This window comes from Callithrix jacchus, chromosome Y, assembly GCF_049354715.1.
Source record: "Callithrix jacchus isolate 240 chromosome Y, calJac240_pri, whole genome shotgun sequence".
NCBI classification, from domain to species: domain Eukaryota; kingdom Metazoa; phylum Chordata; class Mammalia; order Primates; family Cebidae; genus Callithrix; species Callithrix jacchus.
Genome location: NC_133525.1, coordinates 9,594,446 through 9,666,534, shown reverse-complemented (window position 1 = coordinate 9,666,534; position 72,089 = coordinate 9,594,446). Strand labels below are relative to the sequence as shown.

The 72,089-nt window shown below is 42.5% G+C and overlaps 1 protein-coding gene across 1 annotated transcript; it reads left to right on the top strand.

The window, feature by feature from the left end:
- Positions 1 to 34,682: 34,682 nt before the first annotated feature.
- Positions 34,683 to 48,658, top strand: LOC128930746 (RNA-binding motif protein, Y chromosome, family 1 member B-like). The gene is made up of 12 exons (XM_078364523.1): positions 34,683 to 34,726; positions 36,800 to 36,912; positions 38,079 to 38,182; positions 40,528 to 40,705; positions 42,313 to 42,465; positions 44,434 to 44,548; positions 45,414 to 45,524; positions 45,624 to 45,712; positions 46,393 to 46,510; positions 47,370 to 47,480; positions 47,565 to 47,653; positions 48,044 to 48,658. The coding sequence occupies exons 2-12, from the start codon at positions 36,807 to 36,809 to the stop codon at positions 48,331 to 48,333; spliced, it is 1,464 nt and encodes a 487-aa protein (XP_078220649.1). The 5' UTR covers positions 34,683 to 34,726; positions 36,800 to 36,806; the 3' UTR covers positions 48,334 to 48,658.
- Positions 48,659 to 72,089: the final 23,431 nt, after the last annotated feature.

The window sequence follows — 72,089 nt, the reverse complement described above, 5'->3', positions numbered from 1 at the left end:
TGTAATCTTGGCTCACTGCCCCTTCTGCTTCCAGAGTTCAAGACCTTCTACTGTCTTGGCCCCCTGAATAGTTGGGATTATGTGTGCACACCAGCACACCTGGCTCATTTTTGTATTTCAGTAAAGACTGGGTTTCACCGTGCTACATATACTTCACCATCCTACTGCTTCCGCCTCCCAAAGTGCTGGCATTACACATATGAGCCACCATGCCCAGCCAATGTATAGCGTTCTTTATCCACCAAATATTGCTTAGTAATTAAACACGATTAGATGATCTGCATTATTTGACATATTTTCTTACAGAAGTTAAGGAAATATTTATAATTATTTTAAATAACCCACAAATCAATATAAAAAAAAAACCGTAGCACATTTCACTCAGTTATCTGTTGACATACTGACATTATTATATCTCTACTCTGAAACACTCACCTTGTACATTTACGGAAAGTATCTCAAGACAAATTGTCTGGCTTTTCTTTAATGGCAATCTGAAGCAAAGAGCTACAATTCAGTAAATATTTCCCAAGCCTCTCAAATGAAGTGTGCTTTATGTTCGACACATATATGACGAGAACCAGCCCTTGCTGTCAGGGAGTTCTCAAGGCAGGAAAGAACAATTCATTTACAGTAAGGGCAGTTCCTACTAAGGAAAATAGAATAGCTAAAATCAATTGTATATGAATAAATTTGTATACCACACTATATAAGCTGTGAGATAACAGACAAGGCAGGTTAGGTAAAGTAATGGTTTTACCCTAGACCCAAATTTATTCTATCATTCCACTTAACAATTGTAGCACTTTATTTTCAACTTCAACATGACTCGCTGTACCTGTCTTTATGTCCTTGTGCAAAATAGCAAGAAAAGAGCAAAGAAAATGGGCATTCTTTTTGAGACAGTGTCTTACTCTGCAGCCCAGGCAGGAGTGCAGAGGTGTGATATCATCTCATTCTAACCTCCCTCCCCAAGTTCAAGTGATTCTCATGCCTCAGCCTCCTGAGGAGCTGAGATTACAGGTGCACACTATCACTCCTGGATAATTTCTGTATTTTTAGTGGAGGCGGGCTTTCACCATGCCGGCCAGGATAATCTCACATTCCTGCCATCAACTGATTCACCCGTGTCGGCCTCCCAAAATGCTGGGATTACAGGCGTGAGGGAGCCACCACGCTCAGCTGAAAAACCTTACACTCATAAACTGAGCAAAACTTACTAAAAGGACTCCTACAGGTTGGGCATGGTGGCTTATCCCTATAATCTCAGCACTTTATAAGAGAATGAGATAGGCAGATCATTTAGGTTCAGAAGTCTGAGACCAGCCTGGGCAGTATGGTGAAGCCCCATTGCTGCCTAAAAATGCAAAAATTAGGCAGGCATGGTGGTGAGTGCCTGTAATCCCAACTTCTCTGGGAAGCCGAGGCAGAGAATCGCTTGAACTCTGGAGGCAGAGGTTGTTTAGTGAGCTGGGATCCTGACACTGCACTCCAGCCTGGGCTGCAGAGGGAGGCTCTCTCAGAAAAGGAAAAAAAAAAAAGCCTCCCACAAAAGTATCAACACGTAGACTTTGCTTTAGTTATTCCACTGATTCCCCCTCTTCCTTTGTTCTTATTATGTGAAAGGCAGTACCGTTAATGATCCAAGCTTTATATAATTGTCAAAAATATTTAAGTAACACATTTGTTATCTAGCTTTTAGCTAGATATCTAGCTATCTCAATGTTGTGATAACAAATAATGGAAAATAATAAAAAAGTATTAAACTAATACTTGAATTTGCATCTGAATAATAAGTAAAAATAAAGTGAACATAATGGGACAAGTAAAATAATGTTCAAGACTCTTTGGATAACATGTTTGGGGACCTGTGTCAGGAAGTAAAACGTGTAGTATTCAATTTATTTAGGTAAAGCCAGTGCAAATAACATAAGAAAGCAGGAAAAAGGAGAAGCAGTGTAAAGTTCGAGTGGAATGTATATACCCAGTGCAAGTGTGTGGACATGCAAAATGCTGTCTTCCTGCAGCAGTAGTCTTGGGTTTGTAAGTATTCTAAAAGGAATTTGAATAAAATCTAAAGGACTGAAGTGACATCAGCTTGGTGGCAGGCTAGGAGCTCCAGGCTCCTATGTAACACCAAAAAACCAACAGATTGGCTACACCGTACCTTTGCTTGGAGGTAGGAGATCCATAAGCCAGTCAAAGAGTAACTAAACCCCATCTAACAAAGGATAACAACAAAAAAATCCATGCTCACAGCACTAAGTAATCCATGGCACTTTTTGCTCACTCTTGTTCTGCCTTTCTGATTTGACCCATGTAGTGGTGAAGACTTTGGGGAGAAAACCACTCATTTTCTACTCCTTCCTCAGGATGAAAGGAAAAGAATTCAACTTGTTTGTAACATACTGTCTAACTGAAGGCTACCAAAGAGACTAGTTTCTGTCTTGCCTAACTTAAGTGTCAGGAGATAATTGATGTTTAATAGTTTGGGGGAGGCCAGTGAAATAAATGGCAAGCACTTTGCGACATGTAAAAACTGTTTGACAATGGGAGCAAAACAATGGGAACATGTAGACACAGGGAGGAGAACGACACAAACTGGGGGCCTGTGTGGGTTGAGTAGGACAAGAGGGAGCATGAAGATAAATAGCTAATTCCGGAGGGACTTAATACCTGGGAGTAGGGTAGATAGCATGATAATATTGAGACTGTTAGGGAAATAACCTCTCTAAAACCAGCCGTGAGTACAGAGGAGTAGGGGGAAAAAAATGTGCACATACTTAGTGAAGACAGATACACTTGGAAATGGCCTGAGAAGTCCCAGACTTAGCACCGTAGTGATTCTCACAGCAAGTATACAATTACAAGAGGCAGCTGTTTCTTCTCCTGAAATACCCAACGAAAGAATAATGCATGCAAAGGCAGAGGTAAATATGGCAAACTCAAAACAAAATATAAGACTTCAGAAACCATTGCTAATGAAACAGAGGACTGAGAGTTACCTGACCAAAACATTATTTTTAAACTTGTATTTATGTTATGTATGTGTATAGAACTGTATGTATTTAAAATGTAGAATATGAGGCTTGTATTTATAAATTGTGAAACGTTGACTAGAGTCAAGCAAATGAACATATCCATCGTCTCGCATGTGGTAACCCCAATTTTATGGCAAAATCTAAGTACATAAATCCACTGTTTTCAAATGTATCATATACAGTATGATACTGTTGTCCTCATACTGCATCTCAGATCTCCAAGCTTACTTATTCTAAATATATGCAACTTTGTTCCCTGTAACCTGTAAGTTCTCATTTTATCCCCATGTTCACGACCCATATAGTCAACATTTTATATATGTGTATTCAGTTCTTTTTGTTTGTTTTGTTTTCCACATACATGTGAAATGACAAGTTATTTTGCTTTCTGTTGCTTTATTTCAGTTAGCATGATTTTCACCAGGTTCATCCATGTTGTCACTAATGACTGACACTCAACTTTAAAGGCTATATAATACCCTGCTGTGGATATGTGTGTTTCTCTTTTGTGAATATACCTAGCAAAAGGATTGCAGGATCATGTGTTAGTTCTATTTTCAGATTTCTCTAAGGAGCCTGCATACGATTTTCCCAAGTTGCTGTGCTAATTTGCCTTCTTTCCAACAGTAATCAATGGTTCACTGTTCTCTACATCCCCATCATCTATTCCCTTTTGATAATACCCATGCTACCAGGTACGAAATGAGATAGCACTGAGGGTTTACATTATATTTCCCGGATTGTTAGTAATGTTGAATACCACTCATATACATGTTGGTCACTTATATATCTTCTTTGAAAGAGGTCTATTCAAGTCAATTCTTTTTTAAATGTGTATTTTATTCTTTGCTATCAAGTTTTCTGAGTTTCCCATGCATTTTGGATATTAACCTCTTATGACATGTATGTTGGTAATCATTAGCTCCCTGTCTGTAGGCATTCTTTCCATCCCGTTGACTGTTTCCTTTTGCTGAATGTATCCTCCCACAAAACTTGTGTTTCAAATTAAATTCCAGTATAATAATACTAAGAGATGGGGTCTTCTGCAGGTAATTAAGTCAAGAGAGCGGCCTCATGAATGATATTGTAGTAGTATAAAGTGGTTAGATGGAACTATCTAGGCTGGTTTTGCACTTCTGTTCTTTCCACCATATGAAGACAGGGTAAATGTCTTTGGAACATCCTCTTTGGAAGATACAGCAACAAGCAAGTGGCCATCTTGTAAACAACAGCCCTCATCAGATGACAACCTATGTTACTGATTAGTAGGTAAATTAATACAACCACTATGGAAAACATATGGAAGTTTATTAGATAGCTGAAAACAGACCTATTATTTCACTCAAAAGCTCACTACTGGATATCTGCCCAAAGAAAAATAACTCATAGTCTCCAAAAGACATCTGAACGTGTATGTTTATTGCAGCACTAGTCAGAGTAAAAAGTCATGGAACTAACCTAAGTGTCCATCAACAGAGGAGTGGGTAAAGACAATATGGAGTACATACTCATCATGAAATACTATGCATTCATAAAGAAGAATGAAATCACATTCTTTGCAGCACATGGATAGAATGGGAGGCTATATTGTCTTAAGTGACACAACTCAGAATCACATTCAAAATGTGTGTTCTCACTAATAAGTGGGTGAGCTTTTATTGCAGACCAGTGCTGCAATAAACATACAAGTTCAGATGTCTTTTGGAGACTATGAGTTATTTTTCTTTGGGCAGATATCCAGTAGTGAGCTTTTGAGTGAAATAATAGGTCTGTTTTCAGCTATCTAATAAACTTCCATATGTTTTCCATAGTGGTTGTATTAGTTCTCACTAATAAGTGGGTTCTAAATAATGTGTACACATGAACATATAAAGTGGCCTAACAGACACTGAAGACTCAGAGGATAGGAGAAGGATAAATGATGAGAAACCACTGAATTGATATAATGTATACTAAACTTGTGCTGGTTACAGGAAAACCTCAGACATCATCACTATACACTATACATATCAAAACTGTAACTGTACTTTGTATTTCCTAAATATATACAATGATTATGAAAGCATGATTAATATACTTTCAATTAATCAATTAACACGGTCACATACCATAACAAAGAGGAATATATAGTGTGATGTGGGGATGGGGCAACATATGCAAACCAGCCCATATCCTATAACATAATAAGATAATTTACAATGTAATTGTCTGACCATTGTAACAGGTGGAGAAAAATTATTTACTAAAATTTGGCCCTGTTTTATCATACAGACTCTCAATATGGGTATAGAATAAAGTTACCTTGACATAATAAAAGCCATATGTCATAAGCTCAGAGCTTCATCATACTCAGTGATGAAAAGTTGAAATATGTTTCTCTAAGATAACGAAAAGACAAGAATGTCGATGATCACTACTTCCATTCAACACAGGAATGGAAGTCTTAAAGTGAGCTATAAGGTAAGAAAAATAAATCAGAGACTGATCACAGTGAATCATGCCTACAATCCCATCTCTTTAGGAGGCCGAAGCAGAAGGATTGCTTGAAGCCAGAAGTTTGAGACCAGCCTAGGCAGTAAAATGAGACACTATCTCTGTAAGAAATCAATAAATATGCTGTGTACCGTGATGTTGCACTTGCAGTCCTAGCTACTCAAGGGGCTGAGATGGGGGAAGCTCTTGAGCCTGGAAGTTAAAGGGTGTAGTGAACTGTGATTTTGTCACTTCACTGAAGTTTGGACAACAGAGTGAAAGCTTCCCTCAATGAAACAATAAAATGAAATACATTCAAATAAGAAAAGAAGAAAAACATCTATTTGGTGACTGATTTATGCATATAAAATCTTGGAGACTCCATTTAACGTTTTTAAGATTACTCAGCAGGGCCAGCTGCATTGGTTCACACTTGTAATCCCAGGAATTTGAGAGGTTAGGGTGGGAGGGTTCCTTAAGGTTAGAAGATTGAGACCAGGCTGGGCAACATAATGAGACCCCATTTCTGTTTTAAAAGGACTAATACATTTAGTTTGTTACGAGACACCAGTTCAGTATAAGTAAACAGTTACATTTCTGTGCACTAAAAACAAATCATCCAAAAAATTCCAATTTACACAGAAGTTGACAAGTAGGATTTAATTAAACTAAAGGATTTTTGGACATAAAAAAAAAAAAACAAAATCCGTCAATGGAGAAACATACAGTGTATGAAATGGGAGAAAAGTTTTGCAAATAATACATCCAACTAAGGTGTTACCTGCTAATCTATAAGAAACATAAATTAACAAACAAAATATAAACGATCCTAATAAAAAGTGAGCAAAGGTCATTAACAGAGAGACTTTTAAAAGAAGACATAGGTAGCCAACAACATATGAAAAATAGTCAAATTCACTATTGGTTAGATAAATGAAAATAAAAACCATGATGAGATACCACCTTATACAAGTCAGGCAATTGTTTAAAAGTCAACAAATAACAGAAGCTAGCAAATTTGCAAATAAAAGGGAACATTTATGCATTGCTAGTGGGAATATAAATTAGTTTACTTATTGTGGAAAGCAGGCTGATGATTTCTCAAATAAAACAGAATTATGAAGCGACCCAGTAAAGCCATTTTTTGTGTATATACAAAAATAAATACAAATGATTTTACCATAATAAAGACATGCATGTAGATATTCACTGCAGCACCATTCACAATTGCAAAGACATAGAATCAGTCTAAACCCCCATCAGTGATAGAATGGATAAAGAAAATGTACATAGACACCACAGTCTACTATGCAGCCATAAAAATGAAATCATGACCTTTACAGTCTTGTGGATGGAGCAAAGGCTTCTATCCTAAGCTAGCTAACATGGGAACATCAAAGCAAACATTACATGTTCTCTCTTATCAGTAGGAGCTAAATATTGAGTATGCATGGGTACAAACAAGGGAAGACCCATGGGGTTTACTTGGGGATGGAAGGTGGGAGAAGGGAGAAGATAAAAAATAAATGCCTATTAGATATTATGCTTAATTTCTGGGTGATAAAATGATCTGTACACCAAACCACGATGATTTGAAATTTACTTATGGAACATGTTTAACAAACCTACACATGTACCCGTGTACCTAAAATGGAAGTTCAAAAGGGTAGAAACAAATAAATGCATATTAATAATTTTAAAAATAAAATTCCATTTATAATATTGTTGAGTAACATAAAACATTTAGGAATAAATTTAACAGTTAAAGATATGTATGGCGAAAATATAAAGAAAAATAAAATCAAACACAAATATATGGAAAGATACATTCATGGACAGGAGTAAGTAATGTTGTTAAAATTTCTATTATCTACAAATCCAGTGGACTCCCAGGATCACTAAGCTTAGGGTCAACTGAGCCAGGGAAGCTGAGGCTGCAGTGAGCCTTGATTGTGCCACTGCCCTCCGGCATGGTCCACAGGGTGAAACGCTGTCCCAAAGACAAAACAAACATGCAAACAAACAAAAAACTCATTTTCATGATCAGTAATTTTGTGAAGGCAGAATACACATCTCACACAAATGAATCCAGCTGTGACCATATGGCTATCTGGCAGTCTCTAAATTATACTGCAGCGGATAAAAAAAAAAAAAAATACAGGTTGTTCTCAATTGTCCCTTTTATATTCTGGGACAATAAACTGGAAGTTTTTAACTATAAGATAAATGAAAAGCAGCTAAGATCTTTACTTCTTGTAGTGTGACTGGAATAGCTTTATTGTCCAGTAACTTGGTATGTTTATCAGCCACCAAATTTATGTTTGCTTAACAGTTTCGGCATAAGTATGACTTCAGTTTTTAAGTATGTCTTTTTCTTTGGTATTAACGAAGCATCTGAAAGGCCAGGCACCTGTTATATATTTATTTATTTGTAACACGGGGTCTTACTCTATATCACTGAAGCTAGAGTGCAGTGACATGATGTCTGCTCACTGCAGCATTGACCTTCCAGGCTCAAGCTATTCTTTAACCTCAACCTCTAGAGAAGCCAGAAGTACAGGTATATAACACCTTACTCGGCTACTTTATTGTTGTCGAGATGATGTCTCACCCTATTGCCCAGTCTTGTCTCAAACTTTTGGGTTCAAGTGATATGCTCACCTCAGACTCCCAAAGTGCACGAGTCACAGTAAACAGCCAGGTTTTTTTTTTAATTGGTGCCCCACATCATCATGCATCCTTCTGTCCACAGCATACTGAAATCATGTACTATGCTGAAAGCATATCACTGCTGCATAGATGCTAATCCTTTTGGTGGTTCTGAGAGCCAAAAATCAAATACAGAAGGTGACTTTCCACCTGGTACAGTCTAATCTTATACAATGCTTTGAAAATCTGAAATGGTCCATAGTGCCTAGGAACTTCCCTCTGAGGTTCTGAGACATAAAACATCAACAAAGGATAAAATCTAGATGTGCAAGGAGGATTTCTCAAGGGTCATTGTGGTAATCGTGAAGCTTGAAAGGTCTCGGTTCAGGCTTTTTGTGTTTTCGCCAGATAAATAATTGAAATTTTGAAAGAAGGTAGGTTGTCAGGAGTAAGCACGTTAACTTCATAAAAAGCTAAAAGATGTTGACTGTTTTCAATTAGGAAAGACGTCCTAATTCCATGCTACGTGAAGTGCATTTTTAGTGAGGTAAGATGACTAATGCAGTTCTCATGATTCATGTCAATAGAAAGTGGTAAACTATGTGTGTGTAGAAAAGGGAGTTATTCAGGGAATGCTGTGTGCTTTAACCATCTGAAGTGATGCGCGTGTTAATTCGTTAGAGTTAACCACTGCAGAATGTATATATTGCCTCATCTTTTCAGAAGCCATGAGGAGTTAATTCCAGGATACCCACGGATACCAAAATTTAAAGATACTCTTGTCTCTTAAATAAAATGGCATAGTATTTGCACACAACCTACACGTATCTGCCTCAATACTTTAAGTTACACCTAGATTGCTAATAATACCTTACAAAATGTCAATGTTATATAATAGTTATAACATTAATATTTTATTTATATCATGTATGTTGTCATATTGTTATTTTTTCCCAAATATTTTTTTTTATTTAAAATGGGTTGATCCTTTGGAAGCAGAAATTCAATTTCTCAGATACAAACATCATGTCTGAAACCTTTGGGCACCAGTGTCCAGTTTCCTGCAAGATATTTTTTCCATAGATAGGGGGTTAGGGATATGGCTTCAGGATGGCACTGTTCCACCTCAGATTATCCTCAGGCATTACATTGTCATAAGGAGACAGCTACATAGATCCCTCGAATACTAAGTTCACAGTAGGGCTCCAGCAACTGTAGAATCCAGTGCCTCCACTGATTTACAACAGGTGAGGTTCAGGAGGTAATCGGGGTGGTTCAACCCCTGCTCTGTAGCTGAGCTCCTGACAGGCCACAAACTCTACCTGTTTGACGCCAGGGTTTGAGAATCCCTTCTGGCAGAGCATGGTGGGACACATCTGTAATCCCAGCACTTAGGAAGGCCAAGGAGGGTAGATTGATTAAGCCCAAGAATTCAAGAGCAGCCTGGGCAAGATGGTGCAACCCTCTCTTTACCAAAAACAGTTAGCCAGGAGTGGTGGCGTGCACCTGTGGTCTCAGCTACAGATGGCTGAGATGGTAGAATCTCTACAACCTGGGAAGTGGAGGCTGTAATGGGTCTTGATCAGACTGCTGCACTTCAGCCTGGGTGACAAAGCAAGAACCTGCCTCAAAAACAAATAAACAAGCAAACAAATAAATAAAATTTTATTTTAAAAATATTATTTGACAATTTAAAAAATAAATTTAAGAAAGAATGCTTGGACCTCAGATTCTGGAAGTATATTAAAATTAGAGAGCAATTGTATTTGTTTTCCATTGCACAAATTTCCTTTTTTATTATATGTAGAGATAAGGATGGCCATCAGGGATTTAGTGGAAGACAGGCAAGTGCATGGGTGACTAGGAGGAAAAATAGGGCTGCTTTAAGTTTTTCTCTCTGGAGTCAGCCAATTCTTTTGAGAATTGGGACGGTTTTCTGAAACGTTGTGTTACTGAATTGTTCAAATATTTGGTGCCATATAAACTTTAGACAACAACCCTCATTCATCTCTTTACTTTTCTCTCAACTTACTAATACTTAAGGAACCAGGTTGTTGGACCTATATTGGCTTCTGTGGTTTGAATTTTGCTTCTTACAGCTATCCCTGTAGTATTATTCATTATGTTCTTCTCTCCATTATTTTTCCTCACAAGAGTCAAATTTATTGATTATTCTTCGATTCGCAAGTTATTCTAAAGTGCTGGTTGTTCTCTTACTATCAACCACATAGTGTCCGTTCATCACTCTTTGTGTGCACCAAATAACTCCAGTAACCATGGTTCTATAATTCTATTTAATATCCAGTAGGCAAGACATTCCTCAGGATATCAGGGAATATTCCGAATGTTGATTTTTTTAAAATAATCTATTTGTGTAGGTATATGCCTGCGATTGTATATGCATTTACATATTTAAATACACAGATATGTAAAATACATATATACCATATAAACAGTTATAAATAAATATGTATACACATATAAGTTATGCTTATAATTTTAGTCACATTGATATTAGTTTTATATTTTGTTACTTACAGACATGGTAAAGTGACATTATAGCATTATCTCCAATTACACAAGTTATTTTTCTAAGTCTTAAGACATTTACAATTTCCTTCTTCAAATAAGTCTTCAAACACACAGAAAAAGTTTTAATCAGTATAATGAGGATAAGAAAACTTCATAGTTTTGGCAATAAATGATGCAACAAGAACAACAAACAAAAGTATCTTATACCACAGTCATAACATGGTAAGCATTTATTAGGTTTTTATTATACCACTTGGTCTGCAGTATATATTCCAATTAAAGAAGGGGCTTTGTTTCTAATTTATTATGACTGATATTGCCCTTAATATGCATAAGCTTCTTGCATGATGTTTTTATAAGTTATATTTCTAAAAAGAATTGGCACATTTAGCTTTTTCCATCTGAGTTTTATGAAAGTTGAAATAACGTATAAATAATTTTACCAGCTATGGTGGCTCACACCTGCCATCCCAGTACTTTTGGAGGCTGTAGCCATAGGATTTTGGATGTTGACACTGTCGTGAAGTGTTTGACACCAATGTAGAAATATAGCAAGACTCCATCTCTACAAAAACAATTTATTTATTTATCTATCTATCTATCTATTTATTTTTGAGGAAAGTGTCTCACTCTGTCACCCACGCCGATGTGCAGTGGTGCAATCTTGGCTCATTACAACCTCTGCTTCCTGGGTTCAAGTGATTATCCTGCCTCAGCCTCCCAAATAGCTAGGATTACAGGCTCCCACCTCCACTCCTGGTTACTTTTTTTGCATTTTTATTAGGGACAGAGTTTTGCCGCGTTGGCCAGTTTAGTCTCGAACCCCTGACCTCAGGTGATCTACACACTTTGGCTGCCCGAAGTGTTAGGATTGCAGGTGTGAGCCACCACACCCAGCCAAGCAACAATTTTTAAAATATAATTAACCATGAATAGTGATGCATTCCTTCAGTGTTAACTATGGGAAAGTAAAGGAAGACAATATAATGGCACCACTGCACTACAGCCTAGAGCTGTGAAAAGAAATGAGAAAAGAAAGACGGAAGAAAGCAAGGGATGGGGGAGAAAGGAAGGGAGGGAGAGAAGGAGGGAAAAAAAGAAAGGGAGGAAGGGAGGGAAGGAAAGAAAGACAAAAGGAAAGAAGGAAGGAAGGAAGGAAAGAAAGAAGGGAGGGAGGAAGGAGAGGAGGGAGGGAGGAAAGGAGGGAAAAAGGAAGAAGTTATTCATCAGCAATATAGTGGCCCTTAAGGAGATATTTCAAATTTGTTCTCCAGAATTCATTGCATATGGATTCGGTTTGATTGTTTTGTTTTGTTTTTGAGCCAGGGTCATGTTGTATCACCCATTCCAGAGCGCAATGGCATGAACTTGGCTTACTGCAAACTCCACCTCCCATGTTGAAGGGATTCTCCCAACTCACAACCTGTGGCTGGGACCACAGACCTACACCACCACTCCCAGCTGTTGTGTGTGTGTGTGTGTGTGTGTGTTTGTGGTGTGTGGTGGTGTGTGTGTGTGTGGTGTGGCGGTGTGTGTGTGTGTTTGTGTGTATTTCTGTAAGACACAGGGTGTCAGCATTTTCCCCAGGCTGGTCTCGAACCCCTGGCCTCAAGTTATCTCCCCACCTTGGCCTTCAAAGTGCTGGGATTACAGGCATGAGCCACCAAGCAGGGCCTACATATGGTCTTTATTACTTTCCAAATAATCCTTGATAAATAATGCTTTATGGAAATTATTTGTCATCTTCCACATCACTATGATAATAGTGCAAATAATTTCTTATAATTCTTTTATGTTTTTTCTCTTGATAAATTATATTCTTGTTTTTTATTATTCCTGTGTGTATGTGTATGTGAGTATGTGTGTGTAATGATGCGCATGTGTTTCTTCATTTCTTTCTTTTCCTTGATTAGAATTATATAAGTGTAAATATACACTTATATAATTACACTATTGGATGTTCTTCTTGATGCAAAACATCCAAAGCAACACAATTTTTAAAGTACATTTTCTAAGGTGATTTTTTTAACCGTGTTAAAAAAAAGATGGTGCATTTATTGCTACATAAGTGTTATGTGTATGTTGTGTTTTCAGTTACAGTGACAGAAAAAAAATTGAAATTCTTGCTTCTGGTTGAAAATTTTATCAATACCTTGAATTTGACACAGGATACAAATCTTCTGTTAATGAACAGTAGAAAGTAGAGTAAAAATGAGAAGCAATCCGTCTCCTACAAGTAGATCTTACAATACTCCATAGGTACTACACGGTATGCTAGAATCCTACTGTAGGTTTAAAATGCTATTGTAAATTTCTGATATTAATGAGCAGGTCATGGCAAATGACCCTGAATTTTTACAACCTAATAGAATAAAAGGAAGTAAGAAACTTTTTACTATTTTTTTTTGTTTCAAGTATCTAGAAATGGTAGTGTTTAGAATTCCAGAAATTCGCTTACAAGATTATAATATAAAAGACTAGTTATAGTCAAAAATAAGCCAAACTTTTTTTTTTCTTTCTCTTTTATGACGAAAATCTTCTGTGAATACTGCAAAGTCTAATATAGCGAAAAAGACAACAAACTTCAAAGCAAAGAGCCAGGCAGTAGGATTTAAAAATCACAGTTAGGATGGTCACAGACAGCCTTCGCTTACCACAGTAAGATAAATATACAAAGCAAACAGGGCTACTTGGAGGAGGCTGAACTGTGACCTTAAACTACTCAGAGTCAGATCAAATAAAACACCCACAAAGAGAAAACAAAAATAAACTAAATATGAGAGCAAGAGAAATACTATACGAAGTACTATTTTTTTATTTCACGAAAAACACTATTCACATGGCAAAAGGATAGGAGCAGGCAACAGAGGACTCCCCCTCCCCCCACCCGTTTTTTAACCACACCTGTAATCCCAGCACTTTGGGAGGACGTTTTCCTATTTATGACACTAATAAGTATGCCAGGATATGTTCATTCACACATCATAAGCAACAACTTCTCTTTAGTTAAGATTAACACTGAAATGAAGAACAAGTCCACAGATAGAGTCTGATGTAATTGGAGAATATATGCAAATTAAAGTAATCAAAAATTTCACTAAGTTCACCAATATCTGATTTGTTAGGAATCATCCTGATTAGAATATCAGAAGTTACGTCCTTTTTGTTTTTTGCAATTGCAGTGTGATTTTCTTTTTTTTTTTTTTCTTAAGTATGCTTTAAGTTCTGAGGTACATGTGCGGATTGTGCAGGTTTGTTACTTAGGTATACACATGCCACGATGGCCTGCTTCATCCATCCCCTAGTCATCTACACTAGGTATTTCTCCTAATGTTATTCCTCCCCAATCCCCCTACCCCCTGTTATCCCTCCCCTAGCCCTCCCCTCAACAGACCCTGGTGTGTGATGTTCCTTTCCCTGTGTCCTTGTGTTCTCATTGTTCAACCCTCACTGATGAGTGAGAACATGCAGTGTTTGGTTTTCTGTTCGTGTGTCAGGCTGCTGAGAATGATGGTTTCCAGCTTCATCCATGTCCCTGCAAATGACATGAACTCACCCAGTCTTTCATGGTGTATATGTGCCACATTTTCATTATCCAGTCTATCACTAATTCACTGATAGACATTTGGGTTGGTACCAAGTCTTTGCTATTGTAAACAGTGCTGCATAAACATATCTGTGCATGTGTCTTTATAATTGAATGATTTATAATCCTTTGAGTATATACCCAGTAATGGGATTGCTGGGTCAAATAGCATTTCTAGTTCTAGATCCTTGAGGAATCGTCACACTGTCTTCCACAATGTTTGAACTAATTTACACTCCCACCAACAATTTAAAAGCGTTCTTCTTTCTCCACATCCTCTCCAGCATCTGTTGTCTCCTGATTTTTTAATGCTAACCAATCTAACTGGCATGAGATGGTATCTCAGTGTGCTTTGATTTCCATTTCTCTAATGACCAGTGATGGTGAGCTTTCTTTAATACGTTTGCTGGGTCAATACATGTCTTTTATTGAAAAGTGTCTGTCATATCCATCACCCACTTTTTAATGTGTTTTTTTGTTCTTGTAAATTTGTTTAAGTTCTTTGTAGATTCAGATGAGTAGACTGCAAAATATTTTCCTGGTTGGTTGCTTGCTGGTTCACTTTAATGACAGTTTCTTTTACTGTGCAGAGGCTCTTAAGTGTAATTAGATCTCATTTGTGTATTTTGGATTTGTGTATTTTGGTTTTGGTGTTTTTGTCATGAATTCCTTACCTACGCCAATGTCCTGAATGGTAACGCCTAGGTTTTCTTCCAGGATTTTTTGGTGTTAGGTCTTATGTTTAAATCTTTAAGCCATCTGCAGTTAATTTTTCTAGAGGATCAAGGAAGGGATCTGGTTTAAGCTTTCTGCATATGCCTAGCCAGTGTTCCCAACACCATTTATTAAATAGGAAATCCTTTTCCCATTCTTTGTTTTTGTCGTGTTTCTGAAAGACCACATGGTTGTAGAGGTGTGGCATTACTTCTGAGGCCTCTGTTCAGTTCCATTGGTCTATATCTCTGTTTTGTTACCAGTACCATGCTGTTTTGATTACTGTAGACTTGTAGTATGGTTTGAAGTCAGGTAGCATGATGCCTCCTGCTTTGTCTTTCTTTTGGTTAAGATCGTCTTGGCTTTGTGGAGTGTTTTTTCTTTTTTTTTTCTTTTCTTGCTGTTGTTGTTGTTCCATATGAAGTTTAAGATTTTTTTTTTTTCCAATTCTGTGAAGAAAGTCAATGGTAGCTTAATCGGGGTGGGGGTGAGTGGGTGGATAGCACTGAATCTATAAATTACTTTGGGAAGTATAGCTATTTTCATGAGATTTATTCTTCCTAACCATGAGCATGGAAGGTTTTTCCACCTGTTTGTGTCCTCTCTTATTTCCTTGGGCAGTGGTTTGTAGTTTTCTTTGAAGAGGTCCTTCACATCCTTTGTCAGTTTGATTCCTTGGCATTTTATTTTCTTTGTGGCAATTGAGAATGGGAGTTCCCTCATGATTTGGCTCTCTGATTTCTGTTATTGGTGTGTAGGAATGCTTGTGATTTTTTTGCATGTTGATTTTGTATCCTGAGACTTTGCTGAAATTGCTTATTAGCTTAAGCAGATTTTGGCCTGAGGCAATGGAATCATTTAAATATACAATCATAGTGCAAGACAGAAAATTAATAAGGAAACCCTGAACTTGGACTCAGATCTCAACCAAGTGGGTCTAATTGACATCTTCAGGACTCTCCACCCCAAATCTACAGAATACACGTTTCTCTCAGCAAAAGTATGCAAGGAAATCCTTTTCTCTGCATCCTCAGCAGATAGGGGTTCCTTTTGTCTTTTGGGTAATGTCCATTCTGACTCAAGTGAGATGAAATATCATCGTGGTTTTGATTTGCATGAGGACTTTTTAGTGTGCCGGCTGGGCAACCGTATGTCTCTGTTTCACACTTGACAATGCATATCATTAGCCCATTTGTTTTCATGCTATTGAGTTCTTTGAGTTCCTTATGTATAAAAATATTTACTTGTTATCAGATGTATGGTGATCCAATAATTTCTCCCATACTGGAGGATGTCTCCTCTGTCTGCTTAGTCTCCTGTGGTGTGCCGAAGCACCTTACTTGGATACAGCTCCACTCTCTATTTTTGAAGTTCTTAACTGTGCTTTTGCAGTCTCTTTGAGACCATGATTGCCTCCACTGATGTCATGGAGCTTCTTGAATTACTTGAGCTTTTAATTACAGATAAATGAAGTGATTATAGTGAGGCAAACATTCCTTGTAATGCGGTGTTTTCTAGAGAATAACTTAATTTTTCTTCAGGTTCCTTGCAGAATTGTTTGACATTTGGATTATTAATGTAATGAATTCCTTCATTTCCTAGGCCCCTTTGTATTGGACCCCTGGTGTCCCAATATAAAAATGGTGTGTTCATTTTCTTTTTTGGGTTGCACTCTTGCTCTCACCAGGCCAGAGGGCGCTGGTGAGATGATGGCTCACGACAGCGTAAAATTGCTGGGCTCAAGCAATTATCCTGTTTCAGCTGCCTGTGGTAGTGCATGTAAATTCGCTTTTGTTTTTGTTTTTTTCTATATTTTTTAGAGAGAGGATCTCACCACATTGCCATAGCTGATATTAATGCCTTGAGCTCAAGCAGTCCATCTGCCTCAGCCTTCCACACTGGATCACAGTTTGAGCCATTGTTCCTGGCCATCCAAATTCTGAGACCTCGGCAATGCCTATATGTGAGGCATTCTGACAGGTTATGGGAGGACATTAAGAACTACAGGAGTATGTCCAATTGATCAAAGGTTGCAGTATTGGTATGTGTGAGATGGATTGAATATGATGAGTAAATTTATTTTCTTTAGCTGAGAAAGAGAAAACACAAGTAAACTTTACAATCAGTGAAGAGTTTGATGATTTTACATATTTTCCCTGTGTCATTAATAGTCATTGGTAATTCATGTGAAAAGGAACATAATAACTAAGGAGTCATTACCCATTAAAAATGAACTTTTACCTAAGTATTAGTGTATGCTTAAGCTTTGTAAGAAGAACTGTCCTTGCGGGATCCAAGAGACTAATCTTATTTCTTTGAATAGGCCATATGAGTATTCAAGGTGTAATGAATTTCTAGTGAGTTAAGAAAGAAGAATGGAGTCATCAAAGAAATATCTTCTAACAATTATTTTAGAGAACAAATAATAGTGTTTCGGGTTCTCTGTTCTTTATATAGTGTTTAATCATGTTAAAGTTAAAGGTCCCATATCACATGAGAGAGAGAATTATGGAGGTCCTTCACATCGAGAGACAATCGCTTTTCAAAGAAATAACCCTATATCATGAAGAAATGATGGTTATACATCTAAGAGTAGGTAAATGAAAAATAAAATAGTAGTTGATTTTTGTTTTGGTGATGAAATTCAAGTAAGAAAATAAATAATTTAAGGTAAACAATTAATTGGTGTTTAATACATTCTGTGTTATGCAACAATCACTTCCGTCTAGTTCCGAAACCTTTGCATCACTCGAAACTACAATTTCCCTACCAGTTAAGCTGTCTTTTTCATTTTTTTTCTTTTCTCTCAGTCACTAGCAAACACCAGTCTGTGTTCTGTTTATGAACTTACCTGTTCTAGGCATTTGATATTAATGGGCTCAAACACTACTTGACTTTTATATCTGTTTCCTTTCCTTCTGCCTGATGTCCTAAAGGTTCATTTACATCATAGTGCTTCACTCCTTACACAAGCGGTTAAGTCATTATTTTCTTGGGGTTTTTCCCCCCCACACTATATGTACCCATATTTGTTTGAGTACACTTACTCAAATCGAGGTATATATGAGTGGAATTTCTCGGTCATATGAAAATTAAGCTTATTTTCTTGAGGCCTCACCACGTTTCTTAATAGTAACTGCATTATTTTCCATTCCAACCAGCATTATATCAGCGTTCAAATTTATCTGCATGCTCTCAAAGACTTTATATTTTTGGTATTTAAAAATATATAGCCATTTGAGTATACTTGAAGTACGGTATCGCATTTTGGTTTTGAAATGCATTTTCTGAATAACTAATTATGAGTATTAGTTCCATGTGTCTTTGGGGCATTTGCATACTGTGTTTGAAGAAGTATCTATCTATTTAGCTATCTGGCCATTTATCTTCCTTAAACTGTAAATAATTTGTTTTTGATACTAGAAGTTGAGAATTTAAAATTTGTTGCTTTACCTTATGCAAAGAGAACTCACACAAGTTCCTGAGACAACAGGGATTAAACTCCACCACCTAAAGATTATGCGTACCATATGCATGTTCCTTCTAATCGTGATGAGCATTTCCTTAGAGGTTATAGGTATTATAGTGTTTTCCATTTTTGTCCAATAGATTTCTTAAATTGTTCATTCTGACACTAAGAAAACTTTCTTTTTTTGTTTTTAATTTCGCGATCGTGATGGCTATGGAGGGTGCCATGGTAGAGATAATTCTGAAATTCCTAGTGGAAGTTCTTAGAGATGCATATCAGCATTCTGGTAAGAGTCCAAGTTTGATTTGTAAATCACACAATTATATTTAATGGACCAGATTGTTGTTTTAATTGAATTTTAAGAAAAATTAGAAAAGAAATGTATAACATGTTTAAATGCTGAGAGTTGTTAGGAGTATAAAGCCTAGGGAATGATATGAAGTTGAGAATCTCAGTTCATTTTCAAACGTGATTAATTTATAAGAAAATTTCTTAAGCTTCAAAATGCTACTCTTACACTTCTTTTAAATAAAGCCTTTTGAGCAATGCAGAAGTGAGTAATAGTCTGTCGATAAAGGCAGAGGAATGCAAATATTTCCAAATAGCACTTTACCTGATTAATGCTTTAATGACACCAGTAAAAATTTTTTAATGTGTTTCAACATAAGTTTTATCATTTTATCATCCCTACAGGGACCTCTCACAGTGCAACACCTGCACGAGGGCCTTGGAACAATTATGGTGTAAGCAGTCACCATGATTATAATAATACATGAGATAGATATGGCAGAAGTTAGGAGAGTTACCCAAGGAGTTGTGGTGATTTCCATTTCAGTGGACGTGAGCCTAATGACAGAAAAAAAAAATGTGTCCACCTTCTGTGGATAGGGAGCGTCATGCTACTCCTGAAGCATATCATAGCTCATGTTACTGGGCATCTACACGAGATGTTGGGGGAAGCCAATCTGAAAAAGGGAGACTGAAGCAGATACTTAAAATAGTTTTTGTTGCATACCAAATCTTGCTTTTGAATTGAAAATCAATGTGTTATTTCCGCATTACTACATGAGTACCAGTATAAGAAGCGGGTTAGTTTTGAGGGGAGAGAGAGAGATACTCACTTCCTCCATAAATTTTTTGAAGTACTAAGATGAAAGGGAAGTTTTCGAAAGTAATCTCACAATTGTTAATGAATGCTATTTGAAAACTACCTCTTTAGATGTAATGTTGTTTAAAAATTTTCAGAATAAAATTTTACATGTAATGCAAATGCCTGATTTTATTGCTATGCATGCTTAAACGCAAATTAAATAGAAGACTAAATTGTATTGTTTGTTTGCATGGTAAGTTGATATAAAAATAGGAGTATGCTGCATCTCTGTTGGAAGCTGCACACTTTTCTTACCCTGGCTGTGTTTCTTTGGGTCATGCCTATATTTCCAGCACTGTGGGATGGTAAAGTATGTGGATTACAGGATCAAGATATGGAGAACATCCTCGCTAACACAGTAAAACCCCATCTCTACTAAAAATACAGAAAATTAGCCTGGCACGGTGACATGCGTCTGTAGTCTCAGCTACTCTGGAGGCTGAGGCAGCAGAATTGCTTGAACCAAGGAGACAGGGGCAGCAGTGAGCCAGTATCGTGCTACTGTACTCCAGCCTGGGTGACAGAGTGAAACTCTGTCTCAAAAAAAAAAAAAAAAAAAAAAAAAAAGGAAGCAGATTTAGCTGGGTGAGGTCTGTCACGATTGTAATCCCAGGACTTTGGACAGATTAAAAGTTTAATTTTCAAAAGTCTTCAGAAAGATTACAAAAGTAACTCTCGGTCTCAAACAAAAATGAAAAGGTTTATCGTGAAGAGAAATAGTAAAGGACAAAGGAAATAAGTACATGTATTTGATACTCAAGTTTAAGACATCGAGAACATTCCTCTGGAAGCATTCTGTGACTGAAGGAAGACAATGGTCATGAAAAAAGATTTTCCACCTTAATCAAAATTGAACCAGCTAAGTTTTCTGAGTACATAGCTTAATGAAATTAATTGTTCCTAAATAGTGGGTAAAAGTGTTTCTTCTCAGAACTTACATTAGTTATTTCTTGAAATATGGGACAATGGTTGTTGTAAGTGGGGGTTTAGTAATACATTCTTACAAATCGGTATGATCTGAAAGGTTGATTTTATCAGGTTGTTATTATTATATTTATTTATTTATTTATATTTATTTATTTGAGATGGTGTCTATCTTTGTCATCTAAGCAAGAGTGGAGTGACTCAATCTGAATTCATTCCAACCTCCACCTTCTGGGTTCAAGCTATTTTTGTTCCACAGCATCCTTCAGTAACTGGGATTACAGGTGTCTGCCAGAACAACTGGCTAAGTGTTTTGTCGTTTTTTATTTTTATGTTTTTTGAGACAGCGTTTCGCTTTTGTTACCCAGGCTGGACTGCTATGGTGTGATCTCGGCTCACTGCAACCTCCGCCTACTGGGTTCAGGCAATTCTCCTGCCTCAGCCTCCTCAGTAGCTGGGATTACAGGCACATGCCACCGTGCCCAGCTAATTTTTTGTATTTTTGGTAGAGACGGGGTTTCACCATGTTGACCAGGATGGTCTCGATCTCTCGCCCTCGTGACCCACCCGCCTCGGCCTCCCAAAGTGCTGGGATTACAGGCGTGAGCCACCGTGCCCGGCCCAGTTTTGTAGTTTTTTTTTTTAATAAAACTGGCATTTCACCCTTTGTTCAGGCTGGTCTTAAAATCTGAAGGCACCCTCTTCTGCCTCCCAAAGTGCTAGGATTAAAGACATGATCCACCATGCTCAGCGTATCAGATTTAATTTAATATGAATAGGAATGCTTTAAAATGCTCATCCCTTTTAGATAGTTAAGTGTGATAAAGCATCAACTAATGTTTCAGATTGCAGACTGCTTAGAGGTATAAGGTATCATCTAATAGCAAAAATAAGAACGGTTGGACCCAAATAAGGAAACAAATTAATTTTCCTGATCATACAGTGTAAAAAATGTAATGCATAAAGATCCAGAAGATTTATATTCCATAATTCTTAGAATTAACAAACTAATCTGCAAAAGGAAGCATTTTAATGAGAAAGTTCTGACAAGATTTTTTTAGGGTAAAGGTAGAAATAATGTGAAAAAAGAGAAGTTACCCACTTTGATTTTCAAGTGAGTTGTTCATGTTACACAGTTATGTTTTCATTCACTTATAATGTTGGATTCTGAGATGAAAAGATACATCTCCCTAGTCTTGTCTGTCTTCACAGTTATAATTCAAAAAATAGTGTCTGTCCAGGTATAATAACTCAGGTGTTTAATGCCAGCACTTTCGGAGGCTGAGGGGGATATTGTGCTTCACCTGAGGATTTCACACAAGTCTAGGCAACATGGAAAAAATAGAGTCTCTAAAAAATGTGCCAAAAATGGCTGGATGCAATAGCGTATACATGTAGTCCCTGCTCCTTGAAAGGCTAAAGCAGGAGAATAGCTTAAGGATATCTGGAGCAGGCTGCAGTGAGCTTGCTTGATCTAGTGCACGTTAGCCTTAGCAACAAAGTGAGAAAGAGATAAAAAAAAAATTGTCTATGATACTCTGACCATGAAAATATTTACCTAAAATATCATCTCCTTGAGGAATTCTGTCATAATAATTTAATGGCATTGGGGAAAACAAAACCTGTGAGGTACAATTTATTAACCTTGGAATAGGGATTCTGTTTCAGCAAATTAGAGGAAATGCTGAAAAGCCTTTATATAACCAGGGCAAAGGCCTTTACATAACAAGAGCTATAGTTTATTGCTTTAGTTTCCTAAAAACATAATGTGTTTTAATGCATAATAGAATACTTTTTATCTTCTTAGGCCACTGGTGTTGCTATGAGAAAGTACTTGGACTTGGTGATTTATAACAAACATTTGTTGTAATGCTAGAGACCAAGAAGTGCAACATCAAGGCATCAGCAAATACAGTATTCTGCTGAGGGCCAACTTGCTGGATTTTAAACAGCTCTCTTCCTGAGGCTACACATGGCAGAAGGTTACACATTTCTTTCTTTTAGGGGATTGCTAACAATTTTTATGAGGCTAATATCTTCCTCACCCAATCACACTTCCAGTCAAAGGGCTGTTCACCTTTCAGAGTGCATCCAGTGACATTTCTGCATGTTGAGCTTAAAGTATTTTTTAGATGGTAGAGTGAGGATGACAGGGATCATTTAATGAATAACTTGGCATGCAGTTGTTAATGTATCCGGTGTTGCTATCAGGTATTACGGGCATGAAGATTATTTTTTAAATATTCATATCTAGTCATCCTGCTTCAGCTTACAATGTTTAGGGATAATTTGGCAGTTTTAGTTTTCAGCGATGCTAAATCATTAAAGGCGGACACAATGCTGAAATTTAAGTCTAGAGAGTTGTAACTGCATATTGGAGAAAAGAAGAATTGAAGACGTAGACTACTAAAATATGTAATAGTGCTCTCATGGATGTTTTTTTTTTTTTTTTCCATTGAAACGAAATTATCTGTGGATCTACTACTCTTGACTCCCGTTCACCAAATCAGTCTGGTATTAGCAGGTTGTCCTCATTGTTTACATATGTGTAGTAAGAATAATCAATGAGCAAAAAGGCATATATTCATTCATTTGTTCATTCTATACTTTGAAAGTTAGAGATGGTGTCTAGCTCACTGCAGCCTCAGTCTCCTGGGGTCCGGTGATCCTGCCACCTCAGCATCATGAGTAATCGGGACCATTCCTGCAAGCCACCATTATCTATTTTGATTATCTAATTAGCCAAGCCTGGCTAATTATCTATTTTGTTTGCTCATTTTGTTTGGTGTTTGGTTTTGTATATTGGGTTTCACCATATTGTGCAGGCTAAATGTGAACTCCTGGGCTCAAGTGCTCTTCCCACATCATGTGAGTCACCATGTTTGGCCATACAGGCTTTTCACTTTCCTTTGTGAGAGCTCTGGATAATTAGTCTCAGACAATAATTCTCAAACCCCTGAGGCCAGAAGCCAAGCCAGGAACTTGCCAGCAGGCTTCCCTTTCAGAACCTGTAGACTTGGTTGAGTTCCATCCAGTCCTCTCAAAGTCCCCAGATATTATGAGATTCCAGAGCTTGCACAGATGCGACCTATCTTTCACATCTCTTAGGTTAGGAAGTCTGCAGCAATTATCAGGCTGGTTTTTCCAAGAGGGTTTCGTAAGTATTGTCTCCATGGCCAACTTTAGTTCTTAAAGCAGACTTGTTATATCTGATTCTATGAAAATTATTCTTAAATGTACTTGATGTTTCAGACAAGGCTTGGTAATAAAGCCAGTCTCCAGTTAGGTTCTGCTGAAAGGAGAACACATTCTTACCGAGCTTCAGAAATGACTATATCACCATGAAAATTTTTATATAATCTTAAATGTCCCATAAGTACAACACAGCTTAATTACAAAATTAAGTACAACACAGCTTAATTAGCAAATTTTAAAAGCATACAAATGTATTCTCCATTTTCTTTTTTGTTGTTTCTTTTTCCACTATAGTCATGCACTAACACCAAGGCTGGAGTGTAGTGGGTGATCTCAGTTCGCTCGCTGCAACCTGTGCATCCTGGGATCAAGCAATTCTTCTGCTTCAGCCTCTCAAGCAGCTAAGATGACAGGTTTGCACTACAATTTCTGCCAGATATTGTATTTCTAGTAGAGATGGGGCTTTGTCATCTTGGCCAGACTGGTCTCAAAGTCAGATGATCCAGCTTACTCTGCGTTTCAAAGTGCTTGTGTTACTGGTGTAGGCCACCATGCCTGGCCCATGCATGTATTTGTTACAGTTAAAAACAATATGAACAACTCCTAAGATGTGGGTGTTTATATTCAATAATTTTAATCTCATCTTATTTGGTAGATATTCTCATAAGTGATGTAAGCTTAAATGTATATTTCTAGTTTTGCGACTATGAAATTCACAATAGTGTTCAATTATCACTAAGCCAATTTGAATAGCACCCTTTTATGTGATGTTAAAAATTAACTTGGTAATAGCATCCAGAGGCTGAAAAATATCACAAACACATAACATATATGCACAGAATTACAGAAAGAGGCATACAGATTTTACTGCTTCCTTAAAATTTAGTAATAAATAATGCAGTGAAGTAATATTAAACTCACTGTTTTACATCCATTTTATATTGTATCTAAATTGTGGTTCTGGCAAACCAGAAAAGGTTCTCTATTTAACAGGAGGTCAAATGCTTTTGTCTACATTGGCCAGACAAAGGAGAATTTTATGTTATTATTTAGCCCTAATATTTAATCTGTGGAGTCAGAGACTATGTTTCAGGCACAGGATAAATCTAGTGGGAGTCTGCACGTCTCCAAAAGCTGAGTAGTCAAAATGCTCAACCTCTTGTAATTAACCATTTTCCTTTTTAACTTCAGGCAGATACACTTTAGAGGATGGGAAAGATCCTTGAGTCCCACAACAGCCTCTGCTTTAGTGGGCCTAAATTTCTAGATACCATAGAGTTTTGAGACCTTGAAATAGAAAGCAATAGGCCTGTTTAGGGTATATGGAAGAATGGACAATGAGAAGTTTCAGGGGAGACATGCCAAAGGATTTGACGTAGCTAAAGAAAATATTGCATGTGGTTAGAGGAGAAACAAGGAACATGAGTAATAGGAAGGAAGATGTTAAAGAGGCACCAAGGAAGGGAGAGTTTAAGTTTCTCAAAGATCACTGAAGTTCCAAATTATCCCTAAAAAGGCATTCCACAACAAGAATGTATATGTAGCAAAGCCTAAAATCCACCAGGGTCCAAGAAGATGGGTCTTACTTGACTAACACACTCCCATGAGACAAGCAAGAATACGAATAATGAGCAAAAATGTGTCAAAGAGCTTCAGTAGAGATAAAGATAGAGATAGAGACAGAAATAGAGACAGAGACAGAGATACAGGTAGAGATAGACATAAAGATAACAAATTGACATGAAGATAGAGATAGAAATAGAGATAGAGAGAAACTTCCAGACAAACCAAGGAGATGAGCACAATTCCGTTAAGGAAAAATGATCACTAACATAGGGCATTGGGAAATAATATGCACGCGGGAAGAAGGCTAGAAAGAAGGAAACCCAGTATATGGTGTTACTCCAGTAATCTGATTGCTGAATCACACGGTAGGGAGTTCTGCTTGTAGATTGCTGAGGAGTCTCCGTACTTAAATCACAAAGCTTTGTGTAAGGCCTGCACTAATTTACATACTCACCAACAGTGTGCAAGGATATCCTCTTCTCTGCATCCTTACCAGAGACAGGATTCTTTTCTCTTTCAGATAATAGCCATTCCGTTTTTGGGTTTTTTTTTTTTTTTCTTTTAATTGCATTTTAGGTTTTGGGGTACATGTGCAGAACATGCAAGATCGTTGCATAGGTACACACGTGGCAGTGTGTTTTGCTGCCTTCCTCCCCTTCACCCACATTTGGCATTTCTCCCCATGCTATCCCTCCCCGGCTCCCCCCGCCCCCACTGTCCCTCCCCTATTCTCTGCAATAGATCCCAGTGTGAAGTGCTCCCTTGACTGAAGTCAGAGGGAATCTGATTGTGGTTTTGATTTGAATTTGCCAATGGATAAGGGAGGATGAACAAGTTTTAGTATGCCTGCTGGACAACTGCATATCTTACTTTCAAAAAGGAGTATGTACCTTATTGGCCCATTTATTTTCATTCTATTGAGTTGTTTGAATTCCTTTTATGCTGTAAATCTATACTTGTTACCTGAAGTGTGGTGATCCAATAATTTCTCCAGTACTGTAGGATATCCCTTCGCTCTGTGTTGTTTCCTGTGATGTGCTGGTGGAGCACCTTACTTTGATATAACCTCACTTTCTTTTTTTTTTTAATTTTTTTATTGGATTATAGGTTTTGGGGTACATGAGCAGAGCATGCAAGACAGATGCGTAGGTACACACATGGCAGTGTGCTTTGCTTTTCTTCTCCCCTTCACCCACATTTGGCATTTCTCCCCAGGATATCCCTCCCCACCTCCCCCTCCCACTGGCCCTCCCCTTTTCCCCCCAATAGACCCCACTGTTTAGTACTCCCCTTTCTGTGTCCATGTGTTCTCATTTCTCATCACCCGCCTATGAGTGAGAATATGCGGTGTTTCATTTTCTGTTCTTGTGTCAGTTTGCTGAGGATGATGTTTTCCAGATTCATCCATGTCCCTACAAACGACACAAACTCATCATTTCTGATTGCTGCATAATATTCCATGGTGTATATGTGCCACATTTTTCCAATCCAGTCTATTATCAATGGGCATTTGGGTTGATTCCAGGTCTTTGCTATTGTAAACAGTGTTGCAATGAACATTCGTGTACATGTGTCCTTATAGTAGAACGATTTATAGTCTTTTGGATATGTGACCAGTAATGGGATTGCTGGGTCAAATGGAATTTCTATTTCTAAGGCCTTGAGGAATCGCCACACTGTCTTCCACAATGGTTGAACTAATTTACACTCCCATATGAAAAAATGCTCATCGTCACTGGTCATCAGAGAGATGCAAATCAAAACCACATTGAGATACCATCTCACGCCAGTTAGAATGGCGATCATTAAAAAATCTGGAGACAACAGATGCTGGAGAGGATGTGGAGGAAAAGGATCACTTTCTATTTTTGAAATTATTTGCTATGCTTCTGCAGTCTCTTCTGGATCAGTGCTGCCCACACCAATGCCATGGTGTTGTACTTCTGATTTCTTCTGGTATGTTTGTGGTTATGTGTCTGACATTAGAGTCTGGTCAGAAATAATCAAACCATTTTTTTTTTTTTGAGATGGAGTTTTGCTCTTGTAACCCAGGCTGGAGTACCGTGGTGCAATTTCAGCTCACTGCAAACTTGACCTTTTGGGTTCGAGATAGTTTTCTTCCATGGGATCCTGAATCACAGGGATTACAGGTGATTGCTCCCACAGCTGGCTAATTTTTGCATTTTTATTATAGACAGGATTTCATCATGTTAACCAGGCTGGTCTTAAAATCCTTATCCATACCCTTCTGCCTCCCAATGTGCTAGAACTACAGGCATGAGCCACCATGAAGAGCCTATCAAATGTAATTGAAGATGTGAATAGAAATGCCCCAAACCTCATGTATTTTGGAAAGTTGGGTGTATAAAACAACGGCATAAAGTTGCAGGTAGGGAACTGCTTAAATGTTTAAGAAAATATCTAATCATAAAAATAAAATGATTTAGACCCACATAAGTATGTCAATTTGTTTTTAATCTTAAAACCTGAATAAATTGAATATATAAATTTCTAGAAGAATTATAGTCCATATTTCTTCCAATTAACAGACGAATCTGCAAGGAGGAAGTATTTTCATGAGATAACTTTTGACAAGCTCATCATTTTTATAGGGTAAGTGTACAAACAATTTTAAAGGAAGAAGTTACCAATTTTGATTTTCAAGTGAGTTTTTCCTGTTATGATGTTGTGTTTTTGTTCACCTGGTAGTATTGTGAGAATTAAATTAAAATATAACTCCCTAGTCTTGTCTGTCTTCACAGATTCAACACAAGAAATACTGTCTGTCCAGTTGTGCTGGCCCAAATCTTTAATCCCCACATTTTGGGAGGCTGAGGTAGGCATATCACTTCAGCTGAGGAGATTGAGACAAGCCTGGGCAACATGAAGAAATCTTGTCTCTAAAACTAGACAGAAAAAACTGCCGAATGTGGTAGTGCCTCAACACATTCCTTACACTTGGGCTGAGGTGGGAGGATCACTTGAGCTCATGAGGACCATGCTGCATTGGGCCTGTTAGCATCTCTGCATTTTAGCCTGGGTGCCTAAGTGAGACCCTGTGAAAAAACAAACAAACAGAAAAGGACACAGTGACTAAGTGTATATGATACTCTAACCCTGGGAGTTTTTAATCCAAATTATCTCCATGAGGCATTATGTCATAATTTTTTAAAGGAATGGAAACGAAAGAATAACTGTAAGATACATTTTATCAGCCTTGGAGTAGGGATTCTCTTTTAGCACGTTAGAGGAAATGCTGAAAACCTAAAGCTTATTGATTCAGTTTTCATATGGATGTAGTGGTTTTTAACGAATAAATAGAATACTTTTAAACATCTTTGGCTACTGGGCTTGCTATCAGGAAATACCTGGGCTTGGTGCTTTGTAGGAAACATTTCCTGCCAAATGTGGGTGAAGGGGAGAAGGAAAGAAAAGCACACTGCCATGTGTGTTCCTATGCAACTGTCTTACATGCTCTGCTCATGTACCCCAAAACCTAAAATCCAATAAAAAATTAAGAAAGAAAAAGAAACATTTCCTCCAATCCTAGAGGTCAGGTACCCCAAGATCAAGGCACCAAGAAATACAGTGTTTGGTTGAGTGCCCACTTCATGCATTTTAAACAGCCCTCTTGGTGAGCCTACACCCAGTAGAAGGGGCTTGGGAATTCATTGGTTTCTTTTAACACCCGGTAGAAGGGGCTTGGAAATTCATTGGTTTCGTTTAGGAGGGAGCTATTAACAGCCATAAGGGCGCTGTCTTCCTGATATGATCATTTCCCATTAAAGGTCCTTTGAGGAGATGTTCCCCTTCCATAGAACATCCAGTTGACATTTGTAAATGTTGAGCTCAAAGTATTTGTTAAGTCGTAGAGTGAAGATGGCAGTGATGGTTTAATGAATTCCTTGGTTTGCAGACTTAAGATTTTTGGTGTTGTCATTATGTATTACAGGCCTGCAGATGATTTTTTAAAAATGTTCCTATGTAGTGATTCAGCCTCAGCTTACATAGTTTCAGGGCTACTGGGCAGTGTCAGTTTTCAGTGATGCCAACTCACGAAAAAAGAACGCAATGTTGCAACTTTAAAGAGTTGCAGCTATAGACTGTATAAAACAAGCCTATGAAAATATATACTATCAAAAGATGTAAGACAATTCACCTGGACAGTATTTAGTTTTCCATAATACAAAATTCTCTCTGAAGTTACTAATCCTGTTCACAAAGTAAGTCAGGTGTTACTAGATTTGTCCTCATTATTTACCTAAGTGAAGTACAAATGGTCATTGTCCAAAAAAGCCTTTATTTATTTATTTATTCAATATATCCTTTTGAAATTAAACTGCAGCCTCAAGCACCTGGGCCCCAGTGATCCTCCCATCTCAGGTTCCTGAGTACTGGAGATTATAGGTGGTTATTATCACGCCTGGCTAATTTTAAATTTTATTTGTTTGCTTTTAAATAGGGGGTTTGGGAGCCTTTCAGAGATTTAGTTGAATACCTCTCCTCTCTGAAGAGCTTGGAAAGAAGTGATCATCTTTCTGATTTCTTAGGCAGTGAAATGTGCAAGCAATTACCAGGCTGGTTTTTGTTTGAGGGCTTTATAATACTGACTCCGTGATCAACTTTAGTATTTAAAGCTACCTGGTTCTGCTTCTGTGCAAATTATTCTTAAATGTGTTTGATATTTCAGACAAGGTTTCGTAATAAAACCAGATTCCAATTAGGCTCTGCTCAAAGGAGAGCACATTCTCAGTGAACATCAGCAATGACTGTATTGCCATAAAAATGTTTGTAAAATCTTAAATGTCTACTCATATAACATAGTACAATTACTATATTAGTAAATCCAAAATAAACAAAAATGTTATGCCTTACTTTCTATTTTTTTCCGACAATGTGGCAAGTGTCTGTCACCCAGGATAAAGTGCAGTGGTTTGACCGTGGCTCACTGCAAAATTTGCCCCCTGGGATCAAGTAATTCTCTGTCTCACTCTCCCTATACTAAATTCCATTCTCACCAAATGTGTGCAAGGATATCCTTTCGTCTTCATCCTCAACAGAAATGGTGTTCATTTGTCTTTTGGATAATGGCCATTCTGATGGAAGTGAGATGAAATTTCATTGTGGTTATGATTTGCATTTGCCCAGTGGATTAAGGATGACAAGCACTTTGTAATATTCGGGCTGGGCAGTCATATGTTTTAGTTTAACAGATGAATATTCACGGCATTAGCCCGTTTGTTTTCGGGCTAGTTAGTTGAGTTCCTCACAGTGTGTAAATATTCACTCATTATCAGATGTATGGTGATCCAATGATTTCTCCCACCTTGTGCAAAGTCTCTTCCCTCTGTTAAGTTTTCTGCGGTGAGCTGAGGCATCTTAGTTTGATATGACTCCATTCTCTATTTTTTCATATTTTGTACTGTGCTTTTGCTGTCATTCTGAGCCCTTCTTTGTGTACTTCAATGTCACGGAGCTTCTTCTTTGTGATTTCTTCTGGTATTGTTCCCATTACAGCTCTGATATTTCAGTCCAATGAGAAACAATCTATTATCTGTTGTATGAAGAATGGGCCATTGATATTTCTACAGGTGTGGCATAGAGTCTGTAGATCACTTAGGCAGTATTGATGCCAATGTGATTTAAACCATCTGTGTGTGCACCCATGCTCAGGGACAAGTGACACTGACTTTTCACAGCAATACTTAGGCTAACTTTTCCTTATGCCCAGCCAGATTCCCTCTCTGGACACGCACAGAAGGCCCCTGCCATTTTGCCACCTCTTCACATTTCCTCTCCTGTGAGCCCAATGTGGTCCTCCAGATCCCCTGTGCAGTGGTCTATTGTGTCTGGGGTGCCTAGGCAGTGTGAGTGAGGATGGCAGAGGAATGCGAGCATGTCAGGAAAGCTTGGGGTCATGTCACAGCATATGACTGGTCCAGAAGAACCGTTCTGGGAGGACATAGACCTAGTTGGACCTCAGGTAGACATCCGCATTGAGGGTGAGAGGGCCCTAGTTAGGCTCAAACCGAACCCCAGGTAACAACAGGACTCAGGGTGGGGAAAGGGCCAGGCTAGATATGATGAGGCAGCTATCCCTTGATACTTGCTTCTCAGCAACATGTCTTAGCCACTTATGCCTCCTAGGCAGCATTAACGTCTCCCATCCTGAACTGTGGGTGTTACAGTTCCTTAATGGACCTTTCTTCAGTCCGTGGATGGCCTGCATTTGCCCACTGCAGTAACTTCCCTCAGCTTTGGTTTCTCCACATGCATCACAGCTCCAGAACATACAGGCATCTTAGCCCTGAGCCCTGAGCTGCTCACCTGACCTAGTCTCTGTTTCTTCTCTGAGTGCCTAACTCCCTTGAGGCGGCACTGCAGGGGATTAAGGCCCAGGTCCTCGCTCATGATCTGGGGTCCTAGGGAAATGATTTGGGACAGGTCAGGCCCTCGTTCAAAGTGAATTCTCCAGAGGCCAAGAAATAACCAACAATGTCCTCTCCTACCATCCCCACAGTGGCCCCAGCACAGCAATCCTGCCAGAATCTGGGCAGTCACGGTGAGCCAAACAGCTGAAGATGCTCAGGGAGGTGGTGTACTGCCTGCAGCTTGGGACTTCACCTTTGTGATCCCAGAACTACCAACTGCTGTGGAATGAGAAACCCTGTATCCTGGAAGAAAAGAACTCAGGGAGGCTCATGCCAGGCTTGCCCTTCCGCATACCGTCTCCCATACCGTGCCAGGAGGGACTCCTTACAAGGATACTCCTTAATGATCACTTCACTGCAGGAGTAAAGGCTGAAATGAGGGGAAAAAAAATTACCCTGGATGGATTTGTTCGTCTACCTGCCTGTCTTCTTAGAAAGAAACAGGATAAACCCAAAGGGACCATTTCATCTAGATGGACTAAAGTAGCCTGCTAGCTGGAGTGAAGCATACCTTTTCCATTCCTAGCTCTCCCACTGAGACATCTTGCAGTCCCCCCTGACCTGGACACCCAATCCCTCCCAAGACTGACCTGCAAATCCATCACATAGTTACGCGGGACTTCATCATGCTTTCTGATCCAGGCCAATATCTTGGTATGACTGCGCTATCTGCCTGTGGTAAGGAGCTTCCATTAGATTGGCTGGGCATGACATAAAACACCGTGCAACTTTGCAACAGCACTAGAATTATGGGACAGGGCTATCCACAGACATCTGATGTGGCACCCCCCCATTCCTTGATGGTCCTCTCTCACTCTGCTGTGGGGCCACCGTCCTGGCTGTGATGGTCTTGGAGCCAGGTAGAGCATGATGGAGAAAGCCTGTGCTCATCAGAGGTCAGGTACAGAAAAGTGGGCAGTGGGTTTGGGAGGCAGGGTGTTGTGGTGTGAAGTGGCTGCTTCCCTAGGGTTCCAGAGTTCACGTGGCCCTTGTGTGATGGGTGCTGGGCAGGCTGTGCTGTTGTCCTGACATGTGGTGTCCTATTCTCCTGGTTTCTCTGATGGGTACAATGGAGGTTACACATGTTCAGTGCTTACACCCCTTTAGGTGCTGTGCCAGCAGAGAATAAAAGCATGTCTGAGGTGCTGGTGCCTGTCTTGAAGAAGACAGAATCCCCGTGCACTGTGAACCACTGTTGAGCACCTTGTGTTTCTGGAGAGAGCTCCCGGGAACAGGCTTTGGGAGCGGTGGTAGTTCAATAGTTGCCATGGACATGGAGACTCCCCTTTCTCCATTGACATTCCCGGAGAAACATGCCCTTCAACTTTCTGCTGTGTGCTAAGGGCTCCTGGCACTGCTACTCTCCCTTGTTAGCAATGAGCTTGGGTCCCAGTCCCTAACACATGTTCTTATAGCACCTGCAAGCAAGCTTTCCTCCTGTCTACAGGCGTCTGGCCTCGGTTTCCCTCCTGTCACCCACAGCCGCCTTCTGGCTGACCCCCTGCACCTCAGGCCTTGCTTCACCAAACTCCACCTCTGGAAGCCTGAGGCTCACCCGCTTCTGTCAGCTATTCTGAAGGGGCAGTTGCAAGGATACAGCTCTGGTCCTTAAGCCCCAAAGCTGCAAGTCAGAGACCTTCAGTGAGTCCAGCCAGGTATGCAGGGGCCAGGGCCAGGGCGACACCATGCCCACTGGTCCTTGTCTTGTGGCTCAACATCAGCCTCCTCCTCGGCCGACACCTCCACAACCATGATTATGTAGTCCACCACCAGCATCACCTCCAACCACAAGTCCACTTCCTAGCTCTGTACAGTAGTCCCCCTCTTCTGCCTCCAGGCTCAACATGGTGCCCTGCTTGGGGCTCCCACAGATACCGGCCTGCATCGCCCAGCCCACACCTCCACACCCCTACACTGTGGGGAACAACGTTCCTTCAGGTGTCGCTCTGCTGAGAAGAACCACATCTCACACCTATGTGGATCCAGGGTTCCAGGGGAGTTTTGCTGGGCCGCCGTCCAATTCACATGCCTTGGGGTCATAGGCCACAGCGTGGGTAGCTATGCTCAGGAGCCCAGGAGCCATAGGCCAGGCCTTGGTCCTCTAGACGATCGTCGCCGGCAGGCAGCCCACTGGCTGCTGCACTCTTGCTGGAGCCTCGGAGTCTGCAAGGCAGTACACAACGGCATGCACTCAGGCCATCTATGGGCAACCCTGCTGACTTGTCTCTCGGGTGCCCAGGACACATGACGGAAGACATGCTCCTGGGAGACCTGCATTCTCAGGGAGAGAGCATGACACTCGGAGCCTGTATTCACGTAGACCTGCGAGAGTTCATGTGGAATTTGGCCACTGGTGTTTTCCGAGGAGATAATCTCCAACAGGGCAAGGTACTAGGACACTCCTCTGACGTGCCTGCCCCGCCCCACTTCCGGCAAGCCACCCGGGCCGCCCTTGCCCCGGCAGCCCGCGCTGGTCCCTCCCCCTCTCCTCTGGAATTGCAACATTCAGTACCATCTGCCTGGCCTGCCTAATGAAGTGAGATGTTTCATGTGTTGGCTGTGGGTCAGTGGCCTGCCACACTCATGATGGCAGTTAGGCCGTGGGACTTCCATGCCCGCAATTCCAAAGGGCTCCCTGCCCGCCAGGCCTGCGCGTGAACCCAGCGCCACTGGGCGGAAACTCTGACAGCTCGTCACACGTGGCTTGCCCGAGGAGGGTGGAGCTGCAGGACACCCGGATGCGGCCCCGCCCCGCCCCACCGCGCCCCACCGCGTCCCACCCACCGTCGCACTGATTGGCTGCTGCGGAGAGGCGCAGTTTCCGCTTCTTCCGCTGGGCTGCCGGGGGCTCTTTCCCGCGCAGTCCGGTTCCAGGCGTCTCACACGGCAGCGGGGCTAGAGGCGTTCCAGAGCCAGGTGCCAGCACCCTGAGGGCCCGGTGACCCAGAGGCTGTTTGTCCTACTGAGAAGCACCTGTGGTTTTGTTTCTCCGCTCAGGTTGGTCTCTCGGCAAGAATACAAACGCAGCGAGGTGTTCGGACGTCTTCAGTGAAAGGGGCTGCTGTGGTTTTCAGTGTGTGGGTGTTGAAATATGGGAGGAGACGGTAGAGAGGGGGTCGTCCTTAGTGCTCGTGAGAAACTCATGTTGGTTAAACTCATTGATGTTTCTTGAGGATTCTTCCCTTTACGGTTGGACAAGTCCGATGTGGGGGCAAGGTGTGGGAGACGGACCTCGGGCGCCATTGTTGTCCCGTGCACTTTTTATGGAAACGGTTATTCTCTGTGAATGCGGTCATAAGTCAAATGCACAGGCAGTGTACTTAAGCACTGTGATCAGAAAAACAAACAAACAAACAACCTGTACTTTTACCTAGCACATTGCAAATTTCTGATTTTCTTCACAGGACTTAGCAAATTTTCACATAAATTGCATTACTCTCGGGTATGTACAAGTCTGGAACCATGAATAATCAGTTTAAATTTGCCTCTTTTAAACGTGTAATCGATGACAGTATTTGAAAGGCTTTTCATGTATCTCTGCTACCGTAAGTAATTTAAATGGAAGACGTGTTTGTAAGGGAGATAAATGGCGGTAGATAGCCGAAAACGGAAACAAAGAGATGTGCTTAAGGTTTTGTATTAACCTGGCAAACTGACCTACTCCTGTAATCCCAACATTTTCGGAAGTGAAGATGTAAGAATGACGAGGTCACGAGTTGGAGAGTAGCCTGAGTAACATAACGGGGGTCCTATAACCTGTTGCCATTCAGGCACCAGGGACCGGTTTGGAGGAAGGCAGCTTTTTCACAGACGAGGGGTTGGTAGGGGGAAGAAGGCGGCGAGTGGACATGCTGCCGAGCGGAGAGTCGGCCGCTTGCCAAGGGGCACGGGGTGCGGCGGGGCTTCTGCTCAGAACGGCGTGATGGGGCAGTTTTGGCGGCAGCGGGGTGGAATGGAGTGCAGTGTGTGACAGCATGGTGATAGGGTGGATGGTGTCATGCAGCTGTGGCACCTCACGTCATTCTCAGATGCTACCTTCTCATAAGGAGATGGCCACTGAGATTTCTCGCGTGCCTAGGCCAGAGTACTGCTCCTAGCCTCTGCCGACCTCACGGAGGCGGGGCTCAGAGACTTAGAGTGCTTCACCCCTTAATTTGCAGCCCGGTCCCTGAAAGGCCAAAGATATTTATGGCAGAAAGCCAGAGTTTGTAGATACCCGATCTCGTGTATATTTCCAATCACCAAAAGATTGTACAATATTTAAAATGTTCTCCCCGAAGAAAGCATGTAGGTTAAGCGTGTCATTAAATCATTTATCAAGATATCAGGTGGTTTCCTGTGGCAGTTCCCCCTTAAAGAAACCATCACCTTGGTAGCTTCTTGCTGGCACATCACTTGAGCCCAGAAGATTCAAAGGTGGTCAGCATGGGACAACCTGGGTCTATTTAAAGACACACACACGCGCGCGTGCACACACACACACACACACACACATCCCTGCACGCACCCCTGCACACATACACACACAAACACACCTACACAGCTCTGTTAGCTACATGGGGCCACCTGGATCTATGTTGAAAACACACACGCACACACGCACACCCCACCTCTGGTAGCAGGCCACTGTAGTCCCAGCTACTTGGGAAGCTGACATGTGACAGGATCACTTGAGGCTGGCCGGAGGAGGCTGCAGGGAGCAGTGCACATTGGCATCAGGAATCTTACCTCTTTACAACGATTGTACTTCATAAAAGCTACAATTTTCAACGAAAACTATTTAAATTGGGGAATCCTGTGTATTTCCACTTTGTAAAATTAGAATAGCTTCCCTTTTCTGGTTTTACTAAAGAGATTTTCTCAGGTATGCAGTGAAATGTACCATTAAGCCATGAAGCCATTCCCCCTTGTGCTCTTTATGTTACCGGTATAGGAAGTAAGATACATTAAAATAGGACAGCCCCGTTAAGGGAATTTCACATCAGTTTTCAACACAGGATGTAAAAATATTTAATATTTTCACCTTGTTATTGTTATCTAAATATAGATTTATTTTTTTACCATTTACAGCAAAATTATGGAAGCAGGTTGCCTTGGCCAGCTGTTCGTTGGTGGGCTCACTAGAGAAGCCACGGAAGAGACGCTAAAAGCAGTATTTGAGAGACATGGTCCCGTTTCTGAAGGTAACCCTTAAAGCCAACATACAGGTTTTGTCCCCAAAGTAAACATATACTTAATATCTGTAATAGTTTACTTAATTTTCTGTTTGTTTTTAAGCTCTTGTTTTGAAGTTTCTATTCGGTATTCAGGATATTCTCATGGCAGCAGGTGAAGGGTCTGTGGTAAAGTTCACCTGCATAGTACGGCCAGTGGGGCGCGGTGGCTCACGCCTGTAATCCCAGCACTTTGGGAGGCCGAGGCGGGTGGATCACGAGGTCAAGAGATCGAGACCATCCTAGTCAACACGGTGAAACCCCGTCTCTACTAAAAATACAAAAATTTGCTGGGCACGGTGGCACATGTCTGTAATCCCAGCTACTCAGGAGGCTGAGGCAGTGGAATTGCCTGAACCCAGGAGGCGGAGGTTGCGGTGAGCCCAGATGGGGCCATTGCACTTCGGCCTGGGTAAGGAGAGACACTCAGTCTCAAAAAGAAGAAGAAGAAGAAGAAGAAGGAGGAGGAGGGGGAGGGGGAGGGGGAGGATGAGGAGGGAGAAGGAGAAGGAGACTCTGAGTTCCAAATTAAGAGCCCATTATTTGTCTGAGAGACAGCTCACCCTGATAATCTCTCAGGCCAGATGAAGGGGCTTGATTTCCCTTTATGCCTTGCGTTAGGTAGGGGAGGTGGAGCCTAGCTGAAGCAGAATTTTACAGACGCAGAACAAGCAAGTTAGATAAGGAACCTGGTACCCAGGGGGCAGGAGGTTCCCAGGATGGTTGGTTGCTAAGGGTATTTGCATCCAAGCATGGAGGAGGTAGCAGGGGGAACTTTTCATAGGCTCAAACCCCGAGGAGGGTATTGAGAGTAGCAGGTAGACTTGCCAAACAGGATGTGGTTACAGTGGTTACAGGTACTGGGAGTAGCTTTGAATGCAGTGTGACCTAGGAATGCACCTCTAGGGGGCCGAGGCAGGGAGGGAGAAGCTAAATGGAGCATGTCAGGCTCACAGCTAAGATGGAGTCAGTTAGGAAAATGGAAGAAAATAGGCTGTTGATAGGGGTGACTCAGTGTGAAGAATCACAGGAAGGATGTGAATTGGAATTTTCTTGTTTCTTGATGTAACATTCAGATAGTTAGTACTATCGTAGTAGGTCCATTCTATAAATGAAAAGGTTTTCATATATTTTAGTTCTCTTGAAGAAAGATGGAAGCATGAAGTGCAGAGGCTTCGGGTTCATTACTTTTGAGAACCCTGCAGATGCTGAACTTGCTGCCAGCGAGTTGAATGGAAAGGTAAGTTTCCCTTATTAGTGCTATTCTAAGCCTGTTCTTCAATTAACAGCATATCTAGGTCTTTTCAGTACCAGTACACTTTGAAAATAATATAATGACGTATGAATGGAAATGGATTAGCTATCCTCTTTCTTGGACATATCAATGCAAGTGTAGTTGGAAGGATATTGGAAGGAACATTATATAAATTGCGTTATGGTAATCCAGTTTCTATGTTTTTATTTCAGTCTGAGTGTAAATAGGGTTTGAAAGCTTTTGAACAGCTTTAAAACTTAGAAGGAACTCTGACGAAAATAAGAAACATCAGTCAAGTTTATTAAATGGCTGCTAAAGAAATCACACGTCCAACTCGTAGGGAAACGTCTATAGCACAGAGAAACGGTGGATCGACATCTAGACAGACGTAGAAAATATAAGTCTTTTGTAGATCGACGTCTAGACAGACTCTCACAAGAAGTAACGATTCTCTGCCATTCTCTGAAAATACATTCTTGAGAAAGTTCATTTAAACAAGACCGTTACATTTAAGGAAGTGTTAGGTACTTGAAAATAGAAAATAATGCGAGAACATTGAAGCCGGATAACACAACAAGCAACTGACATGTTTGCCCATCCTTGCGCCCTTCTCCTGAGAACTTTTTTTTTTCCTTCTGTAACCGGGGTGACATGCATACCTCGTCACTAGGTAACATGCATACCTTCTTGCTAACTCTTCCAGTGTGTTCCAGCACTTGCTTCGGTCCGAACAGTGCATCACGTCCTGTGGAGTCTTAAATTCTAAGGACTCTGTATTTGTTACAGCTTTAAACTTTTATGCAAGTCTCTTACCTACTGAATTCCTTTACGTTGCATTCAGGATCATTCCCTTGGAGATGCCCTGGAGCTTTTTTATTTTACAACGTTATCCCAATCGGTTTTTAGTTCCTGCTATATGGATGCCATTCCCAGTATGTTTTCCTGGACCTCTTGAGTATTACTCTTCCACGTAAATGTTGCGCAAATGGCAGTTTATCCTTTAAGAACAAGTTAGGTTTCCTGTGTTCTCCCTCAGTGTCTGTTACAGAAATTTTGTGCTCACTGTATTAGGTATTAATCACTTGATCACTAACTTATCTCTATTCACCCATATCCTCTCATATTTTAAGGTGTGGTACAACCTGATAGTTGCTTCGGTTCGTGGTTTCATGCTTGGTATGGGGACAGTTTTGACCTAGGTATCGTAATATTTTGGTATTTCCCCCCAGGTTTCGTGCTCAAGCAGAGTTCATCTGTGTAGATATCTTTTCCAAATTACCTGTCTCACATATTTTATAATGGAAAAGTTAATATAAATGTCATATGCAGACAAACGTTGAGAAGGGAAATAAAGAAGATCCTATAGAGTTTTCACAGGGAGCTTGCAGTTTAAGAAATTGTGTCTGACTTGGAACACTGGGAAGGAAGCGACCATGCGCAAAACTGGGGAAATTATTCTGGGCCGAGAAATAACACAAGATGTCTCAAGATAGGAAGAACTGCTGATTTGGATGCAGCAAGTCTTGGACGGAGTTTAAGATCTTTTCCCAAATAACAAAAGCCATGTAACGTTCAAATAGAGTTATTAGCAGAACTCGGTCAAACATTACTTGGGCCTACAGAAAAGATGGAACTGAAGAAAGTTTTTGTGAATTTAATTAGGACAGTAAACCATTTCTCAGAAATAGCATGAAGTACTACATTAAGGGTCTTGTTTTAAGGACACCTCTAGGCAAAGTAAGAAATGAGTAAGGCAGAAAATATGAATGAGACTAAACAGGGATCACGTTTATTGAGAAAGAACTAGAGTAGATACAGAACTGTAAATCATATTGGGACATTTTGTGTGATTGACAGCAGCAGGATCAAGAAAGTATTCATAATGTATAATGTGACTGATCACTTTGAATAAATAACCTTATGTTTTCAAATGACACATCCTTTCGTATGGGCTCCAGACACCGAGGCTTTTAAATATGTGATGTGAGTGCAAAGGTGAAAGAGATTCTGTATTGTGAAGAAGAGATGGGCGACATTGTCCCGTACAATTTGTCATGGTTTAACTTTTCTAGGTGCAGTTTTTAGTAGCGGAGGCCTTTTCGAGGGAATCGAATAATGGAATTGGTGTTCATTTCTTAACAGAATGCATGGTCCCAGTGATTGTTGCAGGTTTTGCAGTGTTCGCAATGTGGGCATTTCAGGAAAAAGAAAGTTTGTGTTTGTTTAGGAGACGACATCTAGAATGTTAATACAGTTGATGTAAAAACGTCTGTAAAATATGATTAGTTCAAATGTGGCACTGTTGCTGATGGTATACTTAATCCTTTCAGTTTGTGGATGGAAAAACAATGAAAGTAGAACAAGCCAAGGAACCGTTTTTTCAAAGTGGTGGCAGGCAGGGAACACTGCGTTTTTCAAGAAAGAGGAGACCCACAGGAGAGCAGAGATCTGCAAGTGGAAGTAGAGGACAGACGAGACGTCGGCATCCCTCACGTGGAGAACGCTTGGGTAACGTTATAAAATATAAAGTCGGAAGCACAGGACTGAAAGACAAAAAGCTTGAAAACGTGGAAATTTCTGAAATTTATTTATATCCTTTATGAACAGAAAACTAACTGTTAATGAGCAACATTATTGATGAATACTAAAAGTGGAATGATTAAACTAATATCTGAAACTGGTTCTAAACTCCGAATTACTTTGCATCGAAGTAAGACACGTTTCAAATTGAATGGAGTTTATGAATCTTGATTACATGTTCTCCACAGATTTTCCACTCAACACGTTTCCATTAGTTGTACTTTAGAGTTTCTTATTTTGGGTCTCAGAATTTCATGTGGGTTGTGTTATCCAAATACCATGAAACCTAGAAGCCCTTCCAATGGGACATTAGTAACTGCGCAGTAGAGGACTTACTTAACAATATTTGTTTGTGTGTGTGAGTGTGCGTGCGTGCGCGCGCGTTTGTGTGTGTGTAAACATGTACACAATACAGAACCGTTTCGGTTTTGATACGGAGAATGTGTAAATAGGCCTGCCATAAAGCATTTTCCATTCATGGAGTATAGAACTGCAACGTCTCAAATGATTCTGTGACTCAGAAATGCCAGAAACCGTGGCTTCACAGATACGTATGTGTCTTTCTTTGCTGGAGGAAGAGCTTCTGAAAATGGTATTTAAGATTGGTTTACTCAGTAGGACAGAGGGCTTAATTTTTACTTAGAAAAAGAAACCATGTATTGAGAAAATACCTGTTGGTTAACTTGTTTTATCAATTAACCAACCATCAAAGATCTAATATTTAGTTTGGAATTTTAATTGCTAGCCATGTAATATATGGGAGAGATATTTTCTAAATTTGAAACTGCGGTGTTCACTTCATTTTAAGAGGCAGGTCTTTTTGTCATTTTTGATTGCAATTAATCTCGAGGGTGAAGATTATTAATACTGTGCATGCATGAGAACGTGTATATTTTTACATGTGACACCACCAAGGAATTGGAATATGCCTCACACTTGTTTGTAGATACGTAAAAGAATATTATTATTTAATACGTGATTCTTAAAGATTATTAAAACTGATCATGGGCTAAGAGTAAAAGTGGTATGTTATAAAGAACTATAAGAATTCTGTGTTACGTTCATAAATTTGCAGATGACATATCTTTCTGAGGTGTCACTGTATCGTTGTATATATAACTGAGATTCCTTGAGTGTAGTTAGGTTTATGTTTATTATATGATTTGAAAATGGTTTCATAATATCAGAAGGATATGAACAGTAATTTATCGTTGATCTCCTAACTTTTTTTTTGTTTGATTATATTTTTGTATTTAGGCAATAGGCTTCTGCTGTGAGCTCCCTCTCCACTTATCCCACTTGTCTTTCTCACACCAATATACAGTGTTCCTTGAGTGTTTATTTTATAGATGTTTAAATGGATTTTGATATTTTGAAACTGCACTGATTTGGTATACCAATTCTACATTCCTTAGCATAGACCAACGTGAATGTTTAAGATTACAATACGTAGGGAAGATTTAGAAGTATCTCCTGCTCAGCCATTTAAGAAATGTTGGTGTTACTGAACTGACAAGATTTTCTTTGAAATACAGATGGTGGTGAATCCACTCGTGATCTCAACGTGAGTTCTTTCAGGGGAACTTTTCCAGTCGAGAGCCGTCCATCTTCAGCGAGCGGAGGTCCTCATCCTAAAAGATCTGCTCCTTTTACTGTGGCTAGAAGCAATAGTGGGATGGGAGGTCGAGGTAAATGCCACCTGATGGAATTCCGTCATTTTTGTATGACTGAAAATGAGCCCTTTGAACTGAAGGCTTAACTTAAAGTTCGAGAAACAAAACAGATGTGACACATACATTGGCATATTTACTGTTTGAACACTTTGATATAACACTTTCCATCTCACTGCCTAAGTTACAGCTTTATGGTGAAGAAACACTTGAGCTTCAAATGTCACATAAAAAAGGGATTACAGTGAGGGCAACACTCCTTTTAACGCTGTATTCGCTAGAGAATGCCTTTTAATTTTTCTTGAAGTTCCTGGTAGTATACTTTGAGGTCATCTTCTTAATTCTATCAATTCTTCCATTTCCTAGGTTCCTTTGCATTGGACCACTGGTGTTCCGATGTCCAAATTGTATGTTCAGTTTCTTTGTTGGGTTGAAGTACTGCCTTCACCAGGCCAGAGTGCACTGGCCAGATGATGGCTCATTGATGCCTCACATTCTGGGTCTCAAGCGGTTACTCTCCATAAGCTGCCTGCTGTTGCTGCAGCTAGTGGCATGCACCAGCACACCTATGAAATTGTTTTTTAAATACATATTTTGGTAGAGACAGGATCTCACTACCTTGTCCTAGTTGACATTAAATCCCTGAGCTCAAGCAGTCGACTTGCCTCAGTCTCCCACACTGGCCCACGCTGTGAGCCATTGTGCCTGGCCATCCAGATTCTGAGACCCCAGCAATGCTTATGTGAGAGGCATTCTGACCGGTTTTTAGGATGCTAAGAGCATCCTCAGACATGCATGTTGGACAAGAGCATGTCCAACATTTTGAGCTATGTGGATGTCACAGAAATGCAGAGTTGTGAAATATAGGAAGGGCTGTCAATTAAGACGGTACAGGGATGTTTAAACATTAACACAAGATACTTAGTGTAGGACTTGAAGTTGTTTGAGGGGAGATTTCCGAACTAAGCAACGTGAGGCAAGCAGTAGGGTTGAATAGAAGTAATAGTTGTGCGAAGGAGAAGTGTAAGTTTTCAGAGCGAACAGAAGAAAACCAGACAATAAAGTAACAGCTCTCAGCAAAGAACTCATTAAGCAAAGTAACAGCTCTCAGCAGAGAATTTTAGGCAGAACACATTAAAATTCTTACTCTTAGCCCTCCATGATAATATGGAGAAAATGAAAACATTGCATTTTCAACTTTATCTTTTGTAGTGGAGGATCAGTGAAGTTAGGTATCTGCCGACCTCAACATGCACAAGTCAGCACATTTTCTTTAAAACTTTAGCCACCGGACACATCATAGGTAGAAGGCTGACCTCTAAGAATCTGCACATGAAGAGTATATTAAAGAGGCTTTTTCTATTTTGAGAGCAGCATAATGATGTAATTAGCACTGTAATAGTACTGCTTATTGCCAGGAGAAGAATTCTTGGCCATCATTAGAAAACCTGCACTAGTACATTTTAATTTTTCAACCTCTATGATGGGGACAGTCACTTAGACAGCAAGGAGAACACTTAGGTGGAATCATACCATGCAGCCATTCGAGGGTTGCAGTGTTTGTGCGAGTGAGATACACTGACCAACATGGGTAAGTTTCCTTTCTTGAGCCGAGAAAGCACAAACGTGGAAACTTTACAATCAGCGAAGACTTTGATGGTTTTACAGGTTTTGCCTGTGTCATTACTAGACGTAGGCGATTCGTGTGAGAAGGAAAATAATAACTAAGGGTTATAAGCCATTGAAAGTGAATCTTTACCTCAGTATTAGTGTAGGGCTTAAGTGTGTAAGAACTGGCCTTGCAGGAATGAAGAGATAATTCACAGCCGTAAGAAGGTATTCATGGTGTCATGAATTTCTGGCGACCTAGAGAAAGAAGAACTGAGTCATTGGAGAAATATCTTGTAACAGTTGTCATAGAAACCAAGTAACAGTGTTTCAGGTTTTGTGCTGGTTACATGACATTTAATCATGTTAAATTTGCAGGTTCCCCATCACGTGGAAGAGGGAATTACCGAGGTCCTTCACACGGAATGTCAGTCTCTTCCTGGAGACGTGACCGTATGTCACCAAAACATGGTGGTTATGCAACTAAGAATAGGTAAAGGAAAAATGAAAAACTAGTCTGTTGCGGTTTTAGTGATGAAATTCACGTAAGGAAATTGAACATTTTAAGGTAAACCGTCGAGTGGTTTACATGCTGTGTTGTGCAACAACCACCTCCGTCTAGTTCCAAAACCTCTTCATCGCTCCGCACTGCAACTCCCTTGCCAGTTAAGCAGTCCCTGTCATCTTCTGTTTTCCCTCAGCTGCTAATAAACTCCAGTCTGTTTTGTTTGTGAACTGACGTGTTCTGCCTGCTTCGTGGTCATGGGCTGAAACACGACTCGACTTTTGTATCTGTTTTCTTTCTGCCTCATGTCCTGAAGTTTCATTCACATCATACATAGCACTTCAGTTGTTTCACAAGCTGTTAACCCATTCTTTTGTTTGCGTGTTTCCGCCACACTATTCTTATGCAAACGTTTGTTTGAGTACACTTACTCAGTGCCGGGTATGTACCAGTGATAATTCTTGGTCTACTGTTAATCTTTTCTGTTTTGAGGCCCCACCACTGATGCACTCCGTAGTAGCTGCATCATTTTCCGTTCCGGCAAGCATTGTATCAGGATTCCAGTTTATCCGCATTCGCTCACAGTCTTGGTGTTCCGAGCATTTTGAAATGTATAGCCATTTTAGTATGGCTGAAATATGATCTCATACTTGGAATTTCAAGTGAATTTTCTCAATAACTATTGATGAGTGTCAGTTCCACCTGTCTTTTGGGTATTTCCATGTTGCATTTAGAGAAGTGCCCAGGCCTTTGTATATGTCTGGCCTTTATTTCATTTAAGCTGCAAATAAGTTATGTTTTTGATACTAGAAGCTGACAACTTAAAATTTGTTTCTTCAACTTATGCAATCAGAAGTAATCCAAGTTTCCGAGACACCAAGGAATATGCTTCGATTCGCAGACACCGTGCATACCGTGATCACGCTCGTTCTAGACAGGATAAAGGTCCCACCAGAGGATATAGGTATTATAACATTTTTCGCTTTTGTCCAACAGATTTCTTAAATTTTTCATTCTGACAGTGTCAATCTTTTTTTTTTTTTTTTTTTTTTTTTTAATTTAGTGGTCATGATGGCTACGGAAGGCATGGTGGTAGAGATCATTTTGAACGTCCTGGTAGCAGTCCTAACGGAGCGTCATATCAGACATATAGTAAGTCTCCACGTTTGATTTTTCAATTACAGAATCATATTGAATAGACCTGAGTCTGTAAAAGGGAAAGGATAAAGGAAATATATAACATGTTTAAACACCGAGAGTTTTGAACAGTAGAAGGCTTAGAGAGTTTTACGAAACTGCAGTAGTACATTTTAGTTTTTCCACCTTTAAGATAGGGGCAACCACGTAGATACCAAGGAGAGCATTCAGTTGGAATCATAGCATGCAGCCATTCGAGGGTTGCAGTATGTGTGTGAGTGAGATGCACTGAACAACATGGGTAAATTTCCTTTCTTGAGCCGAGAAAGCACGAACGTGGAATGTTTACAATCAGCGAAGACGTTGATGGTTTTACATGTTTTGCCTGTGTCATTAATAGACGTGGGCGATTCATATGAGAAGGAAAATGATAACTAATAGTTATAAGCCATAGAAAGTGAACCTCTACCCAAGTATTAGCGTGTGGCTTAAGTTTGTAAGAACTGGCCTTGTAGGAATCAAGGGATAATTCAGAGCCGTAAAAAGTATTCATGATGTCATGCATTTCTGGCGACTTAGGGAAAGAAGAATTGATTCCTTGAAGAAATATCTTATAACAGTTGTCTCAGTGAACAGGTAATAGTGTTTCAGGTTCTCTGCTGTTTCCGTAACGTTTAATCATGTTAAATTTGCAGGTCCCCCATCACGTGGAAGAGAGTTTTACGGAGGAGGCCCTTCACGCGGAATGTCAGTCTCTTCCTGGAGACGTGACCGTGTGTCAGGAAAAGATGATGGTTATGCAACTAAGACTAGGTAACAGAAAAATGAAAAACTAGTGTGTTGTGGTTTTAGTGATGAAATTCACGTAAGGAAATTGAACACTTTTAGGTAAACCATTAAGTGGCATTTATTACATGCTGTGTTGTGCGACAGCCACGTCCCTCTAGTTCCAGAACCTCTTCATCACTCCGCACTGCAACTCCCTTGCCAGTTAAGCAGTCCCTTTCATCTTCTGTTTTCCCTCAGCTGCTAAAAAACTCCAGTCTGTTTTGTTCGTGAACTGACCTGTTCTGCCTGCTTCATGGTATTGGGCTCAAACACGACTCGACTTTGGTATCTCTTTTCTTTCTGCCTCATGTCCTGAACTTTCATTCACATCATAGCACTTCCCTTGTTTCACAGGCTGTTAAGCCATTCTTTTGTTTGTGTGTTTCCTCCACACTACTTTTATACACACGTTTGTCTTAGTACACTTACTCAGTGCTGGGTATGTACGAGGGATAATTCTTGGTCTGATGTTAATTTTTTTGTTTTGAGGCCCCACCACATTTCTCCGTAGTAGCAGCATCATTTTCCGTTCCGGCAAGCATTGTATCAGGATTCCAGTTTATCTGCATTCTCTGACAGTCTTGGTGTTCCTAGCATTTTAAAATGTATAGCCATTTTAGTATGGCTGAAATACGATATCTCTTGGGTTTTGAAATGCATTTTGAGAATAACCAATTATGGGTATCAGTTCCACCTGTCTTTTGGGTATTCGCATGTTGTACTTGGAGAAGAGACTAGGCCTTTATATATGTCTGGCCTTTATTGTATTTAACCTGTAGATAAGTTGTGTTTTTGATACTAGAAGTTGACAACTTAAAATTTGTTCTTCAACTTTTGCAATCAGAAATAATCCAAGTTTCCGAGACACCATGGAATATGCTTCGATGAGTAGACACAATGCATACCGTGATCACGCTCCTTCTAGACAGGATAAAGGTTCCACTAGAGGATACAGGTATTATAACATTTTTCGGTTTTGTCCAATAGATGTCTTAAATTGTTCATTCTGACAGTGTCAAACTTTTTTTGTTTAATCTAGTGATCATGATGGCCACGGAAGGCATGGTGGTAGAGATCATTTTGAACGTCGTAGTAGCAGTTCTAACAGAGCGTCATATCAGATACATAGTAAGACTCCACGTTTGATTTTCCAGTTACAGAATTATATTGAATAGACCAGAGTTTTTAAACGAGAAAGTATAAAGGAAACGTACAACATGTTTAAATATTGAGCGTTCTGAACAGTAGAAAGCTTAGAGAACGGTACGAAGCTTAAAACCTCAGTTTTAATTGAGGGCCGGTTCAGAATGAAATTCCTTGAACTTGGAAATACTGCTCTTACGGCTCTTTTCAGTAGAGCCTTGTGAACAATGCAGAAATAAAGAGTCTCCTGTCAATAAAGACAGATGAATGCTAATGTTTCCAAATAGTACTTTATCTGATTCATGCTTTAGTGATGCCAGTAAAAATGTTTACATGTATTTTAACATAAGTTCCGTAATTTTATTAACCCCACAGGGACGTCTCGTGGTGCAGCACCTGCACAGGGGCCTCGGAAGACTTATGGTGGAAGCAGTTTCCCTGATGATAACAATGCGCGAGATAGGTATGGCAGAAGTCGGGAGAAGTACTCAAGGAGCCATGGTGATTTCTCTTCCACTGATGCTGAGCATTGTGGCAGAAAAGAACCAACGTGTCCACCGTCTGTGGAGAGAATGAACCGTGCTTCTCCTGAAGCACATGGGAGCTCAAGAGATGGGACACCTAAGGGAGAGGATGGGGGAAGGCGATCTGAAAAAGGAGACTGAAGGTGCTGCTAAAAATCATGATTATTGCATACCAGACCTTGCTGTTGAATGGCAAATCAATATGTGGTTTCTGCATTATTACCTGAGTATCACTATAAGAAATAGGTTGTTTTGGGGAGGGAGGGGAGATACTTCCTTCATGAATGTTTTTGAGGTATTAAGCTAAAAGCTTATTTTTTGCAAGTAATTTTACAACTGTTAGTGCCAACTGAATTGAAAACTATTCTGCTTTGATGTAATGTCCGTTTTAACATTTCCGGAATAAAATTTTCCATGTAATATAAAATGCCTGATTTTATTGCTACACATGCTTAAACGCAAATGACGGAGGAGAGTAAACTGCGGTGTTGAGAGATTTCTTCATTTGTTTGCACCTAAGCTGAAACAAGACTAGGCATCTCTGTCCAGATTCCGTTGGAATGTGTACAGGTTTCCTACCTGGGCTGTGTTTCTTTAGTTTATCCCTGTATTCCCAGCACTTTGGGAGGCCTAAGCAAGTGGACCACAAGGTCAGGAGATTGAAACCATCCTCGCTTACAGGGTGAAAGCCAGTCTCTAATAAAAATACAGAAAACTAGGCAGGCATGGTGGCACACGGCTGTAGTCGCAGCTACTCTGGAGGCTGAGTCAGGAGAACTGCTTGAACTCAGCAGGCGGCCCACCTCTTTGGGAGGCCTAAGCAAGTGGACCACAAGATCAGGGGATTGAAACCATCCTCGCTTACAGAGTGAAAGCCAGTCTCTAATAAAAATACAGAAAATTAGGCAGGCATGGTGGCACATGGCTGTAGTCGCAGCTACTCTGGAGGCCGAGTCAGGAGAACTGCTTGAACTCAGGAGGCGGACTTTGCAGTGAGCTAGGATTACACTGCTGCACTTCCACCTGGGGGACAGGGTGAGAATGTGTCTCAAAGAAAAATGTAGCGGTTTTGGCCAGGCCAGGTGGCTCACTCCTGTAACCCCAACACATTGGACACATCAAAAGGTTAATTTTCAGAAGGCTTCAGAAAGACTACTGAACTAATCTCAAACTAAACGATTTGCCCTTTAAGGGATACTAAAGGATAAAGGAAAGCATTAGGTGGGTTTTGTTGCTGAAGTTGAAGGTACCCAGAACATTCTTCTTGTAGCATTCTGTGACTAGAGGGCACAATGGTTATGAAAAACTATTTCCACCTTACTCAAAAGTGAGCCAGCTAAATTTCCTAAATACATAGCTTAAAGATATTAATCGTTCCGAAAAATTGGAAAATCAATGTCTTTCATGAACTAACATTAATTATTTCTTGAAATACTTGCAATGGTTATAAATAAGTGTGTAGCAATAAATTCTCACAAATACGTATGATCCAGAAGGGCTGGTGTTTTGTGAAGTTATTTTTATTTTATTGACTTGTTCATATATTTCTTTTGTGACGCAGACTAGCATTGTCATTGAAGCTAGGGTGCAGTGGCTTGAACTTAGCTCATTGCCATCTCCACCTATTGTTTTCAAGCTATTTTTCTCCCTCTGCAACTTTAGTAAGTGGGATTTCAGGTGTCTGTCAGCTGGCTAGTATTTTGTAATTTGTACAGAGACCATTTCACCCTGTTGGGAATGGTCTTCCCTTCAATCAGGATCCACCCTCTTCTGTCTCCCAAAGTGCTTTAATACAGGCATAAGCCAGCATGCAAAGCCTGTCAGCTTTCCTCTATGCTCAGCCTATCGGATTTAATTTACTATGGACAGGAGTGCTTTAAAAGTCGTCACTTTGGGACAGTTAAGTGTACAATAAATCGGCATAAAGTTTCAGAGTCCAGATTGCTTAAAGGTTCAATAAATTATCTGGTAATCAAAATAAAAATGGGTGGTGGAGAAACCCAATGATGCTATCAGATAAAAAGATTTGTACCCCAGTAGGTAAACCAATTAATTTACTGGATCACACCGCCTAACGAAATGGAATATATAATGAATAAAAATCTAATTAATGGATGAATATGCTATTCAAAGATACAAATAACTACTAAACATGTAAGAATGCTTACGTGAGTGCTCTTTAGTTTTCCATTGAAACAGAACTCTTATAATCCGTAGTGTTTAGAGGTAACAAACTAATCTGTGGAAGGAAGTATTTTCATGAGAAAATTGGACCAGATTTGTTTTTTAGGGTAAAAATGTGCAAATAATTTCAGAAAAGAGAAGTTTGCAACTTTGACCTTCGGGTGGGTTATTCATGTTATGATGTTGCATTTTCGTTCACATACAGCGTAGAAATCTGAAGATTAAATAAAATGATAAAACTCCCTAGTCTTGTGTGTCTTCACAGTGGCAAATCAAGATATAGTGTCTGTCCAGGTGTGGTAACTCGGGTCCTTAATGGCAGCACTTTGCAAGGCTGAGGCAGGCATTGCGCTTCACCTGAGGCATTTGAGACAAAGGCTGGGCGACATGGAGAAATAGAGTCTCTAGGAAATAGGCAGAAATGGCTGCATTTAATTGTGCATCAGTGTACCTCCTCTTTTTTGGATGCTAAGGCAGGAGGATATCTTAAAGAGATGAGGACCAGTCTGCAGTGAGCTTACTAGCCCGCTCCACTGCAGGTTATTTTCAGAGGCCAGGGAGACACGTTTTAAACAAAAAGTGTCTATGATACTCTGACCATAGGAGTATTTTTCCTAAACCATCTTCATGTGAAATTCGTTCATATGAATTTAATAGAATGGGAAACAGGAAATAACCTGTGAGATACAATCTCGGCTCACTGCAACATCTTCTTCCCTGCTTCAAGCGTTCTCCTGCCTCAGCGTGTGAAGTAGCCGGAATTACAGGGACTCACCACTACGGCCGGCTAATTTTTGTATTTTTAGTAGAGACAGGCTTACACCATGTTGGTCACCCTGGTCTCAAACTCCTGACCTCAGGCGATCCATCCACCTAAGCCTCCCAAAGTGCCGGGGTTACAAGAGTGATCCAACGCACCCGGCCTCTAATGTTTGTATTTTTAGAGGAGACAGGGTTTCTTCTCGGGGTCCTGGCTGGCCTCGAACGCCTGACCTCAATAATCCACCTGCCTCTGCCTCCCAACCTCCTGGGACTACAGTCGTCAGCTAACTCACCCAACCACATTTTTGAGTTTTCTTTCAGATGCACTGTACAAGGAACTCATCATGTGCTCTGATACCTTCACTTGGAAGTCATCAGTAAGTGTAAATTATACGGACAGGATTTGCTGCATTTCCGCATATCTGTAAGTTGAAGGAAGAGATAAATGGACCTTTCAAAGCTGACTCTCCAACAATGTGTAACACCTCTCCAGTGGGGTTTCCTTCTGAAAGTGGGGTTTGCTTTGAGAAGCAAACCACGCAGATATTACCAAAAAATAGGAAGTTCTAGCCAGATGCACTGGCTCTCGCCTGATTCCGGCACTCTGGGGGGCCGAGACCGAAAGATCTCAAAGCCAGAAGTTCAAAAGAAGCCTAAGCAATATAGCAACAACCACCTTTCTTTAAAAAATAAAACCAATAACAATCAAAGAAAATTAGACATAGCGTCTAGTCCTAGTACCCGTGAGACTACACACCTGTACTCCCAGGTACTCAGGAGGCTGTGGCAAGAGAATTGTTTCGGTCCAGGAGTCTGAGGCTGCAATGAGGCTTCAGTTCACACCAATGCACTTCTGCCTGGGTGAGAGTGAGAACCTTCTGTCTCCAAAAATAAATAAATAAATACAATTACCTGAAAAAGTAAAACCCGCTGAACAGCTGTTACACATTCTTAGAGACTGAACTTGAATCAACGTCAATTACCTCATGACTGGACAGCAATGGGCATGTATGCTAACTATAATATGCATTTGAGATTTTACAAAGGTTTGATTTTCTGGTACATGATACTTCTACCACAAAAATGTCATAATTTGTTGGAAAATATTAAACATGCATTTTCTTTGGCACTCGTGAGATGTGCAATTGCGATTTTATCTAAAAAACAAAAAGATTAGTCAAACGTACCAGATTAGTCAAAATTGAAAACCAGAATACATTCGACTGCCTAGAATACTGAAGATCAATTTCAATTCATTTGTGACACTCTCTGCATCTGGAAAGAGATACTGCCATCCTTTATTGTCAAATTGGGCTCATTCAGGCTCAAACCTAACAGCAAGATATGCCAACTGGAGGCCGGGCGCAGTGGCTCACACCTATAATCCCAGCACTTTGGGAGGCCAAGGCAGCCAGATTACTTGAGGTCAGGAGTTCGAGGCCAACCTGCTCAACGTGGCGAAACCGCATTTCTCCTAAAAGACTACAGAAATTAACCGTGTGTGTTGCCAGGAACGAATAATGACAGCTACTCTACAGGCAGAAGCAAGAGAATCTTCTTTAGGAGGCAGTGGATTTGCAGAGAGCCTAGATAAAGGCACTGCACACCAGCTTGGGTGACAGAGCCAGACACTGTCCCAAATCATAAAATAAAAAGGATTTTGAAGTAATTTCAAAGCTGAAGTGTGGACTTTAATTAACTTCTCCCTCAAATGGAATTTTAATTAATTTATTTATTTTTTGAGGCGGGGTCTCACTCTGTCATGCAGGCTGGAGTGCAGTAGTGCAATCTCGGCTCACTGCAGCCTGCATCTCCTGGGCTCAAGGGATTCTCTCACCTCAGCCTTCAGAGTATCTGGGATTACAGGCACCTTCCACTATGGTATTTCCATCTGCTCAGCGTTCAGAGGGGCATAAGATCAGGTACCATGACTCTGAGAATAAATTCTAGCCACTCACGTTTTTCGTCTGTTAGTTTGGGACAGTGTCTGGCTGTGTCATCCAGGCAGGAGTGCAGTGGCCCAATCTCGGCTCACTGCAGTCTCTGCCTTTCAAGTTCAGGTGATTCAGATGCCACAGTCTCCTGGGCAGCTGAGATCACAGGTGCCCACCACCACACCCAGGTAATTTTTTTTTTTTCTTAGTACAGATGAGGTTTCACCATGGTGTCCATGCTGGTCGTGAAATCCTCACCTCAGGTGATCCACCTGCGATGGCCTCTCCATTTGATGAGTCTACAAGAGTGAACCCCCAGGACCAATTCAAGGACAGGTTTAGATAATGGTCACCTTGCTTGGCTCCAATTCTTTGTGACCCAGTTTCTTTCTTTCTTTCTTTCTTTCTTTCTTTCTTTCTTTCTTTCTTTCTTTCTTTCTTTCTTTCTTTCTTTCTCTTTCTTCCTTCCTTTCTCTTTCTTTCTTTCTTTCTTCTCACGTCTTTATTTATTTTGGGATGTAGTCTCACTCCAGGTTGGAGTGCAGTGTCAGGATATTGGCTCTCTGCTTTCTCGGTCCTTTGGGTTCTAGAGATTCTCCTGCCTCAGCCTCCTGAGGAGCCAGGATGATGAAGGTGCACCACCATGCCCCAAAGATTTTTGTATTATTAGTGTTTAGCTGATTGACATAAAGGTCACCTTAGCCATAGTTCTCTTTGACCCATTTTTTGGCCTCTCAGAGCAGAGCCCTGGGGAGCTCACCTGGCCTCCTCCCTGTTGCCTCTCTCTGAGGGTCTAAATGCCTCAGGTAGTGCAGTAGGGGATTGAGCCCCAGGCCCTGACTGATGATTTGGGGGACTGCAGAAATGGGTCCAGGACAGGTGGGGTCATGGTGGAAAGCCAATTCCCCAGGGGCCAAAGAGTGACCAACCAGCAAGGTGCTTTCCCATGATGCCTCACGGTGGCCCCACCTGAGAAATCCCTCCAGACCCTGGGCAGTCACAGTCAGCCAAACAGCTGAAGAAGCTCACACAGGCGATGTCCTGCCTGCAGGTGGGGGCTTGAGCTTCATGACCCAAGAAGCACTGGACTGAAGTGGAACCAGATACCTTGTATCCAGGAGGGAGAGGAGTCGGCAAGGCTCATGGGAGGCCTGACCTCCCTCACACCACCTCCCCTACCAGGCCGGAGGCACTCATTACCATGGTTGCCAATGCCATACTCCTTAATGATTACTTCCCTGTGGAAGGAAAGTTTGTGACAAATGGAAAACTTTGTTCTGGCGCCGGCACCTGGGGTGGTTGAGTTTCTCCACCTACCTGCCAAGGAAGAGAAAGAGGTGGGACTCAAAGGGCCCATTTCGCCCACCAAGCTGGGCTGAGGTGGCCCACTAGCCAGAGCGAAGCATGTGTTCCCCCATTCCCAGCTCTCCCGCTGAACCCGCCCCCCATCCAACCAGGGGGACCTCAATGGGACCCAGAGCTCGGACCCCTCCCCCAGAAACAGGCTCCCCCTACTGGACCTGCAAACCCAGCATGCAGCTGTGCAGGAATTCATCATGGTTTCTGATGCAGGTTGACATCTGGGTGTGCTGCACAGTCTGCCTCTGGCCAAGGAGCCTCCAGATGATTGGGTGGTGGGCGTGCCAGCAAACACCCTGGAGCTTTGCAAGAGCTGGAGAGTGTGGGGCAGGGCTATCCTCCAGCCCTTTGGCCTGGCACCTTCCCATGCTGGTCCTCTGCCTCTGCCCTGTGTTGGGGGCACACCGTCATGGCTGTGGTGGTTTTGGGGGCTGATGGAGCCAGGCTGAGAGAGCCTGCACTGACCAGGGGCAGGGCGCAGAAGAAGGGGACAGCAGGTAGCAGGGGTGGTGTTGTCTGTTGTAAGGCTGCTGCTTCCTCAGCATTCCTGACCTGCAGGTGGCCCCTGCATTGCTGTGTGCCAGACAGGCTCTGCTGCCGTCTGGGTGTGCCGTGTCCTCTTCTCCTGGTCTCCCTGAGGGGTAGGCATTTCCCCAGGAGGGAACCGCTGTGGGTCGCAGGGACTGCAGGGCTGTGTCCGGTGCTCCCCACTGGGCTCACATGGGTGCAACAGAGGGAGCTGATACTGTTCTGGGCCTACACCGCTTTGTGTGCAGCACCGAAAGAGGACAGCAGCCTTGTGCACGGTAAACCTGTGTCCTGAGTCACTTGCGTTTTTGTGGTGAGTTTGCTGGAAACAGGCACAGGGAACAGGGGTGCTTCAGGGGCTGGCATGGGCATGTGGACTCCCATTACTCCTTTCTCAGCGAAATGTGCCCTTGGACTCTCTGCTGGGCATGAAGCATCCTTGGCACTGCTGTTCTCCCTTGCGAGTGCTGTCCTTGTCTCCTGGCCTGGACCATCTGCTCTCACGGCACTGGCAAGCCAGCTGCCCTCCTCTCTAGAGGATCCTGGCCTCAGTTCCCCTCCGTATCCCGCACCCATTACCCCCTCACCGTCCTGACACTCTGGGCCTGCCTCTGGGCTCTCCTTCCCCACCTGCCCTGTTCCAGGAGGCTGGAAGCCCACCCGGTGCTGCCTGACATTGTGCGTCAGTGTACCTCCTACTTTTTGGGATGTAGCTTAAGGAGATGAGGACCAGTCTGCAGTGAGTTTGCTAGCTCGCTCCACTGCATGTTATTTTCAGAGACAAGTGAGACGCGGTTTATAAAAAAAGTGTCTATGATACCCTGACCATAGGAGTATTTTTCCTAAATCATCTCCATGTGAAATTCGTTCATAAGAATTTAATAGAATGGAAACAGAAAATAACCTGTGAGATACAATCTCGGCTCACTGCAACATCTTCTTCCCTGCTTCAAGCGTTCTCCTGCCTCAGCGTGTGAAGGAGCCGGAATTACAGGGACTCACCACTACGGCCGGCTAATTTTTGTGTTTTTAGTAGAGACAGGGTTTCACCTTGTTGGTCAGCCTTGTCTCAAACTCCTGACCTCCGGTGATCCACCCACCTCAGCCTCCCAAAGTGCTGGGGTTACAAGAGGGATCCAACACACCGGCCTCTAATGTTTGTATTTTTATTGGACACAGGATTTGTCCAGGGGTGCTGGCTGGCCTCGAACACCTGACCTCAATAATCCACCTGCCCCGTCCTCTCAACCTGCTGGGACTACAGGTGTCAGCCACCACACCCAGACACATTTTTGAGTTTTCTTTCAGATGCACCGTACAAAGAGGTCATCATGTGCTCTGTTACCTTCATGTGGCAGGCTTCAGTAAGTGTAAATTTTACGGACAGGATTTGCTGCCCTTCCACATATCAGGAAGCGAAGGAAGAGACAAATGGACCTTTCAAAGCTGACTCTATCAGAATGTGTAACACCTCTCCAGTGGGGTTTTCTTCTGAAAGTGGGGTTTGCTTTGAGAAGCAAACCATGCTGATACTACCAAAAAATATGAGGCTCTAGCCGGATGCACTGGCTCTCGCCTAATTCCAGCACTTTGCAGGGCCATGACAGAAAGATCTTAAAGCCTGGAGTCCAAAAGAAGCTTAAGGAATATAGCAACAACCACATTTCTTAAAAAAGAAAAAAACAAAAAGATAGTAGAAAGAGCCTCTAGTCCTAGTACCTGTGGGACTACACACCTGTACTCCCAGCTAGTCAGAAGGCTTGTGGCCCCATCACTTCATTCTCTGCCTCCATCTCCACAGGACCCTCTCCTCTGTGTCTGCGTGTCCTCTTCTGCCTCCTGTGAGGTCAGGGTACCAAAATGAAGCAGGAGTGATGAGGAAGAAGCCTCTTGAACATTGAACTGAAAAATGAAGTGGCTTTTTATTTGGCTGGGAGCTGTGGGGCGCTACAGCCTCATTCACTAAACTCCTCGAGAAGTAGCTTGTCTCCTCCTTTACAGGCTTACAACGCTAAAGGGGAAACTATGTCACGGGGTATTTACTGAATATCCAACCGTACAAACTTTTGACTTCACTGATTTCCTAATTCATATGCAGCTTGAGCATGAACACGCAGGGGAGGGGGCTTAGAGAGAAAAGACCAGCAAATTATTAGTTGGCAGGGGTGTTTCCAGGATGGAGACTGGACCGTGCAGATGTGGTGGTGGTGGTGACCCAGTGCTGGGCTTCAGCCATGACAGATAACATTCATTTGCAAATCTTTCAATGCTTACGGATATCAGAGACTCTGTGAACTATAAAGGGAGTCATTTTACCAACTCTTTGGAATTTTATTTATTTTCTCACCCTCCATTCCATCCAGAGGGCAGAAGGAGGAGGTTGAGGCCAGGAAGCTGGAGGAGTGGAGAGGGTCTCCTCTCTGAGTACCATGTAAGTTTTTGTATTGAACAATTTTAAACTACTTTTATCTATTAAATATTTGTATGAGTCACGTAAACTTAAATGTATATTTCTGGATGTTTAAAAATGTCTAATTCACAAGTGTCAAGGACCTTTAATAGAAATAATAATATAGATAGAGATAGATACAGAGACAGAGATAGAGAAGGTCAACTTAGAGACAGAAATAATAATAGAAATGGAGATACAGGTAGAGATACAGATAAAAACAGAAATGGAGATAGAGAAAGGAGAAGACAGAAAGAGGTAAGGAGAAAGAGAGAAAGAGAGAGAAAGAGAGCGAGACAGAAAGAGAGCGAGACAGAAAGAGAGAAAGAGAGGAAGAGGGAGACAGAAAGAGAGAGAGACAGAGAGAGAGATAAAGAGAGAAAGAGAGAGAGAGACAGAGACAGAGACAGACAGACAGAGAAACAGAAATAGAAAGAGACAGGAGAGAAGAGAGAGAGACACACAGAGAGAGAAAGAGACAGAGAGAGACAAAGACAGACAGAGAGAGAGACAGAGAGAAGTCAGAGAGAGAGAAAGAAAGAAAAAAGAAAAAGAAAAAAGAACAAAGACAGAGAAGGAAGGAGAAGGGAACACAGACAGAGTCAGAGGGAGAAAAGAGAAAGAGGGAGAGAGAAAGAAGAACAGAAGGAGAACAGGAGAGAGTCAGAGACACAAAGAGGAAAACGCAGCAGACGGCGAGGGGAGGAGAAAAGCCGGAGACAGGGCAGGACCCGCCGTCCCAGCGTAGACGCCGCAGTGGAGAGGAAATTGCTTCTTTCTGACAAGCTCCGGGGTAATGGAAACCAGGTGTGCTGACCCAGGGCAGAAGGAGCCCTGGGCCGTTACACTCCGTTCCCCCCCCCCCCCCGCAAACCAGCAAACCATGCCTCGGGGTCCCGGAGGGGTCTGGACCCCCGGACCGCCCTGTTCCTGCACTCTCCGTGGCCCCCACCTCCGGCCAACTAATGGCACCCCCATCCTTCCCCACATGTTCTCACTGGGGCCAACTTCTCATGGGAGGCAGAACATCCCCAAAAGCAGAAGTCAGGGTCTGAGCCAGGCAGACACCCCTAAGAACCATGCCTTGTATGCCACGCGCCCATGGACACCTGCTGTGTGGACAGGAAATGCCTTTGACCACCCCCCACCATACCACCCGCCTCTGGAATCCAAGAGAAATGTGCCCTGATTCCTCACTGCACTTTCGGGCCAAGATGTCACCAGGATGGAGACCTGCGTGTCCTAGGTCTCGCCCTGGCGGCCTGCGCCCCAAAACAGTGAGCACAGATGGTTCCCAGGGTGCCTCTGGAAAAATCATCATCCTGGCAGGACCGTGGTGGTGAAGGGTGGGTCGAGTTGCCAGCAGTGAGTCTGTTATTTCATGGTGTTGAAATCGGGTAGGACCATCCAGGGGTGTTTTTGCGGGGGAGGACACTTGGGACCATTCACGCCGGTGGCCCCGGAAAACACAAATCCCACTGAGCACCTGTGAATCGGACGTTACATGGAAATAGAGTCATCCCAGCACTTTGGGAGGCCGAGGCCGGAGGATCCCCTGAGGTCGGGAGTTCGAGACCAGCCTGGCCAACATGGTGAAACCCGGTCTCTACTAAAAATACAAAAATTAGCCGGTCACGGTGTACGGTCGAACTCTATAGCTGGGATTTATGATCATACAGGTTTTTCTTTTTTGAGACGGAGTTTCGCTCTTGTCACCCACTCTGGAGTGCAATGGCGTGATCTCAACTCACCGCACCCTCCGCCTCCTGGGTTCAGGCAATTCTCCTGCCTCAGTCTCCCCAGTAGCTGGGATTACAGGCATGCGCCACCATGCCCAGCTAATATTTTGTATTTTTAGTAGAGATTGGGTTTCACCGTGTTGACCGGGATGGTCTCGATCTCTTGACCTGGTGATCCACCCGCTTCAGCCTCCCAAAGTACTGGGATGCCAGCCGTGAGCCACCGCGCCTGGCCCTAGAGACATGCTTTTTGGGGTGTGACGGTGATGACAGAGGAGTGTTCGTTCAATTCGTTTATTTATTTCTGGCCGGGCGAGGTGACTGCAGCCTGTGATCCCAGCACTTTGGGAGGCTGAGGCGGTCGGATCACAAGTTCAGGAGTTTGAGACCAGCCTGGCCAACACAGTGAAACCCCATCTCTTCTAAAAATACAAAAATTACCTGGGTGAGGTGGTGCGTGCATGTGGTCTTAGGTATTCAGGAGGGTGAGGTGGGAGAATTGCTTGAACCCGGGAGGTGGAGGCTGCAGTGAGCCGAGATCACACCAGTGTGCTCCAGCCTGGGTGACAGCGTGAGACTCCGTCTCAAGAAGAAACAAAAAATGTTTATTTCAACAAGGTCTTGCTCTGTCGCCCAGGCTGGAGTTCAGTGGTGCAATCTGAGCTCACCGCAGCCTCCACCTCCCAGGCTCAAGCGATCCTCCTACCTCAGCCTCCCAAGTGCGTCGGACCAATCAGTTTTGTATTTTTCTTCTTTTATAGAGATGGGGGTGTTCTGCTGTTGGTGAGGCTGGTCTTCAACTCCAAGCCTCAAGCGTTCCTCCTGACTCGGCCTCCGAAAGGACTGGGATTACGGAGCCACCAGGCCCAGTAGACGTGTATTTGTTATAAAGGTTCCTATGTAACTCTCGTCCTCCTGAGCCGGTATTTGAAATTCGACACTTTTTCACCTCCAGCATGGTTTACAGGTCAGCAGAAAGTGAAGGTTACAAAACGTGCACACACATGTTCATTGCAGCACTGTTTACAATAGCAAAGACCTGGAACCAACCCAAATGCCCATCGATGATAGACTGGACTGGGAAAATGTGGCACCTACACAGCATGGAATACTATGCAGCCATGAAAAAGGATGAGTTCCTGTCCTTTGCAGGGACATGGATGCAGCTGGAAACCATCATTCTCAACAAATGGACACAAGAACAGAAAACCAAACACCACATGTTCTCACTCATAAGTAGGCGTTGGACAATTAGAACACATGGATACAGGGAGGGGAACATCACAAACTCAGGCCTCTGTGGGGTTGGGGTTAGGGGAGGAATAGCAGGGGTGGGGAGATTGGGGAAGGACAGCAGGGGTGGGGAGATTGGGGAAGGAGAGCAGGGGGTGGGGAGCTATGGGAGGGATAGCAGGGTGTGGGGAGCTAGGGGAGGTACAGCAGGGGGTGGGGGGATTGTGGAGGGGCAGCATTAGGAGACCTATCTAATGTAGATGACGCGTTGATGGGTGCAGCAAACCACCCTGGCATGTGTCTACCTGTGTAACAATTCTGCATGCTCTGCACATGTGCCCCAGAACTCGAAGAATAATAAATAAATTTAAAAAGAAATTAGAGTACCTCAATTCATAGACATTCCACCTGAAATAAAAATCAACTAAAAGGAATCCATCCATCTATCTATGTATCTATCTATGTATCTATTTATGTATCTATCTATCTATCTATCTATCTATCTATCATCTATCTATCTATCTATGTGTCTATCTATATACATATGTGTATATATACATATGTGTCTATATATGTATGTATGTATCTATCTATCCATCTATCTATGTATCTATCCACGTGTCTATTTATCTATCTATGTATCTATCTGTCCATCTACGTGTCTATCTATCTATCCATCTGTGTGTCTATCTATGTATCGATCATCTATCTACACGTCTATGTATGTACATATGTATCTGTCTATGTATCTATCTATATGTTTGTCTATGTATTTATCTATGTATCTATCTGTTCATCTATATGTCTATCATCTATCTACATGTCTATATATGTATATATGTATCTATCTATGTGTCTGTTTATTTATCTATCTATCATCTATCTATGTGTCTTTCTATGTATCTATCTATCTATCTTCATGTCTATGTATGTATGTATGTATCCATGTAAAAATCTACCTACCTATTTCTCTATGTGTCTATCTACCTCTTTATTTATGTATTTACCTATGTATTTTGAGACGTCACCTCACTGTGTTGTCCAGGCTGGAGGGCAGTGCCATGATCGTGGCTCACTGCGACCTCTGCCTCCCGGGTTCAAGCGATTCTCCGGCCTCAGCCTCCCGAGAAGCTGGCATTACAGGCGCCCATCCGCACACTCGGCTAATTTTGCATATATTTTAGCCCAATAAACCTTCCACGTGTGTGTGGGAATCTCAGCCTCCTCCTCTCCCCACCAAGCCCAGGTCACTGACCCCCACACCCCCCACCCCCCAACAATCACACCTCTTCCACCCGTCTCTGCCATCAGGCTGCCACTGAGGACCTGATTATCTAGAAATCTGTGGGAATCCACAAACACCGGCCTTTCCCTCCTGATGTAATGTTTTCTGACACATTTCAGGAGGCGCAGCTGACGTGGGAGGGTATCCTGGGCATGGGGTGTTCAGCCTCAGCACCAGCTGGTCCAGCCCAGACCCCCCCCCCGGGCTTCAGCAACATGTCAGGTAAGGAAAACAGTTACCCTGGAAACCTGTCCCTGGGATGCAGCCGACATCCTTGTAGGAGGGCGGTCTCCACCAAGCGTTATTTTTTATTTATTTACTGTGGGGCCCTTTGTCTGGCAGCTTTTTCAGGATGCAGCCGGAATCTGGGCAGGTGGGCAGGGAAGGTGGCTCCCATCTGCCATCCCAGCGCTTTGGGAGGTTGAGGCAGGGGGATCTGCTGAGGTCGGGAGTTTGAGACCAGCCTGGATGACGTGGTGAAACCCCGTCTCTACTAAAAAGAAAAGAAAAGAAAATTAGCCAGGTGCGGTGGGAGGTACCTCTAACTCCAGCTACTTGGAAGGCTGAGGGAAGTTGATCGCCTGAGGTCGGGAGTTCGAGACCAGCCTGGATGACATGGTGAAACCCCGTCTGAATTCCCTGGTGAACTTAGGGAGTCCACAGGTGCTTGGAGATAAGGGGTTGAAGCCTCCCGCTTCTGGAATTTTCCAGGACGTCCTAGAAACAGGATGAAGAGACACCCGGGTCTTTGCTGTCAAGAGAGAGAGACAGAGGAAAAAAAAATCCGTGTCTGGCCCGAGTGTGGAATTAATTAGCAGATGCAGGTCACCTGTCACAAGCCAGCAGTGATAGGTAATTTTGAGTCTTGATTCTCTCTCTCTCTTTCTCTCTCTCTCTTTCTCTCTCTGTCTCTCTCTCTCTCTCTCTGTCTCATTCTCTCTCCCCCGTCCTCCCCCAGCCCTCTGACTCTGCTCTTGGCGATTATCTCTGCAGTTCATCCACACTGGGAAGATGTTGAAAAGGGGGCCGTGGGGGAGGGCTGGGTCATGTGCTGCGGGGAGGTAGGTCTACAGAGAGGTGGGTCCCAGTCCCCAAGGGTCAGGCAGAGCCCTCAGACAGTGACTCAGATGTTTCTGTGGCTAACACTTGTCATCCCAGCACTTTGAGAGGCCGAGGCGGGAGGATCACCTGAGGTTGGGAGTTCGAGACCAGCCTGGCCAACATGGAGAAACCCTAGTCTCTACTAAAAATACAAGAAATTAACTGGGGATAATGGAAGGTCCCTGTAATCTCAGCTACTCAGGAGGCTGAGGCAGGAGAATTGCCTGAACCCAGGAGGCGGAGGTTGTGGTGAGCCGAGATCATGCCATTGCACTCTAGCCTGGGTAACAAGAGCAAAACTGTGTCTCAAATAAATAGAATAGAATAGAATAGAATAGAATAGAATAGAATAGAATAGAATAGAATAGAATAGAAATAGAAATAGAATTTAAGAAGTAATGGGGATGGGACGGGTGCGGCGGCTCAGGCCTGTAATCCCAGCACTTTCGGAGGCTGAGGAGGGTGGATCACAGGGTCAGGAGTTCGAGACCAGTCTGCCCAACAAGGTGAAACCTCATCTCTACTAAAAATACAAAAAAATCAGCTGGGCATGATGGTACGTGCCTGTAATTCCAGCTACTCGGGAGGCTGAGTCAGGAGAATTGCCTAATCCTGAGAGGTGGAGGTTGCGGTGAACCAAGATCACGCCATTGCACTCCAGCCTGGGTAACAAGAACAAAACTTCGTCTCAAAAAAAAAAAAAAGAATAAGGAAAAGAAAGAAATGTCCTCCCCTATCCCCCTGGTCACCCAACCTCTTGTGTGTTTAGACATTGGCTGCTGCACATTTGCTGGTTATTTAAACTATTGTACTTGTTAAAATTCTGAGGAAGCTGACTCTGATGCTCCTGATGAGAAAGTGACTTTGCACCAATTTGGGGAAAATAGTTTAGCCATGTCCGTAGGCGCTAGGCTAGATAGAAGCATTTCCTATGTATGCCTTTGCTTTTATTTATTTTTTTTTTAATTTTTGAGAAGGGGTCTTGCTGTGCTGCCCAGGCTGGAGTACAGTGGCTCAATCTCAGCTCAAATATACATGCCTCAAAAATACGTATATGTGTGTGTTCATAGTAGGCCCCATGGCCGCCAGGATCCACCCCAGCCCCGTGTCTGCGCCCAGGATGCGAGGCGGTTCGAGTCTGCGGCGGGCAGCGCGCGGCCCCAGCTCCCATCCTCCTTGCACCCGGGCCTCCCACCGTGGAGACCTCCCAGCTTTTCCAACGGGCTCCAGTCCTGCCTTCGTTTCTTTCTTAGGAAAATCCTGGCCTCGGGGCCTTCTCCTCCGACCCGGGGAGCTGTAAACGTGCGTAGCGCCGCGCCCGCCAGCCGATTCCGTGGGGCGAGGCGGCTCCGAACCCCGGGAAGGGGATCTGGGGGAAGCCGCGGGGCGCGCGGAGGAGCTTAACGAACGGCTTTGAAATAAATCGTGTCCAACGCGGGAGCCGTTTTCTTCTATGCCAAAGACATTGTGTTTGCTGAGAGTTTCTGGGTGGGAAGCGGAGGTGGTTCTTCTGTAAAAACCGGACTCTGTCTCGGGGACAGGCTAAGTGGGGGGCCCCACTCACCCCTGCCCCCCAAAAGCGCTCTCCCGTCTCTTAGCAGAAGCTTAAACTAAATTATAACTGTGACTTTAAATTCAACTACAGGGAAACAGAGACCGAGAGACAGACGTAGAGAAAGAGAGACAGGGACAGAGATACAGAGACACAGGAAAAGAGAGAGAGACAGAGATACAGAGGAGGAGGAGAGTGAGAGGGACAGAAGGAAGCAGGGAAAGATGGACACACAGGGACAGACAGAGACACACAGAGACACAGAGAAAAAAGACAGCAGAGACAGACATGCAGAGACACACAGAGACACAGGAAATAGAGACATTGGAGACAGACATGCAGATATACAGAGACAAAGGGAGACAGGGGAGACACATATAGAGAGAAAAAGAGAGAGACAGCAGAGACAGAGATGCAGAGACACACAGAGACAGAGAAAAAGAGAGACAGTGAAGACAGACACACAGAGACACAGAGAAAAAGAGACAGACAGACAGTGGAGACAGACGCAGAGACACACAGAGACAGAAAAAGACAGTGGAGACAGACATGCAGAGACACACAGAGACACAGTGCACACAGAGACACAGAGACACAAAGAAAAAGAGAGAGTGGAGACAGACACTCAGAGACACAGAGAAAAAGAGAGACAACAGAGACAGACACACAGAGACAGAGAAAACGAGAGAGATATTGGAGACAGACACACAGCGACACGTATAGAGAGAAGAAGACAGAGAGAGCAGAGACAGAGCTGGGATGACGGGCGTGAGCCAATTTCCTCCTCTGGCCTCTGTCTTCTTCCCCACATGGCACCACAGCGAAGTGTACTCCAGGTCTTTTGAAAGCGGAAAATAAGGATTCAGGGACCCAGGAGAAGACAGGCAGTGAGTGCCCCCCTCCCCTTTCTCCTTGACTGGGCAGGAACAAGACCCCACCAGCTCTGTGTCCCGTGCTGGAGGTAAATGGAGGTTGGAGAGTCGGGGGAGCAGTCACGGGCACCCACCCGTGGAATCCCCTGGCTTTTGCAAAGCCCGCAGGAGGGTGCTTGGAGCCTCCGAAGCCCAGTTTCCCAGCTGGCCTCCATCACTGGGGTTCATAAGAGAAATGAAGGAGGAAGCTCCAGGGCCAGCTCCAGAGAAAAGGACTCCGGGTGGGAAAGGAACGCCGTGTTCTTGGAAGCACGTGCGTTTTAGGGGGCCAAAGGGAATTTGAAGTCCACGCTGGAAAGAGGGGCCGGCGCTGAATTCCAGCTCGCGGGAGGCCCTGGGGTGGGTGATGGAAGGAAGACACAGAACGCGGCGCCGGCCTCTACCAGGTTCCCCTTGACGCAGGTGGGATTTGTGAGGTTTGCAAGTTTGTGGGTGACCGGGGGCCTCTGAGACTGTTTCAAGGCTCAACTTGCAAATGGCAACGTCTTACCCTTGACACCAGCCTGGGCCACGCAGGGCTCTTCCTCTGCGCCCAGCAGGCCCGGAGATGGGAACAGACGGGCGCCAGAGGAGCCGCTTTCACCAGCGCTGGGTCGATGAAGGGCATGGCAAGGCTCTGGATGTGTAACCTTAGGAAGAAAACGCTTTCTAGCTGGAAACACCCGACAGCGGACTTTTCATGCCCTTCCCTGTCCCGCAGCAAATAAAAGCAGATCACCTTTTTTTTTTGTTTTGGCGGGGACGCAGGGCCATTTCTGGCACCCTGGTGGGGTGGGTGCGCGACCGACAGCACGTACCTGGGAAAGAGGGATTTCTTCGAACGGGGTTCGAGTCCCAGGTTGCGGCGGTGCGTTCCCCATGGGCGGTGGTGTTCAGCTGTTCTGGTGACAGTTTCCGTGAGGAGGGGGCTTTTCTAGCTCGGCCAGACCCCGGAGGGTCCCCGAACCCCGAAGCCCAGCTGCGCTGCAAAGGGGGATACCGTCTCTCCGCGGACCTAGAATCCGCAACCTGCCTGTCCAGTTCCCGGGCGCCCCGCCGGGGACCCCACAGTCGTCAACTGTTCCAAAATAATAATAATAATAATTATAGTAATAATAATTTTCTTTAAAATAGGATTTGACACCCCAGTCTCCTTTAAAATAATAATAATTTAAAAAAGGTTAGGTTATGTCAACACACTAGAAGTGGATAATTGAGGAAACTATTTGGAGGAGAGGAGGTCAAGGAAACAAGGTTCTTATCCTAAAAAGCGGCTTTTGCCGCGTGGCGGGTACGCGGGCCCTGCGTAAAGGCGCATCGGGTTTTCGGGGTACCCCGTGTCCACCGCGGGACACTCCTGGCGCGGAAATACCCCCCCGCCACCCCGCGATGCGCGTCCGGTGCCAGGTCGTCTGCTCGCTGGAGCTTGGGGGGGGGGGGGTGGGCGCGCACGCGCTCGCGCTGGCGGAGGGGACCCCCGGGAGGGTTTGGAGAGGCGCCCCCCCGCCTCAGTGCCGCGCCCCCCGCCGCCACGCAGGGATTTACGAATGCAAAGACAAACGCGACGACGTGAAGTTGGAGGACGAGGACCCGCAGGCCAAGCTGAAGCAGAGGCGCAGCCGCACCAACTTCACGCTGGAGCAGCAGCTCAATGAGCTGGAGCGGCTGTTCGAGGAGACGAACTATCTCGACGCCTTCATGAGCTAGGAGCTCAGCCAGCGCCTGGGGCTCTGGGAGGCGCGCGTGCAGGCAGGAACCCCAGGGTTGGGGGGGACCCGCGGGGCGCACCAGCTGCGCCAACTGCGCCCTGGTCACCACCAGGGGCCCTGCCCGGAGCGCGCGGAGCTGGGGCACGCGGGGCGCGTGGGGTGCGCGGCCTTGGGGAGACGCCTGCGGCCTGTGGGGTGGATCCCGGGGTTTGTCTGCGCGAAGATCCAACAAATACACGCAGACGCACATATATGTATGTTGTGTTTCTGTATGCCTACGCATGTTTGCCTTGAGATTTGGGTATGTGTCTCTTGTATGTTTGTATATGTGTATATACATATATTTGTTTGCTTTTACATGTATGTTTATATATGTAAACGCATACACCGTAGTGATATATATATAAAGGCGTGTAAAATATCTATTTATATATATGAAGTCATACCACAGTTATATGTATATATATATATATATATAAAGGCATTTAAAAATATCTGTGTGTATATATAAAGGCATACAACATAGTTATATATACATAAAGGCAAATAAAATATATATTTATATATATAAAGGCATACAAAATAGTTATATATATATATAAAGGCATACAATGTGTATATTTATATATATAAAGGCATATGACATAGGTATAAATAAACACGTATAAAATATATATATATATTGATATATAAAGGTATATGAGATAGTTTTATATATATATAAAGGCATATAAAATATACATATATTAATATATATAAAGGCACACATTTGTTTATATTTATTTGTAGATATATTTTTTATATATACATAAACACACATTATGTCTATTCATTTGTAGATATATTTATATATAAAGGAAAACGCATTCGTGTAGAGACATATATATATATAAAGGCCTATAAAATATTTATATTTATATATATAAAGGCAAACATATACATATACACATATATGTAAGGGCAAACAATGATATATATATTTGTTTATATATATTTGTATATATTTTTTATACAAACATGCATATTTGTATATACATTTCTTTGTGCAAATATGCATATTTGTACATGTATTTATTTGTATATATATCATATATATTTATTTAGAAAATATATATTTATATGTTTGCTTAGAAAATATATATTTATATATTTGTTTTGGAAAAATATATTTACATATTTGTTTTTGTAAATATATATTTGTTTCTATAAATGTTTATATATTTTGACCCGTGATTACTTTCGGTTTCCGTGGGGTCAGTCCATTCAAACACCGTTTTCCCTTGATTTTGCTTAGGACGTGAAGATAGATACAGTTAGGTTTTGAAGCAGAGTGTTTTACAAGCTCTTTCATTTAAAAACATGTATCTTGGCCCCTGATTCCGTTCTGTCTTCCCTTCCGACTGCATTTAGGGTCCTCAGGAATCCTACCAGGCTCCTCAGCGTGCTTAGGATCCAAATAAGAGGGGTGCAGTGTGACCCTAGGTGGTCAGAAATAGGGTCCTGTCTTTCCTCCATCTCCCTCCTCCCTTCCCCAGGACCCCTCCTCCCTCCTGCTCCCGGGAGCTGTGGGGAGAATGAAGGACACTTTTGGCATCTGGATGAGAGGAGACCATTAGGCCAGGCCTGGGGGTCTCCCAGAGGCACGTGCCAATCCACAGTGCCCATCTGAGCAGGCACGGGGTACCAGGAGCGTGGCATTCACTTAAATGTATAAATTTATTTCCTGGGGACCAGGAGCATGGGCATGTGGGGGAGGGGGAAGAGGCTTCCTCGGTTTTGCACACATTGAGTTAAATGTATGAGTTTATTTCCTGGGTGCTGGTGGGAGAGCAGGTTCCAAGCTCATCCCCCTGGCAGCTGAACTCCTCCTGGTTCTGCACAGGACAGAAGGGAGCCAGAGAGAGGGAGAGAGCGGGAGAGTGACAGGGTTGGGATCCCCGGGCCCGGGGGAACCCCTTGGAAAATAAATGAAATTAAGATTGCCCACTGGGGATGCATCCATTCAAAGCAAAGTGCTTAGCCAGAGATAGGGGGAGCGTTTTACAAGATCTTTCATTAAAATGCATATATATATAAAATGTATATGTATATACATGAAATTAAATACATATGTTTATACATATGTGTGTTACATGCAGGTGTTCCCAGAAGTTTCATTAAAATATATATATAAATTAAATTAAATATATATTGTTAATAAAAGATCTTGTAAAACAGTATATATATGTGTGTGTGTGTATGTATGTCTGTGTGTGTATATGTGTGTGTGTATATGTCTGTGTGTATATATGTGTGTGTATATATATGGCTGTGGGTGTGTATATATTTGTCTCTGTGTGTGTATGTCTGTGTGTGTGTATATATGTCTGTGGGTATATGTATGTCTGTGTGTGTTTATATATGTCTGTGGGTATATATATGTCTGTGTGTCTGTATATGTGTGTCTGTGTGTGTGTATGTCTGTATGTGTGTGTATGTATGTCTGTGTGTGTGTCTATATGTGTCTATGTCTGTGTGTGTCTGTCTCTGTGTGTGTGTCTATATGTCTGGGTGCGTGTGTCTGTATGTATCTGTGTGTATATATATATGTCTGTGTGTGTCTGTGTTTCTGTGTGTCTATATGTCTGTCTGTGTGTATATATATGTCTGTATATATATATGTCTGTGTGTATATATATATGTCTGTATATATATATGTCTGTGTGTGTATATATCTGTGTGTGTGTATATATATGTTCGTGTGTGCATGTATATATATTTCTCTGTGTGTATATATGTCTGTGTGTGTTTATATGTCTGTGTGTGTCAGTGTGTATATATATGTCTCTGTTTGTATATATATGTGTGTCTGTGTGTGTATGTACATGTGTGTCTATATTTCCGTGTGTGTGTGTGTGTGTGTTTGTAACTCCTCATTCCTTTGCGTTTCTCTGGGGTACATTATTGTCAAGCACAAGTTTCCCTCCATGTTGCTTAGGGGATGAGGACACAGATGAGTTAGCTGCAGAGTCTCTTTTGAGATGTTTCATTTAAAAAATATGTTTTGGCCCCCGATTCCCTGGGTCCCTTGTGTCTTCCCCTGTGGCTGCCTTGAAAAGCCTTTCTCAGAATCCTGAGCGTGAAATAAAGACTTCCAGGTGCTGTCGTGTAGGTGACAGCTGTAGTCCCCCCACAAAAAACGCATCTGTCCAGGTCCGGGAGATCCTGGTCAGAATCTCTGTGGCCTCCAGGAGGGAAGGAAGCTTTCGTTACCTCCAGCCCTCTCCCAGAAGATGGATTGGACGGCCCCAGATAAGTTAATGAAAATATTAAAGTTTGGGTGATGGGGTGGGGGTTTGGGGGGGTGTCCCATGTATGTCACGTCCCGGTGTGTCTGTCTGCCTGGGACCTCTCGTACGTCCCCGGCTGTTGATGGACGGTTTCTATAAAAATAAATTACTCGTAATTTAATTCCACACTATTTCTTTCCGTAGTCTATTACCTTACAACTGTGGCACAAAATTGGTGACAGTGGGGTGTGTCTGCACCCCCCTTCCACCCCGTAAAATAAACACACTTCGGGGGGAGACAGCCCAGGGCTATCGATCCTGGAGGTCCAGGGAAATTTAACCCTGGTAAATAATCATAATAATAATAGTAACAGATATGGGAACGGAATGAAAGGCATCATTCTCCGTGGCCCGCAGGGAGAACTGTCCAGTCGTAAACGTTGGCCAGCAGGGTTCAGGTCCTCCTGGAAAAAATCAATTGGTTCAAACAGGGATATCACTCCCCCCCCAACCCACACAGTGGAAGGTGTCAAGGGTGGAAGGGACCGGGTCCAGGAGGGATATTTTATTTTATTTTTATTTATTTATGTTTTGGAGACGGAGTTTCGGTCTTGGCACGCTGGCTGGAATGCAATGGCGTGATCTCGGCTCACCACAACCTCCGCCTCCTGGGTCCAGGGAATTTTCCTGCCTCGGTCTCCCCAGTAGCTGGGATTACGGGCACGCGCCACTGTTCCCAGCTAATTTTGTGTATTTTTAGTAGAGACGGGTTTTCACCATGTTGGTTGAGCTGGTCTCGAACTCCTGACCTTGTGATCCACCCACCTCGGCCTCCGAAAGTGCTGGGATAACACACGTGAGCCATGGCACCTGCCCAGCACCTTTTTCATTTGCCTGCTTGCAATTTTTAAAAAGCGACAATAAGTAGTTACTTTACACAGGTGAAAACTACTTTTTTTTGTTTGTTTTTGAGACGGAGTTTTGCTCTTGTTACCCAGGCTGGAGTGCAATGGCGCGATGTCGGCTCACTGCAACCTCTGCCTCCTGAGTTCAGGCAATTCTCCTGCCTCAGTTCCCCCAGTAGCTGGGATCACAGCCACCGCCACCATGCCCGGCTAATTTTTTTTGTATTTTTAGTAGAGACGGGGTTTCACCAAGTTGGCCTGGATGGTCTCGATCTCTTGACCTCGTGATCCACCCGCCTCGGGCCTCCCAAAGCGCTGGGACGAGGAGGGATATTTTAGTCCCAGGGATCTCAGAGTACTTGGGTCCCCTCTCTGGGTACAGCGTGTCCCCCGCTCTCAGCCGATAGAGTTTCAATGGAGTGTGGGACTTCGCGGGTCGTCATTAACCTTTTATTTTTAGTGGTGGGTGTTGGTGGGCGGGGGGGTCTTTGGAAACTCATATCGCCCAGCTGTCAGCGTTGTAATGGAAAGTTATGAGAGCGCGGTGAGTGGCCAGCCCGTGATTTCATTACAAACAGCCACCTCCGGGTTTATGGCGCATGGCTAAATTAAATGTCATTATTTACTGTCTCTAATGGAAATCAAAAGGAAATCGCTTTACTGGTGTTTGTGGAAGGAATCCGTGACTGCCTCTTAATGAAGAAATAAGTCTCTAAAACAGTGTAACACACTTCGCTTTACCATATTCGGGCCTAATTGGACTTGATCCCGAATCACTCACTCCAGCCTTGATTTATGAGCATCTCGCCAAGCACCTAATTCATCACGTTTATTTTTCAGAATCATTATTTCCGCCCCCACACCCCGCCTCGCTTTTGGAAAGGGAGACGCAACCAGGATTTCCAGATTTCAGGAGGATTTTTTTTTAATGGCCTTCCTGGGGCTTCCTTGCCAAGCAGTGCAGGGGCAGTGTGCTT

Bases quoted from the DNA above. Each gene is read 5' to 3' on its own strand.
- LOC128930746 (XM_078364523.1), top strand. From the start codon at position 36,807: ATGGAAGCAGGTTGCCTTGGCCAGCTGTTCGTTGGTGGGCTCACTAGA. The intron at 42,466-44,433 runs GTAAATGCCACC...TTAAATTTGCAG, and splicing joins TAGTGGGATGGGAGGTCGAG to GTTCCCCATCACGTGGAAGA. The intron at 44,549-45,413 runs GTAAAGGAAAAA...TTATGCAATCAG, and splicing joins GGTTATGCAACTAAGAATAG to AAGTAATCCAAGTTTCCGAG.